The sequence below is a fragment of the Oncorhynchus masou genome, chromosome 14 (assembly GCF_036934945.1).
Source record: "Oncorhynchus masou masou isolate Uvic2021 chromosome 14, UVic_Omas_1.1, whole genome shotgun sequence".
NCBI classification, from domain to species: Eukaryota; Metazoa; Chordata; class Actinopteri; order Salmoniformes; family Salmonidae; genus Oncorhynchus; species Oncorhynchus masou.
The window spans coordinates 22,512,788-22,572,395 of NC_088225.1; the positions used below are offsets into that span (position 1 = coordinate 22,512,788).

A 59,608-nucleotide genomic window follows, 5' to 3' on the forward strand; every position below is an offset into this window, starting at 1 on the left:
AGGCGGCTCATTTTATTCCCTTGCCTAAATTACCATCTGCCAAGGAGACAGCGGTAACTATCGTGGATCACGTCTTTCGCTTACATGGCCTGCCGATGGACGTAGTTTCTGACAGGGGGCCCCAATTTGTGTCCAAGTTTTGGCAAGAGTTTTGTAGGTTACTGGGAGCGAGTGTCAGCCTGTCTTCAGGGTTTCATCCCCAGAGCAACGGTCAAACGGAGAGGGCCAACCAAGATTTGGAGAGAGTGTTGCGATGTTTGGTTTCTAAGAATCCCTCTTCCTGGAGTCAACAACTCTCTATGGTTGAGTACGCTCACAATTCGTTGCCAGTGGCAGCCACGGGTCTCTCTCCGTTTGAGTGTAGTTTAGGTTACCAGCCACCTATCTTTCCCAGTACGGAGTCCGAGGTCACTGTTCCCTCCGCTCACACTTTCATCCAGAGGTGCCGTCACGCATGGAGCAGAGCCCGTGAGACACTTCTCCGGGTGGGGGCGCGCACCAAGGCTAAGGCCAATCGCCACCGGTCGAAGCCTCCGGTATACGTCGTTGGCCAAAGAGTGAGGCTTTCTACTAAGAACATTCCACTCCGATCCGTTTCGAACAAGCTTGCCCCCAAATTTATTGGCCCGTTCAAAGTCACCAGGATCATTAGTCCGGTGGCAGTCCGGCTCAAGCTTCCTCCGGCGTATAGGAGAATTCATCCTACCTTTCATGTGTCTAAAATAAAACCTGTGTTTCAGGCACGCATTAACCCGCCAGTCCCGGTTTCCCCCCGCCACGACGTATGTTGATGGGGAACCCACCTTTTCTAGAGTCAATCGTATTTTGACTCTAGAAGGAGGGTTCCCGGATTCCAGTACCTGGTGGACTGGGAGGGTTACGGCCCGGAGGAGAGAAGTTGGGTGCCTGCTAGGGACACTCTGGATCACTCCCTTATCGATGATTTCAATCGACAGGTAAATTCGCCTGGGAACGCCAAGAGGCGTTCCTAGGGGGTATTGTCACGGTTCATGAATCCACTGCCTCTCTCTCTCTTCTCTCTCTCTCTCTCTCTCTCTCCCGTGTTTGTGTGGGCGTGGTTCCCAATCTCAGCCTGATTGTCTGCGCCAGCTGGAACCACTTATCTTCCCTTTATATGTTCTGGAACCAGTGTTTCTTGTTGTATCGTTGTTTCTTCCCTTTGTATGTTCTGTAACCAGTGTTTCTTGACACACTCCCCTGTCAGCACGCTATCATCGGGAAGATGCGCCCGAGTTTCTTCCCTGAGTACAGTCTGTCTGTCCTCTTGCTGTGTAAACTATATTCATTCCGTGCTGCATCTTGCATCTGTATTGTCACCGTTTCTTGCCTATGTTTGCATGATTATCTATGTTTGCATGTATGTGTATGCTCTATGTATCTTCTATGTTTCTACCCATCCTATGTACTCCCCTGGTTTTGACCCATCTAGCACGCCTATGTTTCATCGGAAGTATGACCCATAGCCCGAGTTTCGGATTCCGTCATGTACAGTCTGTCTGTCCTGTTGCTGCTATGTATATTCATTAAACCATAGCCGTTGCTTGCATCTTGCATGACCCATAGCCTCTGTATTGTCACACTATGTTTCTATGTATGTATATGTATGTGTATGCCCATAGCCTATGTTTCTATGTATGTGTATGACCCATAGCCTATGTTTATGTATGTGTTAGCCTATGTTTCTATGTATGTGTATGACCCATAGCCTATGTTTGCATGTATGTGTATGACCCATAGCCTATGTTTGTGTGTGTGTATATATACAGGTACATATTGTGGATTAGAGGAAGCATGGCAAGATGCGTGTGTCTGCCGCTCCACCCCACCCCCACATGAAATAGCCTATTTGAGGCTGTTGAGGGGAGGGCAGGCCCACAACAATGGCCGAAGTGAAATGGATACAGTAGATACAGCTGGTCTGTTGTAATATAATAAAGACAGTTGATCTTGCTGGTCTGTCATAATATAATAGAGACAGTAGATCTAGCTGAAATGTCATAATATAAAATAGACTCAACCGTATGTTCACTGTACTATATATACATCTGTTTATTATACTTGTTGATACAGGGCTCATATGTGAAACTATTACAGAACATTTTCTTTCACAGTTACACTGACTCCGAATGGGAGCCCCCAGTGCCAAGGTGTCCATCCCCCACTGAAGCTGGTTCATCCAGCCGGACACCTGTTGTCTCAGCACTACTGGGGCATGGACCGCAAAAAATGTCCCCATTCCAACTGCAATAAAGGTCTACAACAAGAGCATGGGAGGTGTGGACTGAGCTGTGGTGAATGCATTCATCCTACACAAGGAAATGGCTAAGAGCTGTGGAAAGCCCCCCATCTCACAGCTAGCCTTCAGAATTATATGCATATTCTAGCATCTTGTCCTGACAAAATAGCCCGTTTACTTTGGGGACCTTATTTTTCCAAAAATGAAAATAGTGCCCCCTAGATTCAAGAGGTTAAAAACATCCTAAAGATTGATTCTATACTTCGTTTGACATGTTTCTACGGACTGTAACGGAACGTTTGGACTTTGTCTGGACCTAGTGCTCGCGCCTCATGAAGATGGATTACTGGGCTGAACGCCCTAACAACAAGGAGGAATTTGGACATAAATGATGAACTTTATTGAACAAATCAAACATTTATTGTGGAACTGGGATTCCTGGGAGTGCATTCTGATGAAGATCAGCAAAGGTAAGTGAATATTTATAATGCTATTTCTGACTAATGTTGACTCCAACAAGGCGGATATTTGTTTGGTTGTTTAGGTCTCTGAGTGCCGTACTCAGATTATTGCATGGTGTTCTTTTCCCGTCAAGTTTTTTTTTTTTATCTGACACAGCGGTTGCATTACTGAGAAGTCTATCTTTAATTCTGTGAATAACACTTATCTTTTATCAATGTTTATTTTGAGTATTTCTGGAAATTGATGTGGCTCTCTGCAAAATCACCAGGTGTTTTGGAAGCAAAACATTACTGAACGTAATGCGTCAATGTAAACTGAGATTTTTGGGATAAAAATATGCACTTTATCGAACAAAACATACATGTATTGTGTAACATACATCATCATCCTATGAGTGGCATCTGGTGAAGCTCATCAAAGGATAGTGATTCATGTTATCTATATTTCTGCTTTTTGTGACTCCTATCTTTGGCTGGAAAAATGGCTGTGTGTGTTTTTGTGACTTGGCCTTGACCTAACATAATCGAATGTTGTGCTTTTGCTGTAAAGCATTTTTGAAATCGGACACGATGGGTAGATTAACAAGAAGTTTATCTTTCATTTGTTGTACCGTGTGCACTTGTTAATGTGTGAAAGTTACATGCTTCTAAAAAATATATTTGGTTACTACATGATTTCATGTCTGTTATTTAATAGTTTTGATGTCTTTACTATTATTCTATAATGTAGTAAAAATAAAGAAAAACCCTTGAATGAGTTGGTGTGTACAAACTGGTACTGTATTTTCATATTATGAGTACATTATGCAGACATAATGCATCCAGTGATGCATCAGATACACGTCTATGTAGGACAGACAGTACATCTCCCTCTGCTATATCAATAACTTGTTCTGACACAACTTTCATCACTGCAATGACCCTGTCTGTCAATATCCAGACAGACACGGTCTGCCATTCAACAGATAAACATGTTTCTTACATCTCTCCTACTCTTGGCCTTCCTGCCATGTAAGTGGGGGGGATTTAAGTATCTTTGAATACAGGACAACAAACAGTGGAGAGAGTGGAAAGAGAAATCATATACTTCTGAATCTAGTCAATGCAGCAGTTTTACCTTTGTGTTATTCAGTTGTTTTGTCACTGTGCTATTCAGTTGTTATACTATTGTGTTATTCAGTTGTTTTCCCATTGTGTTAGTCAGTTGTTTTACTATTGTGTTAGTCAGTTGTTTTACTATTGTGTTATTCAGTTGTTTTTCCATTGTGTTAGTCAGTTGTTTTACTATTGTGTTATTCAGTTGTTTTACTATTGTGTTATTCAGTTGTTTTACTATTGTGTTAGTCATTTGTTTTCCCATTGTGTTTGTCAGTTGTTTTACTATTGTGTTTGCCATTTGTTGTACTATTATGTTAGTCAGTTGTTTAACTTTTTTGTTATTCAGTTGTTTTACTATTGTGTTAGTCAGTTGTTTTACTATTGTGTTCGTCAGTTGTTTTACTATTGTGTTGGTCAGTTGTTTTACTATTGTTTTAGTCAGTTGTGTCCCCATTTTGTTAGTCAGTCGTTTAACTTTTGTGTTATTCAGTTGTTTTACTATTTTGTTAGTCAGTTGTTTTACTATTGTGTTCATCAGTTGTTTTCCCATTGTGTTAGTCAGTTGTTTTACTATTGTGTTAGCCAGTTGTTTTCCCATTGTGTTCATCGGTTGTTTTACTATTGTGTTGGTCATTTGTTTTACTATTTTGTTTGCCAGTTGTTGTACTATTATGTTAGTCAGTTGTTTTACTATTGTGTTATTCAGTTGTTTTACTATTGTGTTAGTCAGTTGTTTTACTCTATTATGTTAGTCAGTTGTTTTCCCATTGTGTCAGTCAGTTGTTTTACTATTGTGTTCATCAGTTGTTTTCCCATTGTGTTAGCCAGTTGTTTTATTATTGTGTTAGCCATTTGTTTTACAATTGTGTTAGTCAGTTGTTTTCCCATTGTGTTAGTCGGTTGTATTACTATTGTGTTAGTTAGTTGTTCTACTCTATTATGTTAGTCCGTTTTTTTTCTATTGTGTTAGTCAGTTGTTTTAATATTGTGTTAGTCAGTTGTTTTAATATTGTGTTAGTCAGTTATTTTACTATTGTGTCAGTCAGTTGTTTTACTATTGTGTTAGTCAGTTATTTTACTATTGTGTCAGTCAGTTGTTTTACGATTGTGTCAGTCAGTTGTTTTACTATTGTGTCAGTCAGTTGTTTTACTATTGTGTCAGTCAGTTGTTTTACTATTGTGTTATTCAGTTGTTTTACTATTGTGTTAGTCAGTTGTTTTACTATTGTGTTAGTCAGTTGTTTTACTATTGTGTCAGTCAGTTGTTTTACTATTGTGTCAGTCAGTTGTTTTACTATTGTGTCAGTCAGTTGTTTTACTATTGTGTTATTCAGTTGTTTTACTATTGTGTTAGTCAGTTGTTTTACTATTGTGTTCGTCAGTTGTTTTCCCATTGTGTTAGTCAGTTGTTTTCCCATTGTGTTAGTCGGTTGTATTACTATTTGGTTAGTTAGTTGTTCTACTCTATTATGTTAGTCCGTTTTTTTTCTATTGTGTTAGTCAGTTGTTTTACTATTGTGTTATTCAGTTGTTTTACTATTGTGTTATTCAGTTGTTTTACTATTGTGTTAGTCAGTTGTTTTACTTTATTATGTTAGTCAGTTGTTTTACTATTGTTAGTCAGTTGTTTTACTATTGTGTTAGTCAGTTGTTTTACTTTATTATGTTAGTCAGTTTTTTTACTATTGTTAGTCAGTTGTTTTACTTTATTATGTTAGTCAGTTGTTTTACTATTGTTTGTCAGTTGTTTTACTTTATTATATTAGTCATTTGTTTTACTATTGTGTTAGTCAGTTGTTTTCCCATTGTGTTAGTCAGTTGTTTTCCAATTGTGTTAGCCAGTTGCGTTCCAATTATGTTAGTCAGTTGTTTTACTATTGTGTTATTCAGTTGTTTTACCATTGTGTTAGTCAGGGTTTTTACCATTGTTGTTAGTCAGTTGTTTTACTATTGTGTTAGTCAGTTGTTTTACTATTGTGTTAGTCAGTTGCTTTCCAATTATGTTAGTCAGTTGTTTTACTATTGTGTTAGTCAGTGGTTTTCCAATTGTGTTAGCCAGTTGCGTTCCAATTATGTTAGTCAGTTGTTTTACTTTGTGTTAGTCAGGGTTTTTACCATTGTGTTAGTCAGTTGTTTTACTATTGTGTTAGTCAGTTGTTTTACTATTGGGTTTGTCAGTTGTTTTACTTTATTATGTTAGTCAGTTGTTTTACTATTGTGTTGGTCAGTTGTTTTACTATTGTGTTAGTCAGTTGTTTTACCATTGTGTTAGTCAGTTGTTTTACCATTGTGTTAATCAGTTGTTTTACTATTGTGTTAGTCAGTTGTTTTGCTATTGTGTTAGTCAGTTCTTTTACTCTATTATGTTAGTCAGTTGTTTTACTATTGTGTTAGTCAGTTGTTTTACTATTGTGTTAGTCAGTTGTTTTACTTTATTATGTTAGTCAGTTGTTTTACTTTATTATGTTAGTCAGTTGTTTTACTTTATTATGTTAGTCAGTTGTTTTACTATTGTTTTAGTCAGTTGTGTCCCCATTGTTTTAGTCAGTTGTTTTATTGTTTTAGTCAGTTGTGTCCCCATTGTGCTAGTCAGTTGTTTTACTCTTGTGTTAGTCAGTTGTTTTACTATTGTGTTAGTCAGGGTTTTTACCATTGTGTTAGTCAGTTGTTTTATTATTGTGTTAATCAGTTGTTTTACTATGTTGTTTTTAGTCAGTTGTTTTACTATTGTGTGTTATTCCGATTATGTTAGTTGTTTTACTATTGTGTTAGTCAGGGTTTTTACCATTGTGTTAGTCAGTTGTTTTATTACTGTGTTAATCAGTTGTTTTACTATGTGTTAGTCAGTTGTTTTATTATTGTGTTAATCAGTTGTTTTACTATGTGTTAGTCAGTTGTTTTACCATTGTGTTAGTCAGGGTTTTTACCATTGTGTTAGTCAGTTGTTTTATTATTGTGTTACTCAGTTGTTTTACTATTGTGTTTGTCAGTTGTTTTACTCATTTGTTTATTATGTTAGTCAGTTGTTTTACTATTGTGTTCTATTGTGTTAGTCAGTTTTACTCTATTATGTTAGTTGTTACTATTGTGTTAGTCAGTTGTTTTACTATTGTGTTATTCAGTTGTATTACTATTGTGTTATTCAGTTGTATTACTATTGTGTTAGTCAGTTCTTTTACTCTATTATGTTAGTCAGTTGTTTTACTATTGTGTTAGTCAGTTGTTTTACTATTGTGTTAGTCAGTTGTTTTACTTTATTATGTTAGTCAGTTGTTTTACTTTATTATGTTAGTCAGTTGTTTTACTTTATTATGTTAGTCAGTTGTTTTACTATTGTTTTAGTCAGTTGTGTCCCCATTGTTTTAGTCAGTTGTTTTACTATTGTGTTTGTTTTCAGTTGTTGTCCAGTTGTTTTACTATTGTGTTAGTCATTGTTTTACTTTATTATGTTAGTCAGTTGTTTTACTATTGTGTTTGTCAGTTGTTTTCCCATTGTGCTAGTCAGTTGTTTTACTCTTGTGTTAGTCAGTTGTTTTACTATTGTGTTCGGCAGTTGTTTTACTATTGTGTTAGTCAGTTGTTTTCCCATTGTGTTAGTCAGTTGTATTACTATTGTGTTAGTCAGTTGTTTTACTCTATTATTGTAACGGCGTTCTTCTTTTGTTGAAGTTGTTTTAATTGTGAAGTTTTAGAGTCGGACTATTGTGTTAGTCAGTTGTTTTACTCTAAATGCAGCGTGTAAGTTACTCATGTTTATTAGGAAGACAAACGAACGAACTATACACGAATAACTAATAAATACAAAAAACAACAAACAGAAGGTGAAACCTATTTCAGCCTGACTGGTGAAACTAACACAGAGACAGGAACAATCACCCACGAAATACAAAGCGAAAACCAGGCTACCTAAATACGGTTCCCAATCAGAGACAACGAGAATCACCTGACTCTGATTGAGAACCGCCTCAGGCATCCAAACCTATTAAACACACACACCCCTAATCAGCTACAATCCCAACTACTACAAACCCCAATATGAAACTACAATACATAATAAACCCATGTCACACCCTGGTCTGACTAACTAATAAACTAAAACACAAAATACTAAGACCAAGGCGTGACAGAACCCCCCCCTAAGGTGCGGACTCCCGAACGCACCTCAAAACCATAGGGAGGGTCCGGGTGGGCGTCTGTCCATGGTGGCGGTTCCGGCTCCGGACGTGGACCCCACTTCATAAATGTCATTGTTCCTCCCCTTCGCGTCCATGGATAATCCACCCTAACCGCCGACCATGGCCGAATAGTCCTCACCCAGAACCCTACATAACAGAGGAGCAGCTCGTGACTGAGGGGCAGCTCGGGACTGAGGCAGCTCGGGACTGAGGGGCAGCTCGGGACTGAGGGGCAGCTCGGGACTGAGGGGCAGCTCGGGACTGAGAAGAAGCCCAGTACTGAGAAGAAGCCCAGCACTGAGAAAAAGCCCAGTACTGAGAAGAAGCCCAGCCAGGCAGTTGAATCCGGCAGATCCTGGCTGACTGGCGGATCCTGGCTGACTGGCGCATCCTGGCTGACTGGCGGATCCTGGCTGACTAGCAGATCTGGCAGATCCTGGCTGACTGGCGGATCCTGGCTGACTAGCAGATCTGGAAGAGTCTGGTTGACTGGCAGATCTGGAAGAGTCTGGTTGACTGGCAGATCTGGAAGAGTCTGGTTGACTGGCAGATCTGGAAGAGTCTGGTTGACTGGCAGATCTGGAAGAGTCTGGTTGACTGGCAGATCTGGAAGAGTCTGGTTGACTGGCAGAACTGGAAGAGTCTGGCTGACTGGCAGATCTGGAAGAGTCTGGCTGACTGGCAGATCTGGAAGAGTCTGGCTGTCTGGCGGATCTGGAAGAGTCTGGCTGACTGGCAGATCTGGAAGAGTCTGGCTGACTGGCAGATCTGGAAGAGTCTGGCTGACTGGCAGATCTGGCTGCTTCATGCTGACTGACGGCTCTGGCTGCTCCATGCTGACTGGCGGCTCTGGCTGCCCCATACTGACTTACAGCTCTGGCGGCTTCATGGAGACTGGCAGCTCCTTGCAGACTGGCAGCTCTATGCAGACTGGCAACTCCATGCAGACTGGCAGCTCTTTGCAGACTGGCAGCTCTGGCTGCTCCATGCAGACTGGAGGCTCCGGCAGCGCTGTAGAGGAGGAAGGCTCTAGAACCGCTGAACAGACGGGAGACTCCGACAGCGCAGGAGAGGGAGAAAGCGCTGGCTGCGCTGAACAGGCGAGGCGCACTGTAGGCCTGATGCGTGGTGCTGGCACTGGTGGTATTTGGCCGAGGACACGCACAGGAAGCCTAGTGCGGGGAGCTGCTACTGGAGGGCTGGGGTGTGGAGGTGGTACTGGATAGACCGGACCGTGCAGGCGCACTGGAGCTCTTGAGCACCGAGCCTGCCCAACCTTACCTGGTTGAATAACCTCGGTTGCCCTGCCAGTGCTGTGAGGAGAAATAGCCCGCACTGGGCTATGTAGGCGAACCGGAGACACCGAGCGCAAGGCTGGTGCCATGTAAACCGGCCCAAGGTGACGCACTGGAGACCAGATGCGTAGAGCCGGCTTCATGGCATTAGGCTCGACGCTCAATCTAGCCCGGCCGATACGCGGAGCTGAAATATACCGCACCGGGCTATGCACCCGCACTGGGGACACCGTGCGCACCACTGCATAACACGGTGCCTGCCCGGGCTCTCTAGCCCCCCGGTAAGCACAGGGAGATTGCGCAGGTCTCCTACCTGATGCAGCCATACTCCCTGATAGCCCCCCCCAAAAAAAAATTTGGGGCTGCTTTTCGGGCTTCCATCCACGTCGCCGTGCTGCCTCCTCATACTTGCGCCTCTCCGCTTTAGCCGCTTCTAATTCCTCCTTGGGGCGGCGATATTCACCAGGCTGAGCCCAGGGTCCTTTTCCGTCCAGTTCCTCCTCCCATGTCCAATTCTCCAAATGGTGTAGCCTCTCCCACTGAAGCTGCTTCTGTTGCCTTTCGTTTAGCTCCTGTTTCCTCTTCGCCTGCAGCACTTTAGGGTGGCTACACTCCTCTGGTTTAGCCCAGGGTCCTCTTCCGTCAAGGATTTCCTCCCATGTCCAGAAATCCTTAAAACGCGGCTCCTCTTTGCGCTGCTCCTGCCTGTTGACACGCTGCTCGGTCCGTGTTTGGTGGGTGATTCTGTAACTGCGTTCTTATTTTGTTGAAGGAGAGTCGGACCGAAATGCAGCGTGTAAGTTACTCATGTTTATTAGGAAGACAAACGAACGAACTATACACGAATAACTAATAAATACAAAAAACAACAAACAGAACGTGAAACCTATTACAGCCTGACTTTTTTTTTTATATAAAAAATAATTTATTATCTTCAGTACCATTCATTCTTTACAAATCATAATTTACATACATACACAAATAATGATATTTTTAATTAAACTAATTAAATTAAACTAAACATAAACCCCAAACAAAAACCTCAGGGGAGCATCTTCCCTCCCCGTCACCCTACAAAACACCTTTCCCTATCTCCCCGTCCCTAATCTATCCTTTTACAAATCTAAATGACACCCAGCCCTAAACCCCCTTCCACCTCTCCCGAGCAGCATGCTGCCCCCACTTCCTCTCCTCCCTCTTCATCCTCCCCCTCAAATCTCCTTCCACTCTCCTCACTATCCCTTCCACCCCCAATCTCTCCCTGTCTTCTCCATGTTCAGCCTTGCTTCCCACAGCCCCCGTTTAAAGAGACTCATGAGAAGCCAGAGCAGAAACCTGTCCCTATCCGTCCCTCTCACTCTCCCTACACCCCTCTCTAACCTGGCCCACGTCAATACAAAATCCCCCTTTACCAAACCTAACAACCCCGTGCCCTAGCCCATACTACTCCGGCAAAGGCACAGTCCCAAAAGACATGACGCACAGTCTCCTCCCTGCCACAAGAGGATCTTGGACAGGTGGGGGATTGCACTAAACTAAACCGGTACAAGATGGAACGTACCGGCAAACACTTATGAAGGCTCAACCAATTCAGGTCCTTGAGCCTGTTGTCCAGACCCCGCACCTGCACTCCCTCCCAGACCGCTTCCGAGATGCCTACTACAGGCGCCCGACTCTCTGCCTTTCTGACCTCCTCGTACAGGTGCCTATGATCTAAACCTACTCGGGCAACTTCAACCTCAGGGTGCGCACGCAGCCACTTGGCCGCATGACCAACGTGCCACGGCAGCTGTTCCGCCCGAGGACCCGTGTTAGACCACACCATTATGCTTCTCGCCTGATACGAGAAAAACACCCGCAGGAGGTAACCGGACGGGTGTATCACTGGCTGAGCAAGCTCCGTTAACAAGAAAGAAACAAAAATTGTGTCCAGCTTGAGGGGGAAATGTGGTACCCCCCTACCTCCCTCCCCGATGGGACAGATCATGCGTGCCCTGGCGACCCACTCATACCTGCCACTCCACATAAACTGAAACACAAGCTTCACTAGAGGCCTTCTCAGACAAGCCGGCAATGGGTAGATGTATGCCAAATACAAAAGCGACGGCAACACATCCACCTTTAGGACCAGGACTTTGCCCATAAAAGACAAATACCTAGCTTTCCACATTGCTAGCTTCCTCTGTACCACTGCAATACGCATCTTCCAGTTTAGCGTCGCAGAGCCGGAGGTCTCAAAATGGACCCCGAGAATCCTCAGGGCCCCCTCACAGAGAGATAACCCCCCAGGCACACCGCGCCATCTTCCGAAAAACTTGACGGAAGACTTTGCATGGTTCAGAACTGCTCCCGACGCTCGAGTGAAATCCCCAAAGATGGCAAGGGACCTTGTCAGGCACGAGTCCTTGCACAACAACAAGGAAGTGTCGTCGGCGTACTGCGCCATCTTAACACGCAGTCCACCACTTCCAGGGATCAGCAGACCTTCCACCCCTGTGTCTGCCCTAATGGCAGCCCCCAGAGGCTCCATGTACAGAACGAAGAGGAGAGCCGAGAGTGGGCACCCCTGCCTGACCCCAGACGAGAGGTCAAAAACGTCACCCAAGTGACTATTTACACTAACTCGGCACCCCGCTCCGACATATAATGTACGAATCCATCCTATAAACTTCTCCCCAAATCCTAATCGACCTAACACTCTGAATAAAAAGGATCTATTCACGCGATCAAAGGCTTTCGCCTGATCTAGCGCTGCTACCATAAAAGGCAGTCCTCTATCTTCAACCCATGCGATGGAGTCCCTGATTAACTGTAGGTTCCATCTAATAGAGCGGCCCTCTACCCCGCACGTCTGATCCTCATGAACGACGTAGGGAAGGGCTGTGCGCAACCGGTCTGCTAAAACCTTTGCAAGTAGCTTGTAATCTACACACAGCATGGTCAACGGCCGCCAGTTGCCAAGGTCAGTTACTTCCCCCTTCTTATATAAAAGTGACAGCACACCAACAGCCATTGATCCCCCCGGGACCCCCGTCTCAAGGATGGCCTTCAAGACTTCGAGGACCACTGGTCCAAGTATACCCCAAAACTTGAGATAAAACTCAGCCGGCAGCCCATCCATCCCAGGCACCTTCCCTTTTCCCATCCTCCTAAGAGCTCTCAACCTCTTCTAGTGAAATCTGGGCCTCCATCACTTCTCTAATGTCCTCCGGCAACCGCCTGGACAAGTGTTCTAAAAACACATTTCCCTGCTCTACATCTATTTCCCTTTCCTTAAATAAACCTTGGAAATGATCAGTTGTCACCCTGACCATACCCTCTGGTTCTCTAACTATACTACCATTTTCTTCCCTAACACCATGCATTACCTTCCTACTCTGTCTTGCCCTAACCAACTTAAAGAACATAGCAGAACAAGTCTCATTATGTTCTAGAAAGCCGCTATGCGCACGCTCCAGGAAAGCTCGAGCCTTCCGCTCCTGCAACTCCCTGAGCTGCGCCTTTAGGGTTGAGGATCTCTCCCAGTCAAACGACCCGCCGAGGTTGCCTGCCTCGGACACAGCTGTGTATTATTGTGCAAAAACTGGAGGCACGGTGGAACAGCTCAATGGAAAACCTGTACAAAACACCATGCCAACATAAAGCCTCTTGTAAGAATAACCGAGCATGGTTGGCGCTGCCCCCCCCCCTCTTCCTCGCCACCGTGCTTCTACACCTGCATTGCTTGCTGTTTTGGGTTTTAGGCTGGGTTTCTGTACAGCACTTTGAGATATCAGCAGATGTATGAAGGGCTATATAAATGCATTTGATTTGATAGGATGTCAGCTTTAAGATCTAAATTGTCTTGTGAACTTTTCAGTGTGAAAGTTGCAGTGTTGATTGCTAAATTATTTGACTCTAAATTGAACACTCTATGGTCATAAATGGATCACTCCCAGAGTTAAGTTAACACTGATGAATGAAATACGGCATTATTATTTTTGTTGTTGTAAATGGTAAAATATTATGAGTCCTATGGCTGTTTTTGTAAACATTCTATAGAGTCCCCTCCCTTTAGTTGAAGTGTCAAAATTCAATCTGGTTCAGAGTTTTCTGAATTGTTTTATTATTACGATTGCAAAACAAAAAGTCCTACGGCTGTTTTTCTAAACACTGTAGTATAGAGTTCCATCCCATAATGAAGCATCAAGAGTCAATATGGTTCACAGAGTTTTCTGAAATTCTTATCCCTGTCATGATGTACCTGCCTTCTTATGCAAATTACAAATAGCTCCTCTCTTTCATCTCTCTTCCTCTGCCTTATATAAACAGTCTCTCTGTGTGAATCATATATCTCTCTCTGAATCCTGTAGAGTAACGAAGATAAACTCCCAGCAGTTCAGCTTCAACACAAACAATGTTCCCTGCATCTCTGCTGCTGCTGCTGACAGCTGCCTCCTGTGAGTCTCTCTGGATTTTTTACAAATATTTATGATAAATAAATTGTCCCATTAGGTTTAAGATTTCATTGTGACAACATGTGTGCTTTCTTTTTAACAGCTGTTCAGGGTCAGACATTGACTGAGTCTGGACCAGTAATTAAAATGCCTGGAGAATCCCACACACTGATCTGTACAGGTTCTGGGTTCACATTCAAGGACTATTGGATGGGTTGGATAAGACAGGCTCCTGGGAAAGGACTGGAATGGATTGGTTATATACATGGTACTACTACTTACTACTCCCAGTCAATGCAGCGTAGATTCACCCTCTCCAGAGATGACTCCAGCAGTAAGCTGTACCTACAGATGAACAGCCTGAAGAGTGAGGACACAGCAGTGTATTACTGTACCCGGTACACACAGTGAGAGAGAGTGGTAGGGGAGTCCCGCAAAAACCACTTCCCCATTTATCACGAGCTATCTCAGGATATACACTTTACATAATCCCTTGTTGGATATTAGGAATAGAAAAATGCAAGCACATATCCTTAGCATGTTTTTCTAATAGGGTGTTTTTCCTAACCACTTTAAAGAGTTCCTTCTCCTTGTTACGGTTTTCTTCTAACTCCTCCTCTGACGAAGAGGTGTAGCAAGGATCGGACCAAAATGTGGCGTGGTAATTTTCATGCATGTTTAATGAACGAATAAACACGAACAATACAAAACAACAAATGTACCGTGAAAACCTAAACAGCCTATCTGGTGATAACAAACACAGAGACAGGAACAATCACCCACGAAACACTCAAAGAAAATGGCTGCCTAAATATGGTTCCCAATCAGAGACAACGATAAACACCTGACTCTGATTGAGAACCACTCCAGACAGCCATAGACTATGCTAGATACCCCCACTAAGGACAAACCCAATACATAACAAAACCCAAAGACAAAACACACCACAATAAACCCATGTCACACCCTGGCCTGACCAAATAAATGAAGACAAAACCAATATACTTCGACCAGGGCGTGACACTCCTATAAGAGTAGGTTCACTACATACGGATCCTGTTAAATTACTAGAGGGGTTATGTCATGAATCCTAAAAGTTCCATAATGGGGAGAAAAAGGCAGCCATTTTAGTAATTGTCAATGGTGTGTGTACTGGGAACGGAGTCAGGTGCAGGAGAGCAGAGAGTTGTGAACAGATGCATACTTTATTTAGGCAGGAGAAACCAACAGCCAATGCAAAGTGCAAACACGCAAACAGTCAGAATAATATACCTCGTGAAATAAAACACGAAATAAACGCATACCATTAAAGTGCATCAACATAGACACGTAACACAAAACAATCTCACACAAAGACATGAGGGGAACAGAGGAATAAACACATGTAGTGTGATTGGGGAATTGTATTTTTTATTTTTTTATTTTACCTTTATTTAACTAGGCAAGTCAGTTAAGAACAAATTCTTATTTTCAATGACGGCCTCGGAACAGTAGGTTAACTGCCTGTTCAGGGGCAGAATGACAGTTTTGTACCTTGTCAGCTCGGGGGTTAGACCTTCCGGTTACTAGTCCAACGCTCTAACCACTAGGCTACCCTGAAAACCAGCTCAAAACCAGGTGTGCAGGGAACAAGACAAAACAAATGAAAAATGGAGCGGCGATGGCTAGAAAGCCGGTGACGTCGACAGCCGAACGCCGCCCGGACAAGGAAAGGGGCCGACTTCGGTGGAAGTCTTGACAGTAATGGAAAAACCAGTCTAATTGGAATGAATGGCAGTCAAGGTGATGCATTTTCTGCTTATACTTACGCAGGAAAATAAAAGTAAGGCATGTGAAGTATCATACATTCTGTAATGGAATTATAGTCAACCGAAAATATTGTAATATTATCAGAAATACAGTTCATATGGTTTTTATACCAATGTTATTCATAAATAGCCTCTAAAATATTTATAAACAGACCATAAATGCATCAGTTTTTGTTTTCTTGGAAATCTGTGAGTGCTATTATATGATACAATATCAGTACTTGTTGCATTTCCAACTTGTATAAATCCTATCATTAACTGATTTGAGCCAGTGTATGGCTGTGCATTGACAGCAATGTCTGAATGGAATGTTGGCTTATTGGCAGTTGATTTTTTTAAAATTCTTCCTCAAAACTGTATGGCTCCAAGATAACACACATACAGTGCAGATACATTATTCATATGCATTGTTTTACAAAATACCTTATGGCAAACCAAAGTTGACAAAGTCATTGACCAACATGGCTGACTTGTAGCCCATCATAACAAGGTTAATGTCCATTCAAGTATTCTAATTCCTAATGCTATAGCTCACAACCCCTCTGCATAGTTCTCTGTATAACAACATATACATAATCATCAAAATGTACAGTGAACCTAAAAAACTGGGGCCTTCTGACAATTCTTTGGTTTGATACATATATCTGTGCCCAGTGGGTTAACTATTACTCACTAGTATCAGTCTAGCTTTGTACAATAGATATTGAATATTAAAATCAGGAATAGTTATCCCAAATATGTTTTGATACAGTTATGAAAGAAAGGTTTAAGTATACACCCCTTTTTTTCAAATTTCAACTAAAATGACCTCCCCAAATTTAGATTTTGCCCACTAGATGGCAGCAGTTTATGTGCAATGTCTTAGACTGATCCAATGAACCATTGCATTGCTGTTCACAATGTGCCTAATATGTTTATTAATAACTTTTCATGCACTCTCCTCAAACAATAGCATGATATTCGTTCACTGTAATAGCTACTGTAAAGTGGATAGTGCAGTTAGATTAACAAGAATTTTAGCTTTCTGCCAATATCAGATATGTCTATGTCCTGGGAAGTTTTCTTGTTACTTACAACCTCATGCTAATCGAATTAGCCTACGTTAGCTCAACCGTCCCGTGGAAGGGACAGCGATCCCGAAGTAGTTCTCTTGTTAGGGCTAGGGTCCTTTTTTCTGAATTTCTGCCTGACTGATGCAAGGAAATGCATATAATTGGTACCATTGGAAAGAAGACACTCTGAAGTTTGTAGAAATGTTAAATGTTAAAATAATGTATATGACTATAACACAATAGATATGGTAGGAGAAAAAAACTAAGAAAAACCACCAGACATTGTCTTTGAGAGTCCATGCTCTTCCATTAGAACGTATAGGAAGAGGGTTAAATCCAGCTCCCAGATTGCAATTCCTATGGCTTCCACTAGATGTCAACAGTCGTTGATCAAGGTTTCAGGCTTGTTTCTTCCCAAACAAGGAAGAATTCTGAGTTTTGATACAGGAACACAGAGTTGGAAATCAGTCTGTGTGCGCGCAATGAAGAGGATGCGCAGCTACTAATATTGCTTTCCTAGTGAACATACTTCTTTCCGTATTAAATATTATAGTTTAATTACATTTTAGGGTACCTGAGGATTAAATGAAAACATATTTTGACTTGTTTTAACAAAGTTTAGCGGTAGCTTTTTGGATTCTTCTCTCTGCATGTTGAACGAGTGGATTACTCAAATCGATGGCGCCAAATAAACTGACTTTTTGGGATATAAAGAAGGATTTGATCAAACAAAACGACACTGCATGTTGTAGCTGGGACCCTTTGGATTGCAAATCAGAGGAAGATTTTCAAGAAGTAAGTGAATATTTAGTCGCTATTTGGGAATTTATGAAACCTATGCTGGTTGAAAAATATGTTGATGTGGGGCGCCGTCCTCAAACAATCGCATGGCATGCTTTCACTATAAAGCCTATTGTAAATCGGACAATGCAGTTAGATTAACAGGAATTTAAGCTTTTAGCAAATATAAGATACTTGTATGTCCCTAAATGTTTAATATCCATAATTGTTATGATTATTTATTTGAATTGCACACCCTCCAATACACCAAGTTGGTGTAGCCGTATTAAGAATGGTTTAATAATCAAACAGGGGCAGGCAATAGACAGGTCAAACCAGGCCTGGTTCGGCAAATCAGAGGTGGGAAAACACTACCAGATGGCAGGTAGGCTCAGGGTCAGAGTAGGCAGGGGTCAATAATCCAGAGGTGGGGCAAAGGTACAGGTCAGCAGGCAGGCTCAGAGTGGTCAGGCAGGCAGGCTCAAAGTCAGGACAGGCAAGGGTCAAAACCAGGAGGGTGAGATACAGCGAAACTGTGAAAAGCAGGAGCTGAGACACAAAAATGCTGGTTGACTTGACAAACAAGACGAATTGGCAACAGACCAACAGAGAACATCGGTATAAATACACAGGGGATAAATGGGAAGATGGGCGACACTTGGAGGGGGGTGGAGACAATCACAAAGACAAGTAAAACAGAACAGGGTGTGACAGTTAGTGTAGCACACCTAGGTAAGACAGTATATTGTTTGTTAATCTCCTGACATATTTCTTTCACTGCTTGTGATTGATGTTTAATTGGTTGATTATTTAGGCTTTTAAATGATTGATGTTTAATTGGTTGGTTATTTAGGCTTTTAAGTAAAAAATGACCCTATGAAAATGAAAATGTACGCTATTTGTAAGGAATGACACCGGACAGGAGAAGCAGGTACGGGGAGTCAAACATTTAATCAGGAACGGACATAGAACACGACAGGAACAGCGTCAGCACTCGGGTAAACAAGGACATAAAACAAACATCAATCCCAAAGCAGGGAACAGAGATAGGGAACAGACAGATAGAGGGAAGGCAATAACACAAGTAATAGAGTTCAGCTGAGTCCAAAGAGCGCAGAGGCACGTGACGGGGAAAGGCAGGGGAGGAAGAGCGGGAACAGGTGTGACAGTACCCCCCCTCTAGGGGCGCCACCCGGCGTCACACCTGGGTTAGCGCCGTTTGGCTGAGAATGTCTGTCTGGGAAAACTCAAAGTATTTCAGTTGTTCCATGGAACATCCTGGTGGTGGAAAGACAGCCTTCATCAATAAACCAGGTAAGGTGTTGTCATTATATTCTATTTTTCTATGAAGTCGGCTCTATTTTTCTAAAGATTGCATTTTAATGTTTGCGATGTAAACTATTTATTTTCAGAAAACCTGATTATAAAATGATGCTCTGTGTTGACCCTGGATGTCTTTGAAAATGTCAGTATTATTTCAATAAGGGGTTAAACTAACATGCAGACATTAATTTGACCTCCAGTTACTCAGTCTCAAAGCTTCCAACAGTGTCTTTGCTGTCGGCACCCATTGGCACCACCCAGTACCTGATGTGTATGATTGAAGATTTCACCCCCAACAAAGTCACTGTCACCTGGAAGAAGAATGACAAGGAGATGAAGAGCCCAACCCCTATTGTAGGCCTACAGACGTCTACAACAATGACTGGAACAACAAGGTCAAGTACAGCTGTGTGGTGCAGCACCAGGAACAAACCATCACCAAAACGATCTCCAAAACAGGTTTGTACACAGGAGAAGACTGTACAACAATTGATTTCATGAACACATATAGGATCTCTATTATTTAGTGTAGTTCCTCATCAATAACATGTCCTGCTTTCACGCTGCTGTTCTCCCCTTTCAGAACCACTTACGGTGACTCTGAACCCATCGAGTGTGAAAATGGTGTTCTTGGACAACCAAGCGGCGCTAGAATGTGTCATCACTGGTACAGACCAGGACACAGTGGCTGGTACCATTATCACCTGGCAGGTCAATGGACAGGACAAGATGGATGGTATCGATCTGAAACCTATTGAATCACAGGGCAACCTGAACAGCAGGGTCAGTACTCTGACCATAGACCAGACAGAGTGGACCAACGTGAACAAAGTCCAGTGTTCTGACATGAAGAGAGGTGAAGACACATCGGTCATTCAGGACATCAGCTTCACCAAAGGAAGTGGGTCACTGAGACATCTCAGTGTGGTTGTGATAAGTGGTCACCTACTCCAGGTTCTGGAGAGGGAGGCACAGGATGTGCAGACTTTTGCTCCAGCCCAGTGCTAACCTCCCATGACTCAGCAAATCAACTAGTCATTAACTCATCAGCACTATTGTTTAGTTGAATCACCTTACCTGGACACCTTACCTGGACTAGAACAGAAACCTGCACACCCCTGTGGCTCTCCAGAACCAGGGTTAAGGACCACGAGGTTAGATTTTACACGTACATGAGTGTAACGTTTCTCCTTCAAATCAATCCTGTTGCAGGTCGAGCCCCTTCAATGTCCGTCCACGTTCTCCCAACGGAAGACACCAAGAAGGAGGGGGAAGTGACTCTGGTGTGCCTGGTGGTCTGCCCGTCTCTCTGTGACGTCTACATCATGTGGCAGGTGAACAGCAGCCAGTACCAGGAAGGGTCACCAGCCCTCCTCAGAAAACCAAGAAAGGCAACTACTCCTTCGCCAGCGTCTTCACCACCACCAAGAATGAGTGGGAGAGAAACATGCTTTTCACATGCGGCATCAAGCACCTCGGCTCGGACAACAGCACCGCACATAAGGTGAGGAGTGTGTCGAAGTCCATGGGTAACTCATGTGAAGACAAGTGATTTTAATCTGTGTGTGTTGTGTCCTTGTGTCTTCTTATTGACTCCTCTGTGGGTCAGAATAGCCAATTACTAGCGGTGTCCCTTGTTGTCATCTTTGATGTCATTTATTGTTGTCCTTGTTGGGTCTGTTGCGTTAAAGACTAATACAGGTGTACACATGCACAGGCACAGATACACACACAGATATCATACCCTCTAAAAAAACCTCCCTTGTTATTGTAATGGTGAAAGGTTAGCATGTCGTAGCATGTCTTGGGGGTATGATATTTGGGCTACGATACACACAATGTATTTTTCCACCATTTCCAATAGGTTAGAATTATCTTCTATGTCATACAAGTCATTCATTTAATTCAAAAGTAGGTCACATTTCTAAGTTGTTGATTTGGTAACTTAGATCAGTGGTTCCCAACCAATGTGCCGTTGCACACTGGTGCGCCTTGAGAAACTCTGAGGTATGCCTCAACTTTTCCTAATCTTAATAATTTTTTTGAATACAAAAAAATTAATGCGCATGGAGTTTTCACCTGGGAGCACTAGTGGCGGTCAAATAATACATTAAATGGAACATGGTTACATCTGTAACGTTGTTTCAAGTCCAGTGCCTTCAGGCCGTTGTTATATTTGTATAATTTGAGGGGCACGCAACAAGGAAAACGTCATTTGGATCATTTGACTTTGTCTCTGAAAACTATTTAACACAGGAAGTATGATTAGGTTTCGTAAGCGTCTTTTATTTCTATGCATTGAATAACACATTCATAAATAACACATTCAATAAATAACACATTCATAAACCTAAATTAAAGGTTTTTAAGTTCTGTCTTATATCTAGGAGATACACTACATAACCAAATGTATGTTGACACCTGCTCGTAGAACATTTAATTCCAAAATCATGGGCATTAATATGGAGTTGGTCCACCCTTTGCTGCTATAACAGACTCTACACTTCTGGGAAGGCTATTGACTAGATTTTGAAACACTGCTGTGGGGACTTGCTTCAATTCAGCCACGAGCATTAGTGACGTCGGGTGCTGATGTTGGACAATTAGGCCTAGCTCCAAGTCGGCATTCCAATTCATCCCATAGGTGTTCGATGGGGTTGAGGTCAGGGCTCTGTGCAGGCCACTCAAGTTATTATACACCGATCTCAACAAACACTTTCTGTACGGACCTTGCTTTGTGCAAGTGGGCATTGTCATGCTAAAACAGGAAAGGGCCTTCCCCAAACTGTTGCCACAAAGTTGGAAGCACAGAATGGTCTAGAATGGCATTGTATGCTGTAACGTTAAGATTTCCCTTCACTGGAACTAAGAGGCCTAGCCCAAACCATGAAAAATAGCCCTAGACAATTTTTCCTCCTAGACCAAACTTTACAGTTGACACAATGCATTCGGGCAGGTATCAATCAATCAATCAAATTTTATTTGTCACATACACATGGTTAGCAGATGTTAATGCGAGTGTAGCGAAATGCTTGTGCTTCTAGTTCCGACAATGCAGTAATAACCAACAAGTAATCTAACTAACAATTCCTAAACTACTGTCTTATACACAGTGTAAGGGGAAAAAGAATATGTACATAAGGATATATGAATGAGTGATGGTACAGAGCAGCATAGGCAAGATACAGTAGATGGTATCGAGTACAGTATATACATATGAGATGAGTATGTAAACAAAGTGGCATAGTAAAAGTGGCTAGTGATACATGTATTACATAAGGATGCAGTCGATGATATAGAGTACAGTATATACGTATGCATATGAGATGAATAATGTAGGGTAAGTAACATTATATAAGGTAGCATTGTTTAAAGTGGCTAGTGATATATTTACATAATTTCCCATCAATTCCCATTATTAAAGTGGCTGGAGTTGAGTCAGTGTCAGTGTGTTGGCAGCAGCCACTCAATGTTAGTGGTGGCTGTTTAACAGTCTGATGGCCTTGAGATAGAAGCTGTTTTTCAGTCTCTCGGTCCCAGCTTTGATGCACCTGTACTGACCTCGCCTTCTGGATGATAGCGGGGTGAACAGGCAGTGGCTCGGGTGGTTGATGCCCTTGATGATCTTTATGGCCTTCCTGTAACATCGGGTGGTGTAGGTGTCCTGGAGGGCAGGTAGTCTGCCCCCGGTGATGCGTTGTGCAGACCTCACTACCCTCTGGAGAGCCTTACGGTTGAGGGCGGAGCAGTTGCCGTACCAGGCGGTGATACAGCCCGCCAGGATGCTCTCGATTGTGCATCTGTAGAAGTTTGTGAGTGCTTTTGGTGACAAGCCGAATTTCTTCAGCCTCCTGAGGTTGAAGAGGCGCTGCTGCGCCTTCTTCACGATGCTGTCTGTGTGAGTGGACCAATTCAGTTTGTCTGTGATGTGTATGCCGAGGAACTTAAAACTTGCTACTCTCTCCAATACTGTTCCATCGATGTGGATAGGGGGGTGTTCCCTCTGCTGTTTCCTGAAGTCCACAATCATCTCCTTAGTCCGAGGGCCCTCACCTCCTCCCTGAAGGCCGTCTCGTCGTTGTTGGTAATCAAGCCTACCACTGTTGTGTCATCCGCAAACTTGATGATTGAGTTGGAGGCGTGCGTGGCCACGCAGTCGTGGGTGAACAGGGAGTACAGGAGAGGGCTCAGAACGCACCCTTGTGGGCCCCAGTGTTGAGGATCAGCGGGGAGGAGATGTTGTTACCTACCCTCACCACCTGGGGGCGGCCCGTCAGGAAGTCCAGTACCCAGTTGCACAGGGCGGGGTCGAGACCCAGGGTCTCGAGCTTGATGACGAGCTTGGAGGGTACTATGGTGTTGAATGCCGAGCTGTAGTCGATGACCAGCATTCTCACACAGGTATTCCTCTTTTCCAGATGGGTTAGGGCAGTGTGCAGTGTGGTTGAGATTGCATCGTCTGTGGACCTATTTGAGCGGTAAGCAAATTGGAGTGGGTCTAGGGTGTCAGGTAGGGTGGAGGTGATATGGTCCTTGACTAGTCTCTCAAAGCACTTCATGATGACGGAAGTGAGTGCTACGGGGCGGTAGTCATTTAGCTCAGTTACCTTAGCTTTCTTGGGAACAGGAACAATGGTGGCCCTCTTGAAGCATGTGGGAACAGCAGACTGGTATAGGGATTGATTGAATATGTCGGTAAACACACCAGCCAGCTGGTCTGCGCATGCTCTGAGTGCGCGGCTGGGGATGCCGTCTGGGCCTGCAGCCTTGCGAGGGTTAACACATTTAAATGTTTTACTCACCTCGGCTGCAGTGAAGGAGAGACCACATTTTTCTGTTGTAGGCAGTATCAGTGGCACTGTATTGTCCTCAAAGCGGGCAAAAAAGTTATTTAGTCTGCCTGGGAGCAAGACATCCTGGTCCGTGACTGGGCTGGATTTCTTCCTGTAGTCCGTGATTGACTGTAGACCCTGCCACATGCCTCTTGTGTCTGAGCCGTTGAATTGGGATTCTACTTTGTCTCTGTACTGACGCTTAGCTTGTTTGATAGCCTTACGGAGGGAATAGCTGCATTGTTTGTATTCAGTCATGTTACCAGACACCTTGCCCTGATTGAAAGCAGTGGTTCGCGCTTTCAGTTTCACGCGAATGCTGCCATCAATCCAAGGTTTCTGGTTAGGGAATGCTTTAATCGTTGCTATGGGAACGACATCTTCAACGGAAGTTCTAATGAACTCGCACACCGAATCAGCGTATTCGTCAATGTTGTTATTTGACGCAATACGAAACTTGTCCCAGTCCACGTGGTGGAAGCAGTCTTGGAGTGTGGAGTCAGCTTGGTCGGACCAGCGTTGGACAGACCTCAGCGTGGGAGCTCCTTTTTTTTACTTTTGTCTGTAGGCAGGTATCAGCAAAATGGAGTCGTGGTCAGCTTTTCCGAAAGGGGGGCGGGGCAGGGCCTTATATGCGTCGCGGAAGTTAGAGTAACAGTGATCCAAGGTTTTTCCGCCCCTGGTTGCGCAATCGATATGCTGATAAAATTTAGGGAGTCTTGTTTTCAGATTAGCCTTGTTAAAATCCCCAACAACAATGAGTGCAGCCTCCGGATGAATGGTTTCCAGTTTGCAAAGAGTTAAATAAAGTTCGTTCAGAGCCATCGATGTGTCTGCTTGGGGGGGATATATACGGCTGTGATTATAATCGAAGAGAATTCTCTTGGTAGATAATGCGGTCTATATTTGATTGTGAGGAATTCTAAATCAGGTGAACAGAAGGATTTGAGTTCCTGTATGTTTCTTTCATCGCACCATGCCTCGTTAGCCATAAGGCATACACCCCCACCCCTCTTCTTACCAGAAAGGTGTTTGTTTCTGTCGGCGCGATGCGTGGAGAAACCCGTTGGCTGCACCGCTTCAGATAGCGTCTCTCCAGTGAGCCATGTTTCCGTGAAGCACAGAACGTTACAGTCTCTGATGTCCCTCTGGAATGCTACCTTTGCTCAGATTTCATCAACCTTGTTGTCAAGAGACTGGACATTGGCAAGAAGAATGCTAGGAAGTGGGGCACGATGTGCCCGTCTCCGTAGTCTGACCAGAATACCGCCACGTTTCCCTCTTTTTCAGAGTCGTTTTTTTGGGTCGCTGCATGCGATCCATTCCGTTGTCCTGTTTGTAAGGCAGAACACAGGATCCGCGTCGCGAAAAACATATTCTTGGTCGTACTGATGGTGAGTTGACGCTGATCTTATATACGGTAGTTCTTCTCGACTGTATGTAATGAAACCTAAGATGACCTGGGGTACTAATGTAAGAAATAACACGTACAAAAACAAAAAACTGCATAGTTTCCTAGGAACGCGAAGCGAGGCGGCCATCTCTGTCGGCGCCGGAAGTAAAAGTGGTACCCAAACCCAGATTCATCCATCGGACTGCCAGATGGTGAAGCATGATTCATCACTCCAGAGAACACGTTTCCACTGCTCCAGAGTCCAATGGCGGCAAGCTTTACACCACTCCAGCCGACCCTTAGCAATGAGCATGATGATCTTAGAATTGTGTGCAGCTGCTCGGCCATGGAAACCCATTTCGTGAAGCTCCCAACAAACAGTTATTGTTCTGACATGCTTCCAGAGGCAGTTTGGAACTGGGTCGTGAGTGTTGCAACCGAGGACAGATTATTATTTCTTGCGCCATGCGCTTCAGCACTCTGCGGTCTCGTTCTGTGAGCTTGTGGCCTACCACTTCACGGCTGAGTCTTTGTTGCTCCTACACGTTTCCACTTCACAATAACAGCACTTACAGCTTGCCGGGGGAGCTCTAGCAGGGCAGAAATTTGACAAACTGACTTGTTGGAAAGGTGGCATCCTATGATGCCATGGTGAAAGTCACTGAGATCTTCACTAAGGCCATTCAGCTGCCATTTTTCTTATGGAGATTGCATGGCTGTGTGCTCAATTTTATATAGCTGTTTTGTGTCTGGACTATCCTTAAATGTGAAGACTTATTTATATAAAATCAGTTCTCTAGGTTGAAATATTACATTATTAAACTAATCATGTGAACATTGTCGTGTCTTTACTATCATTAAATTGAAGACTTTTTATCAAAGATTCCTGTAATTAGTATTATGCGATTAAACTGTATAATCATGTAACTGTAATTAACTAGGAAGTCGGGACACCAAGGAAAGTATTCAGATTACAAAGTTAGAATTTTCCAATATAACCTTTCAGATATTTTCATATCTGATCAATAGTCTTCTGATTAATGATGTATTTATTTTTCCTCACGTTAGTCTCATTCCAAACGTCGTAAATTGTTGGTTATCTGCACGAACCCAGTCTTCACTATGAGTCATCCATACATCAATTGTATTAAATCATTTATTTATTACTAACTAAATAATTCACAGAAATGTATAAACAAACAAACATGGTAAATCTGGTTACATGAAATGATTAGGAGAATGTGCCCTAGTGGGCTAAACCGGCATGGCGGCTTGTTAGACAAAGGGGGAATGGGGGTCGACTAAGAAGTCACTACAGTGATAATTATAACAATTAAAATGCTAATCCTTTACACATGAATGCTCACTCATTCGGGTACAATTGCAATCAATATATATATTTACGCTCAGTGTGTTGTCTTGATCGCTGGTGAAAAGTTTGTGTCTTTCGTAGAATTTTCCGTCTCTCCCTCTCTCTCTCTGTCTTGGTTAGAGGGGATAGTTCAAAGTGACATACGTTATAGAATGGATGTTTCGGCGGTTGTCGTTCTTCGCGTTCAATAATACCGAATTCTTAGCTGCAGACTAGTAATTCATATCAAAGACTTGTTCTCATTCTGTAGGTATCGATAGTCTAAGAGTTTAACCACGTGGTATGGTTAAGAGATTCAGCATTGGTCTGCAACCTTTAGCCATCTCGTAATTTAGGTAAGCTCGGTCTACAACCTTTGTCCCCCTCCTAATGGAGAAAAACATGGTCTGGTGATAATTTCTCTAAATTGGGTTTTATTGGGAATGGCAGAAAAGGGCTGTCCCAGGATGTCTGACCCTAACTGGGCTCAGGGCCGGTCCAGGATGTCTGACCCTAACTGGGCTCAGGGCCGGTCCAGGATGTCTGACCCTAACTGGGCTCAGGGGCGGTCCTCTGATTTAGTTCAAATCCAATTCCCTTTGAGTTTTCCTTCATTAAACAGTCCAAAATCACATTGTAAAATTGTGTAAACAGTATCATACTCACTCATTCATCTTATACAACAATTAGATGTAAACCTTATATCTGGGGCTATTTTATAAACAGCGTTATGGTAATGTGGCCACACCGTCTCCCATGAGCTTCCCAAGTTGTGACAAACAGACCAGTTTGTAGCTGGATTCTTCACCGATCTTTTACACTTTCTCAGGAACATGACATTTGTTCGTACCTCAAGTTCTGTGAGGTGGAAGGATTTCCTTTGTCTCCATGAAAAACGACCCTCTATAACTGTGTCCATGAGGTCTTCTGAGGAATTTATGACCTCTGACTACAGCAGCCTAATTGAAGGAGGAAAGGGGGGAGGCAGGGAGAGGAGGATGGGGTTGCTATACTCAAAGAGGCCAACGTCATGACAACGTTAATTAACTAGGAAGTCAGGGCAACACAGGAAAATGTATAGAGTTAGAGTTATAATGTCCCGAAGCTAACTCTTCAGATATTTTAATATTTTATCAATTACAGTCTTCCATTATTAATAAATATGAATTGTTACCTTCTTTAGTCTCATTCCAAATGCCGTAAAATTCTTATTTATCTGCACAAACCCAGGTTTCCATAATGAATCAGCAACATACAAATTGGCTTAATTATTTATTTACTAACTAACTAAATAATCACAGAAATACATTACAAACAAACAGTAGATATTGGTTACTAAATAAAAAGTCCCTTGCGGATGAAGCCAATATGACAGCTTGGTCGTCAAAGGAAAGGGGTGGGGACTGAGAAAGAGCGGGAAATACATAATGGATAACTACACTCATAGGAATTGCTAATACTTTACATGAACAATTGCTCATTCAAAAATAACTTGCAATTGACATATTTACGAGTGTATATCTTGCTGTCTCTCTCTGTGGTCACCGGTCCATCTGCTGGAGAGAGTTGACAGAATAGTCTCTGGTAAAACTTTCCCAAAAGTCACAATGTCTTTCGTGGTTGTATGCGGTTAGAATGGATACTTCAGAGTACCATTCGGAAATGTTATCATGGGTTAGATACTTTGGCGGTTGTCGGTATTCTTGTTCTAGGTGCAGACTAGTAATTTGTGCCGTCTAGAATTTGCTCCTTCTGTAGTGAATCGATAGTCTCAGAGTTTAACCATTTCCAGCCGTGTAGCCAAAACTACAGCTGAATGGTCTAATGGTCTATAGAATTGTAGCCAAACCAACGTGGGGACTCTGTCCCGGCGTTCTCTGATTCAATATATATTTTGTAGGAAATGGGTTTTATACTCTGTTGAAAAAGGAGTGGTTCTATAACGCCTAATGTGATGTCTGGGCTCACGGAGGTGTGGCCAATGACTAGTTCATCTTTATATGAAAATCTATACTCTCCTTTAGGTTAACTTTACATTACATCTTTTCACAAATAATTTAATGTATAATCACATAAGTTTCACAGTATTTATATGTAAACCTGACAACTGGGAAATGTACACTTTAAGAGACATAGTGATGTGTGTTTGCTGTCCTTCCTGATGTCACCAAATGAAACACACTCGACATGACCATCCCTTAAGTGTCCACGTACCATTCCCATATTCTCAAAAATATAAATATTGTTTAGTTCTCCCATTTTGGGAATTAGGAGTTTTGAACAAAGAGAAGCTCTTTGTGCTGGTAGACTCTCTCCCTCAAAACTTCATGGCAGTTTCTGCCAGGTATTTATGACCTGTCGTAAAGTCTTTACACTTATGGTGAGGAGAGTGAGAGGGGGGGTACGATTTACACCTCAAAGGGCCACGTCATGACACCTGTCAGCAACGGGTGTGGCTGAAATAGCCAAATCCACTCATTTGAAGGGTGTCCATATACTTTTATATATATAGTGTATAAGAAAGCTCATAATTTTTATATATATATATATATATATATATATAAATTATGAGCTTTCTTATTGTGCCAACCAAAACAAAAGGAGTTAATTGTAAAAAAAAAAAAATATATATATATATATATATATATATATATATATATTTTTTTTTTTACAATTAACTCCTTTTGTTTTGGTTGGCACAACAATAGTTCCATACTTCCATAAAAAACATGTAACCGGTACCAGGTTACCTGTGTGAGACTTGTGGGCGTCGTAGAACAAATGGAAAACACCATTGTGTTAATGCTGTTTATGAGAGTCTCATCTTGGAGCCAATCCATTGGGATGCTATGTGATTTTTGGGATGTCTGCTTGTCTGACAAACATCGCTGTATACAGTACCAGTGGGGCTAGGTGGGGCTAGGTCTACATAAGGATGTTTTTTTTTACTCACAAAAGCTCTGACGAAGGCTATGAGGCTGACACGTAAAGCTTATCAAAGAGCAGTGATACTATGAAGAGCAGTGTGCCGGTTTCTTATTTTCTCTCATTTTATTCAACTGTTACACTGCACCTGCAAAAAAGATAGCTCAGATCAGCGAACGTAAAATAACACATTTTCATTTAATGCACACTGTTCAACCCCCCTACACATATTTACAGTATATTACACATGAGGTGTTTGGGTCCACTGCACCCAAGGTTTCTAAAAGAGTGGAAAAGTGTGTGTGTGTAGGTGAAAACAAGTCAAAATTTCACAACAATATTTGCTGTGTGCCTTCACTCCGTCTTCCTCTTCCCTGGGCCTGCTTTTTCAACACAGCACCAAGAACCTGTCTGTCTCCCTGCCTGTCTCCTGCTTTTCTTGTACTCTTTACCCTTTGTAGTGTGTGAAACTACACAATATCTTGTGGGAACCTGCACAATGTTATTTTAATACATTATTTCGATACATTGTAAACAATTCAGTATTTTCCCACACTCTACCCCAGCCAGGTGCAAATTGGGGGAGGGAAACAACAAATAAATAGCTTTGCATGTGTGGCTCCTTACCACAATCAATCAGTATGGCAAAAGGGAGAGCGAATCCAGTGTGGAGAGAAGTCTGTGTGGAAGGAGCATCTTCCACTTTCTGAATGTGAGGATCATGTATCTGTCAATTTGGAGTCTGACAGTGAGTTGGAAGAAGAGGATGAGATTGACCCTCCGCCAGCTCCAGGACCAGCCTGTCAGCAACCAGCTCATCAACAACCTGCAGGAGGAGAAATATGGATGTCAAAACATTTATAAAATGAGTGGTCTTCTTGTCCAAGGAATGAGCCCCCCCTCATGGCTGCCAATATGATAAGGACTCAACCAGGGTCAACGTGGATGGTGGTGACTCATGTTCAGGACATAAAGTCTTCTTTTGAACTGTTCATCCCAGACACCATCCAGGAAATCACTCTGGACTGCACTAATCTGGAGGGAAGGTGTGTTTTTGGCGAGAGATGGAAGGAGATGGACCAAACTCATTTACATGCATACTTTGGGATTTTGATCCTTGCTGGTGTTTTCAGATCCAATGGGGAATCCACAGAATAACCTGGCTGTAGAGGAGTGTGTAACTGGCTGCATGAAGTCAGGCGCAGGAGAGCAGAAATGTGTAGCAAACGGAGCCCTTTATTGAGGCGAACAAAACATGGCACTCAAACTAAACACACATGGGTTACAATAACCCGGCGCAAACCAGCCTGGAGTACACATACATTTACACGTAACAATTCCACACACAGACATGGGGGGAAACAGAGGGTTATATGCAAGACGAGTAATGTGGGAATGCAAACCAGGTGTGTGGGAAAACAAGAGTTTGCTGTGGTTAGATGGATCAGTCAACTTCTCAGGTGAAACTGTTAAATTGTCCAGTAAAATCTCTGGGTTTGATATGAACGACTACTATATGAACTGGATAAGGCAGAAACCAGGCAAAGCTCTGGAGTGGATTGGAAGAATTAACTCTGGTTCTACAGATGCTCCAGTCTACTCAGAATCCCTGAAAGGCCAGTTCATCCTGACTGAGGACGTCTCCACAAGCACCTAGTTCTTGCACCAAACCAGTCAAAACTACGCCACATATGCACATGCAATACCTCTTTGGCCCACCTAGGGGTCAGTGCCCCTTCTTAGAATACCACTGTTCTACATTATGATGTCCCAATACTCTACTATTTTATGTAACACTCCACATTCTTACAAATTCTCATTCATATTCCTGTAGAGCAAAGACCATTTACTTTACAATCTAAAGAGATGATGCACAACTCACTCTTTAAGTTTTATAATTATATATGCTCATCTGTGCACGCTATCCTTCATCCACAACGGACGGTGAGAACGGATTGGCATTTCTTCATTAATTTCTTATAAAATCTGACAAGATCAAATCTACTGGCTAAAGACACATTTCCAAGGTAAAAATAAGATAATTTATTGAATCAGAGAGATTTGTGATGACTCCAGGGAAATATGACAGGTACCTGATAGATGTATTGGTCTCTGGTGTGTGGAGAGGTTTTTGTATGGGTGTGTGTCATCGTGATAACAACGGGGGCACAGTGTTACACGCCATAACAAAAACCACTGTAGTGGAAATGGCTACCTACTTCATCTCATACGCAATTACAAGAGAAAACACTTAAACAGCTACTCAAACTATTGGATTCCGACAACAGAATGTTTTTGTTTTAAATAAAAAATAAGAACTAAAAATTAACTTAATCACTGTCTATAAAAGTGTCCCAGCAAGGTTCTTTAATCCTTGTTATGGGCAAAATGCCTGACAGAGCAAAATCTGAAAGCCCAAACTAATAAAATAGTTATTAATAAGTAGTAAAACATAATTTGACATTCTGGTCATCAGATTAAAACCAATAGATCATGTTGTGGTTGCTGTGAAAAGTTGAACATGTTTATTCCAGCTTTGGCCCTGCACAGAGTGGTGGGGAGGTTTTTGTACAGGGTTAAACCACTGTGCCATATAGCGGGTCACAATGATACAGTCCATGACAAAAACCTCTATCACCTCTACCAACCACAGAGTGTGAGAGTGCTGACACCTAAGGGACACAGGCATATACATTCTGATTGTCTATAGGCAGCTAACCTAAACATGCTGGTACATTGATACACATTATCAACTCAAACAAATGTCCATACTCTTTAGGCCTGCTTCAGGCAAATAAATCTCAACATTAAAAACTTTCAAACAGACATACACTGAGGAACAACTATTTTCTGTATGCTGTAAATCATGTGTTCAAAACGTTTGCTTGAATTAAGCTTAAATAGTTGTTGTAAATGACAGGATTGGAAAAAACATTGTCCACATGGAGACATTGGAGGTTTCAGTGAGTTTAACGGAGGATTCTGTGGCTGTATGTGACATGGGTTTTTGTAATGGTGTGATTTACTGTGTATGGGAGTGGCCACAGTGATTAACATCAATACTAAAACCTCTCCATGGACATGAGGGTTGACAGGGTTGTACTGTCAGCACACTGACTTCACTCTGGGGCCATACGGGTGATCATTTCACTGCTATGAAATTGAATGGTCATATTCTCATCTTCATTTTCTCCGTTCCAGTATTGGTTGCTATTATGCTATTGTGTCCAATGTTTCTGATTTCATACTGATTTCTACTGTGCTGTTTTTAGCCAAAATGTTGTATGACAATCATGTTTGTTTTTCTGACATGCCTGTCCATGCCGATATAGGGTAGCACTCTTTAAAGATGGTCTATCCTGACATTTCAGATGTAACAATCATGGTTATCACGTTGTCCAGACATATAGCTTTATTTACAGGAGGTATCAAATGCCAAGTCTCCTATTATAGTCATATCAAATACTGCCTTAGTACAAAGAGTATTCCTTCTACTGTAACATCATTTAGAAACATTCTATAAACGCCAACTACTGATATACAGGTATAGAAATGCACTCCATCTGAGTTTAGTTGGTAGGCTACATCAAGGATTGATGAGATGCTTTTATGTTTCCTCCATAAAGACGTTGAAACCACATTGTTCATAATCAATTGTTGGAGAACAGTGTTGTACAGAACTCAACAGATGCTTCCTTTTGATATTGAGGGAAAAGGCATCGATGTCTGATGTTTTACACAGCAGCCCTCACGACAGTGTAAATTCCCAGTCTAGACAGGAGAGGGGTTTTTGTACAGGGATGTATCACAGTGCAGAATAACGGCCACAGTGATATAGCCCATGACAAAAACTCTTCCCCATTGATGCAGATGCTGGGGTTAGAGTGTGTGTTAGGGCAGAAACTAGCTGAAGAGCGTAGTGTGTGTTTCTCATACGTTTGGTTCACCATGGTTGATATATTCATAGGTAGTTACTGTATCTTTAATTATACTGTTTTATCAACATATTTATCATCTGTTCATTATGGAGAAACATTTATCGATGAGAATTGGACATAAAGTTGGTATGAAATGGAAAACCAGTTTATGCTTAAACATGATTTCCAATTCTATTATGATATATTTTTTAAAGTTGATTGTTAATGAAAGTTTATTGTGGAAAAACTGTGGTGTCAATGTTGGAGATAAAATAACAAATAGTTTTATTGAGGGAGTCGCTATGTGGCATGAGATTTTGTACTGGCATGTATCACTGTGTACACTGGGGGCCACAATGATATACACCCGTACAAAAACCTCAGCACAAGTGGTTACCTCTCATGACAGATCATACTGGAATGTTCTAAATACACCTTATATTTTACCTTTATTTAACTAGGCAAGTCAGATAAAAACAAATTCTTATTGATAACAAATTCTTTCAATGACAGCCTAGGAACAGTGGGCTAACTGCCTGTTCAGGGGCAGCTGGGGGATTTGAACTTGCAGCCTTCTAGTTACTAGTCCAACTCTCTAAGCACTAGGCTACCCTGCTACCCCAACATATGGGCTATGTTGAATACAACTGTTTAATCTTAAAATGAAACAATCCATAATTTTAAACGAGCTGGTCTCATGCTTGTCCTTTTTATGTCATATTTGGAACAACCATTGAATTCTGTCTGCACTTTTAAACATTCTCACATCGCATCTCGCATATTTTTTTAAATATTATGTTCATGACTTTAATCACCATATATGGAAAAACAATGAATTGTCTGGACTTAAAAAAGTAATATATTGACATTTTAAAGTAAAATTATTTGTCACATATACATGTTTCGACAAATGTCAAATTTTCACTGCAAATGATTTTTTACTGCATAAATACATTACCCTTACTGTGAACGCATTTGGCGTGGGTTTTTGTAATGGTGTGTGTCACTGTGTATGGGGGCAGCCACAGTGATACACACCACTACAAAAACCTCAGCCCAAGTACTGGTCATGGCAGCACATACTTACTGAAACCTTAACAGACTGTGCCAAGTGACTGCTTAGCAGACTGCTTATAAGACAAAACCTGTCCCAATACAAAAATATTTAGTGCAGATTTAGTGCACTGATTACAAATATCAAATACTGATATTCAACTGTGCATTACACAGACCTTATACCATAGTTATACATAATTTAAAAAATACTTATTGTTTTCTTTAGTTACAGTTGAAGTTGGAAGTTTACATACACTTAGGTTGGAGTCATAAAAACTCATTTTTCAACCACATTTCTTGATAACAAAGTATAGTGTGGTCAAGTTGGTTAGGACATCTAATTTTTAGGACAAGAAATTTTTCCAACAATTGTTTACAGACAGATTATTTCACTTATAACTCACCGTATCACAATTCCAGTGGGTCAGAAGTTTACATACACTAAATTGACTGTGCCTTTAAACTGCTTGGAGAAATGTCTTCTGGTCTGGTGAAACAAAAATAAAACTGTTTGGCCATAATGACCAGGAAAAAAGGGGAGGCTTGCAAGCCGAAGAACACCATCCCAACCGTGAAGCACGGGGGTGGCAGCATCATGTTGTGGGGGTGCTTTGCTGCAGGAGGGACTGGTGCACTTCACAAAATAGATGGAATCATGAGGAAAGAAAATTATGTGGATATATTGAAGCAACATCTCAAGACATCAGTCGGAACGTTAAAGCTTGGTTGCAAATGGGTCTTCCAATTGGACAATGACCCCAAACATACTTCCAAAGTTGTGGCAAAATGGCTTAATAAGGACAACCAAGTCAAGGTATTGGAGTGGCCATCATAAATCCCTGTTCTCAATCCTATAGAAAATTTGTGGACAGAACTGAAAAAGCATGTGCGAGCAAGGAGACCTAGAAACCTGACTCAGTTACACCAGCTCTGTCAGGAGGAATGGGCCACAATTCACCAAACTTACTGTGGTCAAGGTTGTGAAAGGCTACCCAAAACGTTTGACCCAAGTTAAACAATTTAAAGGCAATGCTACCAAATACTAATTGAGTGTATGTAAAATTCTGACCCACTGGGAATGTGATGAAAGCAATTAAAGCTGAATGAAATCATTCTCTCTATTTTTCTGACATTTCACATTCTTAAAATAAAGTGGTGATCCTAATTTACCTAAAACCGGGAATTTGTACTCGGATTAAACGTCAGGAATTGTGAAAAACTGAATTTAAATGCATTTGGCTAAGGTGTATGTAAACTTCCGAATTCAACTGTATGACACAAGGTAACCACAACTGTAATATCAAAATAGCAATGGGTCGACACTTTTCTTAGCTGAGCTACGCCGATCTGAAAATATTTGCCTATAATTTGCTAAGTCATATTCACAATAAGAGGTAGCAGTGGTAGGACTTTAATAATTTGTTGAACAAGTAAATACATTTGCAATAATTGTTTACATTGTCATATCATTTGTCATAAACTGATGTTGATGTATGGATGAACATAAACATAGATTAACATACAAATGAATGATGATTAAACTAAAATAACAGACAAAGTGGGAACATTTTGGCCTTGTGGTAGAACGTATACACACTGGATATTATTTATGTAATGAGACGTAACAGACAGGAAACCAGCCATGTCATTCACCACACTGAGGGAACAGGTGCTTCCTCATAACATAGGCACACTGACTGAAATCTTTTCTGGACTGAGAGTAGATGGAGCCCTCTGAAACAAAAATCAAATCAAATCAAATTTTATTTGTCACATACACATGGTTAGCAGATGTTAATGCGAGTGTAGCGAAATGCTTGTGCTTCTAGTTCCGACAATGCAGTAATAACCAACAAGTAATCTAACTAACAATTCCTAAACTACTGTCTTATACACAGTGTAAGGGGATAAAGAATATGTACATAAGGATATATGAATGAGTGATGGTACAGAGCAGCATAGGCAAGATACAGTAGATGGTATCGAGTACAGTATATACATATGAGATGAGTATGTAAACAAAGTGGCATAGTTAAAGTGGCTAGTGATACATGTATTACATAAGGATGCAGTCGATGATATAGAGTACAGTATATACGTATGCATATGAGATGAATAATGTAGGGTAAGTAACATTATATAAGGTAGCATTGTTTAAAGTGGCTAGTGATATATTTACATCATTTCCCATCAATTCCCATTATTAAAGTGGCTGGAGTTGAGTCAGTGTCAGTGTGTTGGCAGCAGCCACTCAATGTTAGTGGTGGCTGTTTAACAGTCTGATGGCCTTGAGATAGAAGCTGTTTTTCAGCCTCTCGGTCCCAGCTTTGATGCACCTGTACTGACCTCGCCTTCTGGATGATAGCGGGGTGAACAGGCAGTGGCTCGGGTGGTTGATGTCCTTGATGATCTTTATGGCCTTCCTGTAACGTCGGGTGGTGTAGGTGTCCTGGAGGGCAGGTAGTTTGCCCCCGGTGATGCGTTGTGCAGACCTCACTACCCTCTGGAGAGCCTTACGGTTGAGGGCGGAGCAGTTGCCGTACCTGGCGGTGATACAGCCCGCCAGGATGCTCTCGATTGTGCATCTGTAGAAGTTTGTGAGTGCTTTTGGTGACAAGCCAAATTTCTTCAGCCTCCTGAGGTTGAAGAGGCGCTGCTGCGCCTTCTTCACGATGCTGTCTGTGTGAGTGGACCAATTCAGTTTGTCTGTGATGTGTATGCCGAGGTACTTAAAACTTGCTACTCTCTCCACTACTGTTCCATCGATGTGGATAGGGGGGTGTTCCCTCTGCTGTTTCCTGAAGTCCACAATCATCTCCTTAGTTTTGTTGACGTTGAGTGTGAGGTTATTTTCCTGACACCACACTCCGAGGGCCCTCACCTCCTCCCTGTAGGCTGTCTCGTCGTTGTTGGTATTCAAGCCTACCACTGTTGTGTCGCCCGCAAACTTGATGATTGAGTTGGAGGCGTGCGTGGCCACGCAGTCGTGGGTGAACAGGGAGTTCAGGAGAGGGCTCAGAACGCACCCTTGTGGGGCCCCAGTGTTGAGGATCAGCGGGGAGGAGATGTTGTTACCTACCCTCACCACCTGGGGCGGCCCGTCAGGAAGTCCAGTACCCAGTTGCACAGGGCGGGATCGAGACCCAGGGTCTCGAGCTTGATGACGAGCTTGGAGGGTACTATGGTGTTGAATGCCGAGCTGTAGTCGATGAACAGCATTCTCACATAGGTATTCCTCTTGTCCAGATGGGTTAGGGCAGTGTGCAGTGTGGTTGAGATTGCATCGGCTGTGGACCTATTTGAGCGGTAAGCAAATTGGAGTGGGTCTAGGGTGTCAGGTAGGGTGGAGGTGATATGGTCCTTGACTATTCTCTCAAAGCACTTCATGATGATAGAAGTGAGTGCTACGGGGCGGTAGTCGTTTAGCTCAGTTACCTTAGCTTTCTTGGGAACAGGAACAATGGTGGCCCTCTTGAAGCATGTGGGAACAGCAGACTGGTATAGGGATTGATTGAATATGTCCGTAAACACACCAGCCAGCTGGTCTGCGCATGCTCTGAGGGCGCGGCTGGGGATGCCGTCTGGGCCTGCAGCCTTGCGAGGGTTAACACGTTTAAATGTTTTACTCACCTCGGCTGCAGTGAAGGAGAGACCGCATTTTTCCGTTGCAGGCAGTGTCAGTGGCACTGTATTGTCCTCAAAGCGGGCAAAAAAGTTATTTAGTCTGCCTGGGAGCAAGACATCCTGGTCCGTGACTGGGCTGGATTTCTTCCTGTAGTCCGTGATTGACTGTAGACCCTGCCACATGCCTCTTGTGTCTGAGCCGTTGAATTGGGATTCTACTTTGTCTCTGTACTGACGCTTAGCTTGTTTGATAGCCTTACGGAGGGAATAGCTGCATTGTTTGTATTCAGTCATGTTACCAGACACCTTGCCCTGATTGAAAGCAGTGGTTCGCGCTTTCAGTTTCACGCGAATGCTGCCATCAATCCAAGGTTTCTGGTTAGGGAATGTTTTAATCGTTGCTATGGGAACGACATCTTCAACGCACGTTCTAATGAACTCGCACACCGAATCAGCGTATTCGTCAATGTTGTTATTTGACGCAATACGAAACATGTCCCAGTCCACGTGATGGAAGCAGTCTTGGAGTGTGGAGTCAGCTTGGTCGGACCAGCGTTGGACAGACCTCAGCGTGGGAGCTTCTTTTTTTAGCTTTTGTCTGTAGGCAGGTATCAGCAAAATGGAGTCGTGGTCCGCTTTTCCGAAAGGGGGGCGGGGCAGGGCCTTATATGCGTCGCAGAAGTTAGAGTAATAGTGATCCAAGGTTTTTCCGCCCCTGGTTGCGCAATCGATATGCTGATAAAATTTAGGGAGTCTTGTTTTCAGATTAGCCTTGTTAAAATCCCCAACAACGATGAATGCAGCCTCCGGATAAATGGTTTCCAGTTTGCAAAGAGTTAAATAAAGTTTGTTCAGAGCCATCGATGTGTCTGCTTGGGGGGGGATATATACGGCTGTGATTATAATCGAAGAGAATTCTCTTGGTAGATAATGCGGTCTACATTTGATTGTGAGGAATTCTAAATCAGGTGAACAGAAGGATTTGAGTTCCTGTATGTTTCTTTCATCGCACCATGCCTCGTTAGCCATAAGGCATACACCCCCACCCCTCTTCTTACCAGAAAGGTGTTTGTTTCTGTCGGCGCGATGCGTGGAGAAACCCGTTAACTCCTTTTGTTTTGGTTGGCACAACAATAGTTCCATACTTCCATAAAAAACATGTAACCGGTACCAGGTTACCTGTGTGAGACTTGTGGGCGTCGTAGAACAAATGGAAAACACCATTGTGTTAATGCTGTTTATGAGAGTCTCATCTTGGAGCCAATCCATTGGGATGCTATGTGATTTTTGGGATGTCTGCTTGTCTGACAAACATCGCTGTATACAGTACCAGTGGGGCTAGGTGGGGCTAGGTCTACATAAGGATGTTTTTTTTTACTCACAAAAGCTCTGACGAAGGCTATGAGGCTGACACGTAAAGCTTATCAAAGAGCAGTGATACTATGAAGAGCAGTGTGCCGGTTTCTTATTTTCTCTCATTTTATTCAACTGTTACACTGCACCTGCAAAAAAGATAGCTCAGATCAGCGAACGTAAAATAACACATTTTCATTTAATGCACACTGTTCAACCCCCCTACACATATTTACAGTATATTACACATGAGGTGTTTGGGTCCACTGCACCCAAGGTTTCTAAAAGAGTGGAAAAGTGTGTGTGTGTAGGTGAAAACAAGTCAAAATTTCACAACAATATTTGCTGTGTGCCTTCACTCCGTCTTCCTCTTCCCTGGGCCTGCTTTTTCAACACAGCACCAAGAACCTGTCTGTCTCCCTGCCTGTCTCCTGCTTTTCTTGTACTCTTTACCCTTTGTAGTGTGTGAAACTACACAATATCTTGTGGGAACCTGCACAATGTTATTTTAATACATTATTTCGATACATTGTAAACAATTCAGTATTTTCCCACACTCTACCCCAGCCAGGTGCAAATTGGGGGAGGGAAACAACAAATAAATAGCTTTGCATGTGTGGCTCCTTACCACAATCAATCAGTTAGTTACAGTTGAAGTTGGAAGTTTACATACACTTAGGTTGGAGTCATAAAAACTCATTTTTCAACCACATTTCTTGATAACAAAGTATAGTGTGGTCAAGTTGGTTAGGACATCTAATTTTTAGGACAAGAAATTTTTCCAACAATTGTTTACAGACAGATTATTTCACTTATAACTCACCGTATCACAATTCCAGTGGGTCAGAAGTTTACATACACTAAATTGACTGTGCCTTTAAACTGCTTGGAGAAATGTCTTCTGGTCTGGTGAAACAAAAATAAAACTGTTTGGCCATAATGACCAGGAAAAAAGGGGAGGCTTGCAAGCCGAAGAACACCATCCCAACCGTGAAGCACGGGGGTGGCAGCATCATGTTGTGGGGGTGCTTTGCTGCAGGAGGGACTGGTGCACTTCACAAAATAGATGGAATCATGAGGAAAGAAAATTATGTGGATATATTGAAGCAACATCTCAAGACATCAGTCGGAACGTTAAAGCTTGGTTGCAAATGGGTCTTCCAATTGGACAATGACCCCAAACATACTTCCAAAGTTGTGGCAAAATGGCTTAATAAGGACAACCAAGTCAAGGTATTGGAGTGGCCATCATAAATCCCTGTTCTCAATCCTATAGAAAATTTGTGGACAGAACTGAAAAAGCATGTGCGAGCAAGGAGACCTAGAAACCTGACTCAGTTACACCAGCTCTGTCAGGAGGAATGGGCCACAATTCACCAAACTTACTGTGGTCAAGGTTGTGAAAGGCTACCCAAAACGTTTGACCCAAGTTAAACAATTTAAAGGCAATGCTACCAAATACTAATTGAGTGTATGTAAAATTCTGACCCACTGGGAATGTGATGAAAGCAATTAAAGCTGAATGAAATCATTCTCTCTATTTTTCTGACATTTCACATTCTTAAAATAAAGTGGTGATCCTAATTTACCTAAAACCGGGAATTTGTACTCGGATTAAACGTCAGGAATTGTGAAAAACTGAATTTAAATGCATTTGGCTAAGGTGTATGTAAACTTCCGAATTCAACTGTATGACACAAGGTAACCACAACTGTAATATCAAAATAGCAATGGGTCGACACTTTTCTTAGCTGAGCTACGCCGATCTGAAAATATTTGCCTATAATTTGCTAAGTCATATTCACAATAAGAGGTAGCAGTGGTAGGACTTTAATAATTTGTTGAACAAGTAAATACATTTGCAATAATTGTTTACATTGTCATATCATTTGTCATAAACTGATGTTGATGTATGGATGAACATAAACATAGATTAACATACAAATGAATGATGATTAAACTAAAATAACAGACAAAGTGGGAACATTTTGGCCTTGTGGTAGAACGTATACACACTGGATATTATTTATGTAATGAGACGTAACAGACAGGAAACCAGCCATGTCATTCACCACACTGAGGGAACAGGTGCTTCCTCATAACATAGGCACACTGACTGAAATCTTTTCTGGACTGAGAGTAGATGGAGCCCTCTGAAACAAAAATCAAATCAAATCAAATTTTATTTGTCACATACACATGGTTAGCAGATGTTAATGCGAGTGTAGCGAAATGCTTGTGCTTCTAGTTCCGACAATGCAGTAATAACCAACAAGTAATCTAACTAACAATTCCTAAACTACTGTCTTATACACAGTGTAAGGGGATAAAGAATATGTACATAAGGATATATGAATGAGTGATGGTACAGAGCAGCATAGGCAAGATACAGTAGATGGTATCGAGTACAGTATATACATATGAGATGAGTATGTAAACAAAGTGGCATAGTTAAAGTGGCTAGTGATACATGTATTACATAAGGATGCAGTCGATGATATAGAGTACAGTATATACGTATGCATATGAGATGAATAATGTAGGGTAAGTAACATTATATAAGGTAGCATTGTTTAAAGTGGCTAGTGATATATTTACATCATTTCCCATCAATTCCCATTATTAAAGTGGCTGGAGTTGAGTCAGTGTCAGTGTGTTGGCAGCAGCCACTCAATGTTAGTGGTGGCTGTTTAACAGTCTGATGGCCTTGAGATAGAAGCTGTTTTTCAGCCTCTCGGTCCCAGCTTTGATGCACCTGTACTGACCTCGCCTTCTGGATGATAGCGGGGTGAACAGGCAGTGGCTCGGGTGGTTGATGTCCTTGATGATCTTTATGGCCTTCCTGTAACGTCGGGTGGTGTAGGTGTCCTGGAGGGCAGGTAGTTTGCCCCCGGTGATGCGTTGTGCAGACCTCACTACCCTCTGGAGAGCCTTACGGTTGAGGGCGGAGCAGTTGCCGTACCTGGCGGTGATACAGCCCGCCAGGATGCTCTCGATTGTGCATCTGTAGAAGTTTGTGAGTGCTTTTGGTGACAAGCCAAATTTCTTCAGCCTCCTGAGGTTGAAGAGGCGCTGCTGCGCCTTCTTCACGATGCTGTCTGTGTGAGTGGACCAATTCAGTTTGTCTGTGATGTGTATGCCGAGGTACTTAAAACTTGCTACTCTCTCCACTACTGTTCCATCGATGTGGATAGGGGGGTGTTCCCTCTGCTGTTTCCTGAAGTCCACAATCATCTCCTTAGTTTTGTTGACGTTGAGTGTGAGGTTATTTTCCTGACACCACACTCCGAGGGCCCTCACCTCCTCCCTGTAGGCTGTCTCGTCGTTGTTGGTATTCAAGCCTACCACTGTTGTGTCGCCCGCAAACTTGATGATTGAGTTGGAGGCGTGCGTGGCCACGCAGTCGTGGGTGAACAGGGAGTTCAGGAGAGGGCTCAGAACGCACCCTTGTGGGGCCCCAGTGTTGAGGATCAGCGGGGAGGAGATGTTGTTACCTACCCTCACCACCTGGGGGCGGCCCGTCAGGAAGTCCAGTACCCAGTTGCACAGGGCGGGATCGAGACCCAGGGTCTCGAGCTTGATGACGAGCTTGGAGGGTACTATGGTGTTGAATGCCGAGCTGTAGTCGATGAACAGCATTCTCACATAGGTATTCCTCTTGTCCAGATGGGTTAGGGCAGTGTGCAGTGTGGTTGAGATTGCATCGGCTGTGGACCTATTTGAGCGGTAAGCAAATTGGAGTGGGTCTAGGGTGTCAGGTAGGGTGGAGGTGATATGGTCCTTGACTATTCTCTCAAAGCACTTCATGATGATAGAAGTGAGTGCTACGGGGCGGTAGTCGTTTAGCTCAGTTACCTTAGCTTTCTTGGGAACAGGAACAATGGTGGCCCTCTTGAAGCATGTGGGAACAGCAGACTGGTATAGGGATTGATTGAATATGTCCGTAAACACACCAGCCAGCTGGTCTGCGCATGCTCTGAGGGCGCGGCTGGGGATGCCGTCTGGGCCTGCAGCCTTGCGAGGGTTAACACGTTTAAATGTTTTACTCACCTCGGCTGCAGTGAAGGAGAGACCGCATTTTTCCGTTGCAGGCAGTGTCAGTGGCACTGTATTGTCCTCAAAGCGGGCAAAAAAGTTATTTAGTCTGCCTGGGAGCAAGACATCCTGGTCCGTGACTGGGCTGGATTTCTTCCTGTAGTCCGTGATTGACTGTAGACCCTGCCACATGCCTCTTGTGTCTGAGCCGTTGAATTGGGATTCTACTTTGTCTCTGTACTGACGCTTAGCTTGTTTGATAGCCTTACGGAGGGAATAGCTGCATTGTTTGTATTCAGTCATGTTACCAGACACCTTGCCCTGATTGAAAGCAGTGGTTCGCGCTTTCAGTTTCACGCGAATGCTGCCATCAATCCAAGGTTTCTGGTTAGGGAATGTTTTAATCGTTGCTATGGGAACGACATCTTCAACGCACGTTCTAATGAACTCGCACACCGAATCAGCGTATTCGTCAATGTTGTTATTTGACGCAATACGAAACATGTCCCAGTCCACGTGATGGAAGCAGTCTTGGAGTGTGGAGTCAGCTTGGTCGGACCAGCGTTGGACAGACCTCAGCGTGGGAGCTTCTTTTTTAGCTTTTGTCTGTAGGCAGGTATCAGCAAAATGGAGTCGTGGTCCGCTTTTCCGAAAGGGGGCGGGGCAGGGCCTTATATGCGTCGCAGAAGTTAGAGTAATAGTGATCCAAGGTTTTCCGCCCCTGGTTGCGCAATCGATATGCTGATAAAATTTAGGGAGTCTTGTTTTCAGATTAGCCTTGTTAAAATCCCCAACAACGATGAATGCAGCCTCCGGATAAATGGTTTCCAGTTTGCAAAGAGTTAAATAAAGTTTGTTCAGAGCCATCGATGTGTCTGCTTGGGGGGGATATATACGGCTGTGATTATAATCGAAGAGAATTCTCTTGGTAGATAATGCGGTCTACATTTGATTGTGAGGAATTCTAAATCAGGTGAACAGAAGGATTTGAGTTCCTGTATGTTTCTTTCATCGCACCATGCCTCGTTAGCCATAAGGCATACACCCCCACCCCTCTTCTTACCAGAAAGGTGTTTGTTTCTGTCGGCGCGATGCGTGGAGAAACCCGTTGGCTGCACCGCTTCGGATAGCGTCTCTCCAGTGAGCCATGTTTCCGTGAAGCACAGAACGTTACAGTCTCTGATGTCCCTCTGGAATGCTACCCTTGCTCGGATTTCATCAACCTTGTTGTCAAGAGACTGGACATTGGCAAGAAGAATGCTAGGAAGTGGGGCACGATGTGCCCGTCTCCGTAGTCTGACCAGAAGAACGCCACGTTTCCCTCTTTTTCGGAGTCATTTTTTTGTGTCGCTGCATGCGATCCATTCCGTTGTCCTGTTTGTAAGGCAGAACACAGGATCCGCGTCGCAAAAAACATATTCTTGGTCGTACCACTATTTTATGAAACTAACTAATCTAAGTCAGCAAACATTCAGACTTTAGCCTCACAGGGTTGATCTTCAATTGTACTGTCAAAGTTCATCTTAAATATATTTCTATCAAATGTTTTTAGTAGGCACAGTTATCCAGAGCAATTAAGGTAAAGTGCCTTGCTCATGGGCACATTGACATACTTTTCACTTAGTCTTCTTGGGGATTTGAACCAGTGACCTTTTGGTTACTGATCCAATTATCTTAACTGCTAGGCTACCTGTCATTCAAATAACAACCAAATTCTTGTTTTTGAGAAAATTTATGCCATTATGTAGCTAGAGAGTCCACACGCCTGGCACACCACTGAACTCAGTCCCTGAAGGCAAGAATGACAACTGGCAGATACTGCAGCCTGAGGACTTGGATACCCTTTTACTACATGCCGTACAGCTCTGGAACTAGAAAAGGTATGTGGCACTGCAGTGTGATCAAAACAACTGTCACAAAGTGCTAACATGTCCTCCCCTCCCTCAACCCACATCATTAGTCAACACACAACACAATATTTGCCATTTCATGTTTGACTGACATTAAGAAGGGCTAGGTATAAGCTAAAGATCTCTTCCCTGCAGTGATGTAGTCAAGTCACTAAACCTTGAGTCCAAGTCGAGTCTCTCGAGTTCGAGTCAGAGTCCTTAGGTTCAAAGTCGGGTAATACGGAATTACAATACGGAAATCGGTATTGCAAATCAGTCAGGATGTCAAGCTAATTCAGGACCTACTGTACTGTAACTATGTTGAATTAAGCAAAGGAGAGAGAATTTCTGACAACAAACAGACCATTGGTTCACCTCCTACCTCAATAACCGCAATCAGTACGTCACACTTTGTGAGGCAAGTTCAGAGGAGTCCCCATAACCAGCGGTGTCCCACTTGGGTTGGTGTTAGGACCTATCCTCTTCCTGCTCTACATGCTCCCACTTGGGTTGGTGTTAGGACCTATCCTCTTCCTGCTCTACATGCTCCCACTTGGGTTGGTGTTAGGACCTGTCCTCTTCCTGCTCTACATGCTCCCACTTGGGTTGGTGTTAGGACCTATCCTCTTCCTGCTCTACATGCTCCCACTTGGGTTGGTGTTAGGACCTATTCTCTTCCTGCTCTACATGCTCCCACTTGACCAGATCTACAGACAACACAGTGTCCAATTCCACTCCCACGCAGACGTCACACAGGTGAACATGAAAACAAATCCTGACACATCATCTGCTTTGTCAACATTGTCCAACTGTCTGGAAGAGGTCAAATCTCGGATGCAGAACAACCTCCTCCAACTCAACAGCAGCAAGACAGAAGCAATGCTGATAAGCACACCCCTGCAGATCACCAACTCCTGCAGTCACTTATGTCATACGTCATTCTTTCACCTGAAGAACATCTCCCGACTAAGACCCTCACTCACCACATCTGACGCAGAAAAGCTAACACATGCATTTACTGGGGGGCCTGCCTGCAAATTTAATTCATAAACTACAGCTCCGCAAGGATACTGGCACAAACTAAAAATCTGCCCACATCACTCCCATCCTTGTTGATCTCCATTGGCTACCTGTTCCTCCTGCTCCTCTACAAACCCCAAAATGGCATCGGGGACCCGCCAACCTGTCAGACCTGCTCTCCCCCTATGAACCTCCACGCACCTTACATTCAAGCCATGCTTATACTCCTTCATGCCCCCAGGACCAGGCTCCTCACAATGGGGGACTGTTTATTTTCCTTTCTCATACTATACCTATGGAACTCCCTTCCAGATAACTTCAGGGTTGTTCAGACTGTTGGACCTTTTAAAGCAGGCAAAGATGTATATTTTATACATGATTGACACAGTTGAATTACATCTGCTATCAGTTGCTAGTCTGTATGTCAGATGTTATATGCAATGAATGTACTGGGGTTTTTATTTGTCCTTATCATTTGCAATGGAGAAAGGATTAAGCACCTGTAATGGTAGAAATTATTTGTTGTTAAACAAAGCCCATTTAAAACATAACAAATGACCAGGTAGTACTGCAAATAATATACCTGTTACTGCTACATTGTATTCAAGAATGTATATTTCAAATCAAATCAAATCAAACATTTTGGAAACAATGTGTGCAGTATGCTATAATCCATATTGTACATTTGCCAAAGATTTTATTAAATGTGTTCCTGTAGTTTTGATCCACATAGGATTAATAACAGGTCAGTCTTTTAAGTTTAAAATCTGTGGTCCATTTGAAAAGTGGGAGCTAGTTTCTGTGACTAAGGTCATGTCCGTTTGTGTGAACCAGAAACACTCCAGATATACAGAATGTAAAGTATGCACTAACAGAGATGATAGTGACTGATGATTTTAATCCATCTAAAATTCAAATTCTGTGTTTTTATGTTTGTATTCAATTTAATGTACCTTTTCTCTGAAGAATAGTGGTGAGATGTTACTTGGATGGAATGTTAGAAGTAAATCCCTTCAACTGCACTAAATTGATGTGTTCTTGAAAGCCCGTGTCTCAGTATTGTAAGACATTTTCTAATACATTTACATAAGTCATGATTGTAATGACTGACACTTCACCACAGATGTGTAGTTCAAGCCTTGAGCTCTTCTTGTTAAATGTTTTGTATTATGTCATGTTTAATGTGGACCCCAGGAAGAGTAGCTGCTGCATTCACAACAGTTAATGGGGATTCTAATAATATACCAATAGATTAAAAGTAATTTTAGATACTTACGGTCTTTTGGCTTTTTCTAGCTATCTGGACATAGGTGGTGTTTTTTCACAGTAACAAGGTAAAATTGTATTTAAAAAAAATAAGTTTATTGGAGGTGAGGTGGTATCACAGCTTATCAGGCCCTAGAGGTGAAATAATTACAATTTAGCATTAATACTGGAGTGATAGATGTGCAGATGATGATGTGCAAGTAGAGATACTGGGGATGGGCTGTGTACAGGTACAGTGATCGGTAAGCTGCTCTGACAGCTGATGCTTAAAGTTTGAGTGGGAGATATAATACTCCAGCGTCAGTGATTTTTGCAATTTGTTCCAATCATTGGCAGCAGAGAACTGGAAGGAAAGGCAGCCACAGGAAGTATTGGCTTTGGGGGTGACCAGTGAAATATACCTGCTGGAGCGCTTGCTACTGGTGGGTGTTGCTATGGTGACCAATGAGCTGAGATAAGGCGGGGCTTTACCTAGCAAAGACTTTTAGATGACCTGGAGCCAGTGGGTTTGGCGACGAGTATGTAGTGAGGGCCAGCCAATGAGAGCACACAGGTCGCAGTGGTGGGTAGTATATAGGGCTTTGGTGACAAAACGGATGGCACTGTGATAGACTACATCCAGTTTGCTGAGTAGAGTGTTGGGGGCTATTTTGTAAATGACATCGCCAAAGTCAGTTTTACGAGGGTATGTTTGGCAGCATGAGTGAAGGATCCTTTGCTACAAAATAGGAATCTGATTCTAGATTTAATTTGGGATTGGAGATGCTTAATGTGAGTCAGGAAGGAGAGTTTACAGTCTAACCAGACACCTAGGTATTTGTAGTTGTCCACATATTCTAGGTCAGAACCGTCCAGAGTAGTCTTTTCCTGTCCAGCACAGAAGTGCTGCGTCGCCGGCCTTCTAGCTGCTATCGAACCTACTGCAGGCAAGCGCAGTTCACTCATCAACCCCGGACTTGACTCATCATCATTATGTAACAGTATAACTTTAGTCCATCCGCTCTCCGGGCTCGAACCAGGGACCCCCTGCACACATCAACATCTGACACCCACGAAGCATCATTACTCATCGCTCCACAAAAGCCATGGCCCTTGCAGAGCAAGGGGAACCACTACTTCAAGGTCTCAGAGCAAGTGACGTCACCGATTGAAAACGCTATTAGCGCGCACCACCGCTAACATTACATTACATTTAAGTCATTTGGCAGACGCTCTTATCCAGAGCGACTTACAAATTGGTGAATTCACCTTATGACATCCAGTGGAACAGCCACTTTACAATAGTGCATCTAAATCATTTAAGGGGGGGTGAGAAGGATTACTTTATCCTATCCTAGGTATTCCTTAAAGAGGTGGGGTTTCAGGTGTCTCCGGAAGGTGGTGATTGACTCCGCTGTCCTGGCGTCGTGAGGGAGTTTGTTCCACCATTGGGGGGCCAGAGCAGCGAACAGTTTTGACTGGGCTGAGCGGGAACTGTACTTCCTCAGTGGTAGGGAGGCAAGCAGGCCAGAGGTGGATGAACGCAGTGCCCTTGTTTGGGTGTAGGGCCTGATCAGAGCCTGGAGGTACTGCGGTGCCGTTCCCCTCACAGCTCCGTAGGCAAGCACCATGGTCTTGTAGCGGATGCGAGCTTCAACTGGAAGCCAGTGGAGAGAGCGGAGGAGCGGGGTGACGTGAGAGAACTTGGGAAGGTTGAACACCAGACGAGCTGCGGCGTTCTGGATGAGTTGTAGGGGTTTAATGGCACAGGCAGGGAGCCCAGCCAACAGCGAGTTGCAGTAATCCAGACGGGAGATGACAAGTGCCTGGATTAGGACCTGCGCCGCTTCCTGTGTGAGGCAGGGTCGTACTCTGCGGATGTTGTAGAGCATGAACCTACAGGAACGGGCCACCGCCTTGATGTTAGTTGAGAACGACAGGGTGTTGTCCAGGATCACGCCAAGGTTCTTAGCGCTCTGGGAGGAGGACACAATGGAGTTGTCAACCGTGATGGCGAGATCATGGAATGGGCAGTCCTTCCCCGGGAGGAAGAGCAGCTCCGTCTTGCCGAGGTTCAGCTTGAGGTGGTGATCCGTCATCCACACTGATATGTCTGCCAGACATGCAGAGATGCGATTCGCCACCTGGTCATCAGAAGGGGGAAAGGAGAAGATTAATTGTGTGTCGTCTGCATAGCAATGATAGGAGAGACCATGTGAGGTTATGACAGAGCCAAGTGACTTGGTGTATAGCGAGAATAGGAGAGGGCCTAGAACAGAGCCCTGGGGGACACCAGTGGTGAGAGCGCGTGGTGAGGAGACAGATTCTCGCCACGCCACCTGGTAGGAGCGACCTGTCAGGTAGGACGCAATCCAAGCGTGGGCCGCGCCGGAGATGCCCAACTCGGAGAGGGTGGAGAGGAGGATCTGATGGTTCACAGTATCGAAGGCAGCCGATAGGTCTAGAAGGATGAGAGCAGAGGAGAGAGAGTTAGCTTTAGCAGTGCGGAGCGCCTCCGTGATACAGAGAAGAGCAGTCTCAGTTGAATGACTAGTCTTGAAACCTGACTGATTTGGATCAAGAAGGTCATTCTGAGAGAGATAGCGGGAGAGCTGGCCAAGGACGGCACGTTCAAGAGTTTTGGAGAGAAAAGAAAGAAGGGATACTGGTCTGTAGTTGTTGACATCGGAGGGATCGAGTGTAGGTTTTTTCAGAAGGGGTGCAACTCTCGCTCTCTTGAAGACGGAAGGGACGTAGCCAGCGGTCAGGGATGAGTTGATGAGCGAGGTGAGGTAAGGGAGAAGGTCTCCAGAAATGGTCTGGAGAAGAGAGGAGGGGATAGGGTCAAGCGGGCAGGTTGTTGGGCGGCCGGCCGTCACAAGAAGCGAGATTTCATCTGGAGAGAGAGGGGAGAAAGAGGTCAGAGCACAGGGTAGGGCAGTGTGAGCAGAACCAGCGGTGTCGTTTGACTTAGCAAACGAGGATCGGATGTCGTCGACCTTCTTTTCAAAATGGTTGACGAAGTCATCTGCAGAGAGGGAGGAGGGGGGAGGAGGGGGGAGGAGGAGGATTCAGGAGGGAGGAGAAGGTGGCAAAGAGCTTCCTAGGGATAGAGGCAGATGCTTCGAATTTAGAGTGGTAGAAAGTGGCTTTAGCAGCAGAGACAGAGGAGGAAAATGTAGAGAGGAGGGAGTGAAAGGATGCCAGGTCCGCAGGGAGGCGAGTTTTCCTCCATTTCCGCTCGGCTGCCCAGAGCCCTGTTCTGTGAGCTCGCAATGAGTCGTCGAGCCACGGAGCGGGAGGGAGGACCGAGCCGGCCTGGAGGATAGGGGACATAGAGAGTCAAAGGATGCAGAAAGGGAAGAGAGGAGGGTTGAGGAGGCAGAATCAGGAGATAGGTTGGAGAAGGTTTGAGCAGAGGGAAGAGATGATAGGATGGAAGAGGAGAGAGTAGCGGGGGAGAGAGAGCGAAGGTTGGGACGGCGCGATACCATCCGAGTAGGGGCAGTGTGGGAAGTGTTGGATGAGAGCGAGAGGGAAAAGGATACAAGGTAGTGGTCGGAGACTTGGAGGGGAGTTGCAATGAGGTTAGTGGAAGAACAGCATCTAGTAAAGATGAGGTCGAGCATATTGCCTGCCTTGTGAGTAGGGGGAAGGTGAGAGGGTGAGGTCAAAAGAGGAGAGGAGTGGAAAGAAGGAGGCAGAGAGGAATGAGTCAAAGGTAGACGTGGGGAGGTTAAAGTCGCCCAGGACTGTGAGAGGTGAGCCGTCCTCAGGAAAGGAGCTTATCAAGGCATCAAGCTCATTGATGAACTCTCCGAGGGAACCTGGAGGGCGATAAATGATAAGGATGTTAAGCTTGAAAGGGCTGGTAACTGTGACAGCATGGAATTCAAAGGAGGCGATAGACAGATGGGTAAGGGGAGAAAGAATGACCACTTGGGAGAGATGAGGATCCCGGTGCCACCACCCCGCTGACCAGAAGCTCTCGGGGTGTGCGAGAACACGTGGGCGGACGAAGAGAGAGCAGTAGGAGTAGCAGTGTTATCTGTGGTGATCCATGTTTCCGTCAGTGCCAAGAAGTCGAGGGACTGGAGGGAGGCATAGGCTGAGATGAACTCTGCCTTGTTGGCCGCAGATCGGCAGTTCCAGAGGCTACCGGAGACCTGGAACTCCACGTGGGTCGTGCGCGCTGGGACCACCAGATTAGGGTGGCCGCGGCCACGCGGTGTGGAGCGTTTGTATGGTCTGTGCAGAGAGGAGAGAACAGGGATAGATAGACACATAGTTGACAGGCTACAGAAGAGGCTACGCTAATGCAAAGGAGATTGGAATGACAAGTGGACTACACGTCTCGAATGTTCAGAAAGTTAAGCTTACGTAGCAAGAATCTTATTGACTAAAATGATTGAAATGATACAGTACTGCTGGAGTAGGCTAGCTGGCAGTGGCTGCGTTGTTGACTTTGTAGGCTACCGTTGTTGACACTACACTAATCAAGTCGTTCCGTTGAGTGTAATAGTTTCTACAGTGCTGCTATTCGGGGGTTAGCTGGCTAGCTAGCAGTGTTGATTACGTTACGTTACGTTAAAAGAACGACAATAGCTGGCTAGCTAACCTAGAAAATCGCTCTAGACTACACAATTGTCTTTGATACAAAGACGGCTATGTAGCTAGCTAGCTACGATCAAACAAATCAAACCGTTGTACTGTAATGAAGTGAAATGAAAATGTGATACTACATGTGGAGCGAAGCGGAATGTTGACCGGGTTGTTGAAGTTCTATTCGGTAGACGTTGGCTAGCTGTTGGCTAGCTAGCTAGCAGTATCTCCTACGTTAAGGACGACAAATAGCTGGCTAGCTAACCTCGGTAAATTAAGATAATCACTCTAAGTCTACACACTCTAAACTACACAATTATCTTGGATACGAAGACAGCAAAGACAACTATGTAGCTAGCTAACACTACACTAATCAAGTCGTTCAGTTGAGTGTAATAGTTTCTACAGTGCTGGTAGACGGTAGACGGTGGACGTTAGCTAGCTGCTGGGCAGATAGCAGTGTAGACTACGTTAGGACGACGAAATACGATAATTACGCAATTATCTTTGATACAAAGACGGCTATGTAGCTAGCTTAGAAGAAATTGCTAAGATTAGACAAATCAAACCGTTGTACTATAATGAAATGTAATGAAAAGTTATACTACCTGCGGACCGAAGTGTAGATGCGACCGCTCGCTCCAACCCGGAAGCAGACTAACTAGCTAGACTAACTAGCTAGCCATTTCACATCGGTTCCAATTACACACCTGGTTCCAATCCCCACTCTATCACTGTATATCTACTCCCTCTGTCATTTGTCTCTGTCTGTCATTGTAAACACTACTTGTGTTCCTGAGAGGAATTTCTCCTACCATTTCCTGAGTACTTTATATTTTGCACTTTGGGATCGCCCTGTGACTTTTTGTTAATGAATATATATTTTGAGCACAACAGCATTTGGGTTTCGTCCGACTTTGATCTATGGTGATTAAACAAATTCAGTAGTTCTAAACCTGTGACTGCCTACTCCTCTCTACATCAGTGACTCTTAGTCCTGACTATATTGAAAACAAACCAAATAGCCCTATCGGGAAGCACATTTACTGATGCGGACCCCTAAACTACTTCCAATCATCTAATGTTGAACAAACTGAGAAAGGACCTAATGCAATAAACTCTTCGTTTGGTTGGTGATGTGAAAGGTGATATGTATCATGTTAAGATACTTTTCAGAGATGCTTTTAGAAAATACTTATTTTCCACCATAATTTGCAAATACATTCATTAAAAATCCTACAATGTGATTTTCTGGATTTTTTTTCTCATTTTGTCTGTCATAGTTGAAGTGTACCTATGATGAAAATTACAGGCCTCTCTCATCTTTTTACGTGGGAGAACTTGCACAATTGGTGGCTGACTAAATACTTTTTTGCCCCACTGTACTTACCTGACCCAATCCAAATAGATTTAGTGCATATTTAGTGCAGTGATACCCAACTTTGCATTACACAGACCTAATGCCATAGTCATACATTAAACAATTGTTTTGTTTTCTTTAGTTAAATCATGTGACAAGACACCTACAAAGATAATATCAAAATATCAAAGGTTGGCACTTTTCTTAGCTGAGAGCTATACATATGTAGTCTGAAAATATTTGCCAAAAATTTGCTAAGTTATCTTGATGATAAGAGGTAGCAATGAAAGGTCTAGGTCTTTAATCATGTGTTGAACACTGGTACCTACATTTGCCATTATCGTTTACAGTGTCATATCGCTCGTCATAAAACTGATGTTGATATGAGTTGATGTATGGATGGACAGAAACATACTGTAGATAATCGTACAAATGAATGATGATTAAACTAAAATAACAGACATAGTGGGAACATTTTGGCCTTGTGGTAGAACGTATCCACACTGGATATTATTTATGTAATGAGAGGTAACAGACAGGAAACCAGCCATGTCATTCACCACACTGAGGGAACAAGTGCTTCCTCATAACACAGGCACACTAACTGAAACCTCCTCTGGACTGAGGGTGCATAGAGCGCCCTCAGAAACCACCACTATGTTATGAAACAGTGTTTGCAAATGTCACTTTCTAAATCAACACGCATTCAGTCTTTAGCCTGTTTTTCAGGAAAAGTACAGGAAAGTGAATATAAAATATATTTTTCAACATTAGTCCCACAACAAATACCAACCAAATTCTTGCTTCTGAGTTAATTGATCAATTGACTCATTATTTAGATAGAGAATGTAAATTCCTGGCCCACCAATGAACTCAGTCCCTGAAGGCAAGGATGACAACTGGCAGATACTGCAGCCTACGGACTTGGATACCCTTTTACTACATGCCGTACAGCTCTGGAACTAGAAAAGTTACATGGCACCACAATGTTGTGTAAACATCTGTCACAAAGTGGCAACATGTCTTCCCCTCCCTCAGTGCACATAATTAGTCAACACAATACACAATATTTTCCATGAATTTCATGTTTGACTGACATTAAGAAGGGCTAGGTATAAGCAAACCAGCCCTCTTCCCTGCAGCAGCGATGTAGTCTCGTCACTAATCCTTGAGTCCGAGTAACGTCCCTAGCGAGTCAGAGTCCTCGAGTCCAAGCTTGAATCATGAGTCCTTTGGTAGTGCTAAAAGCTGCATTTCAACAATCTTTGAACCTACATTACATGAAGCAGAACGCTAACCATCTTAAAGTATTGCACATTATTCGGGAGAGCTTGCTACAGTAATTCAGTAGCTATTGTAACTATGTTGAATTAAGCAAAGTGGAGAGACTTTCGGACAACAAGGTACCATTGGTTCACCTCCTACCTCACTAACCGCAAGCAGTACGTCACACTTTGTGGGGCAAGATCAGGGGACTCCACCATTTTCTGCAGTGTCCCAGATGGGTAGGTGTTAGGACCTATCCTCTTCCTGCTCTACATGCTCCCACTTGGCCAGATCTTCAGACAACACAGTGTCCATTTCCACTGCTATGCAGACATCACAAAGGTGAACATTAAAACAAATCCTGACACATCATCTGCTTTGTCAACATTGTCCAACTGTCTGGAAGAGGTCAAATCTCAGATGCAGAACAGCTTCCTCCAACTCAACAGCAGCAAGACATAAGCAATGCTGATAAGCACACCCCTGCAGATCACCAACTCCTGCAGCATCCGCCCTGCCATAGATGGCCACATCATCCCACTCACATCAGTCATCCCTAATTTTGGTGTGAAATTCGACCCGTCTCTCTCCTTCCATGCCCACATTAGTCACTTCTGTAAAATGTCATTCGTTCAACTGAACAACATTTCCCAATTAAGACTCTCACCACATCTGATGCAGAAAAGCTAATACATGCATTTACTGGGGGGCCTGCCTGCAAATTTAATTCATGAACTACAGCTCATCCAAAACAGTGCCGTAAGGATTCTGACACAAACAAAATAGTCTGCCCCCATCACTTCCATCCTTGCTGATCTCAAAAGAAAAGAAAATTGTATTCGTCACATAGTGGTCACAAAACAACAGGTACAGTAAAATGATTACTTACAAGCCCATAACCAACAATGCAGTCTTAATTCGGGACAGGGGGCAGTATTTTCACGTCCGGATGAAATGCGTGTCCAAAGTAAACGGCCTGCTACTCAGACCCAGAAGCTAAGATATGCATATTATTAGTTGATTTGGATAGAAAACACTGAAGTTTCTGAAACTGTTTTAATCATGTCTGTGAGTATAACAGAAATTATTTGGCAGGCAAAACCCTGAGGACAAACCGTCCAGATCTCTTTTTTTAGGTCACTCTCTTTTCAATGAGTTTTCATTGGGAATCCAGATTTCTAATCAACTTTCCTGCAGTTCCTATCGCTTTCACTGGATGTCAACAGTCTTTAGAAATTGGTTGAGGTTTGTCCTTTGAGAAATGAAGAAGTAACACTGTTCAGAATGAGGGTAGAGAGAAGTGTACTCTTTGAAAAAGGCAAGTGACCTGAAAAGCTCGCTCCACTTTGTTTTCCTTCGGTATTGAACACAGATCATCCCGTCTTCAATTTTATTGATTATTTACGTTAAAAATACCTAAAGTTGTATTAGGAAAGTAGTTTGAGATGTTTGGACAAAGCTTACAGTTAACGTATGAGACATTTTGTAGTCATGTTGCGCAAATTGGAACCGGTGTTTTTCTGGATCAAACGCGCCAAATAAATGGACATTTTGAATATATATCGACGGAATTAATCGAACAAAAGGACCATTTGTGATGTTTATGGGACATTTTGGAGAGCCAACAGAAGAAGCTTGTCAAAGGTAAGGCATGAAATATATCTTTATTTCTGCGTTTTGTGTCGTGCCTGCAGGGTTGAAATATGCTTTTCTGTCTTTGTTTACTGGGGTGCTATCCTCAGATAATAGCATTGTTTGCTTTCGCCGAAAAGCCTTTTTGAAATCTGACACGTTGGCTGGATTCACAGCAAGTATAGCTTTAATTTAGGATCTTGCAAGTGTTATTTCATGAAAGTTAAATTTGTATAGTAATTTATTTGAATTTGACGCTCTGCATTTTCACTGGATTTTGGAAAGGTGGGACACTAGCATCACATATCCCAGAGAGGTTTTAACTTCTTAAGGCTAGGTATCCCGCGGACACCTATCAACAACATCTGGTGAAATTGGAGGGCGCGCGCAATTCAAGTAAATAAAAGTAATGTTAAACATTTATGAACATACAAGTGTCTTATATCGATTAAAAGCTTAAATTGTTAATCTAACTGCATTGTCCGATGTACAGTAGGCTTTACAGCGAAAGTATACCATGTGATTGTTTGAGGATGGCGCCCCACAACATATTTTTCAATCAGCACAGGCTTCATAAAATCAAAAATAGCCATTAAATAATCACTTACCTTTTAAAAATATGCCTCTGTTTGCAATCCCAAGTGTCCCAGCTAACACATAAATAGTAATTTCGTTAGATTACATCCTTCTATCCCAAAAAGTCGGTTTAGTTGGCGCCATCAATTTCAGTAATCCACTTGTTCAACATGCAGACAAAGGAATGGCAAAAAGCCTCCGCTAAACTTTGTTCAAACAAGTCAAACTATGTTTCTATTTAATCCTCAGGTACCCTAAAATGTAAATAAACTATAATATTTCATACGGAAAGAAGTATGTTCAATAGAAAAGTCAAATTAGGAAGTGCGTGTCCACAGACTGATTTTCCACTGTGACTCTTTGTACCAAAACTCCAAATTCTTACTAGTTTTGGAAGAAACAAGCCTGATACCTTGAACAAAGACTGTTGTCATCTAGTGGAAGTCATAGGAATTGCAATCTGGCAGCTGGAAATGCATAGGACCCATAGCTTTACATTATAAGAGCCTAGTACCTAAAAAGAAAAGATTCTGGTTGGTTTTTCTTTGGATTTTCTCCTACCATATCAATTGTGTTATAGTCTCATACATTAGTTAAACCTTTATACAGACTTCGAAGTGTTGTCTATCCAATGCTACCAATTATATGCATATCCTGGCTTCTAGGCCTGAGTAACAGGTAGTTAACTTTGGCCACTTCAGTCAGGTGGAAATTCAGAAAAATAGACCCTAGTTGATTTGTCATATGCACAGGATACAAATGGTACACAGTATAATGAAATGCTTACTTGCAGGTTCACCTATCAACAATAAGAATAGGAATAGTAATAAGAATAGGAGTAAGCATGCAAAAAATAAAAGCTCAATGAAATATAAATATAATACAATTAGCAGAAATATAAATTCAAGAAAGGCACAAACAATAGTAGGATATTTACATGTGCTGGGGAGGGTGAGTACAGAGAGAAAAGTGTTGAATTATGCAGTAAGTGTGTGCAATAATTTTACAAGTCCAAAAGCAGTCATGGTTTGTGGGTTTGTGCATATCAAATCAAATCAAATTTGTCACATGTGCTGAATACGACAAGTGTAGACTTTACCATGAAATGCTTACTTACAAGCGCGTTCACAACAAAGCAGTTAAAAAGTATGAAAATTAACAAATAGATCAAAAGAAAATAGCAACCCAATATAAAAAAACAGACTCTGTGGGCATGTGAGTGGATGTGTGAGCGAGTGCATGTCTTCAAAGGTTGTGAAAAGTCCATGCAAATAAACTGTTGGTGTAGAGGTGGTCGTCCTGGTTCAGGTGTTCAGCAGTCTGATAGCGTGTGGGTAAAAGTTGTCTCTGAGCCCCGAGACTCGATGCTCCGATGTCGTCTGCCAAACAGTAAAGGCCTGAACAGTCTGTGGCTGGGTATGTGGGGTCCTTGATGATGTTATGTGCCTTCCTCAGGTACCGCTTGAAGTTCATGTACTTTACAGGTGGGAGCACGGCACCAGTGATGGACAGGGACGTCTTCACCACCTGTTGAAGGTCCTTGTGGTCGAGAGTGGAGCAGTTTCCATAACAGGTTGTGATGCAGCCGGTCAAGATGCTCTCAATGGTGCAGCAGTAGAGGTTGGAGAGTGTCTGGGGGGACATGCCAAGTTTCTGCGTCTGCCTTTGGAAGTAGAGGAGCTGTTGCTCCTCCTTGACCAGAGTGATGGTGTTGTGGGTCCATGTCAGGTTCTCTGTGATTTGGACGCAGAGGAACTTGAAGTCACTGACTCTCTCCACAGCAGTCCCATCGATGTGGATTGGGCATACCTTTCTCCCTGCTTCCTGAAGTTGACAATTACCTCTTTCTTTATGCTGATATTGAAGGATAGGTTGTTGTCCTGGAAACGCACTGCTAGGTCTCTTACCTCTTCCCTTGTCTCATCACTGTTGTTGATCAGGCCTACATCCGTGGTGTCATCTGAAAACTTGGTGATGGAGTTGGTGTCGTGTCTGGCCCCGTGTTAAGAGTCAGTGTAGTGGAGGTATTTTTGAGAGTCAGTGTAGTGGAGGAGTTGTTGCCAATCCTCAGCTGTTGTAGCCTGTGGTCTGCCTGTTAGGAAGTCCAGTATCCAGTTGCAAAGGACGGAGTCGAGACCCAGGGGCCCGAGCTTGGAGGGAACAATGGTATTGAATGCTGAACTATAGTTAATGAACAGCATTCTCACATAGGTGTTCCTCTTGTCCAGGTGTGATAGAGCTGTATGGATTGCAATGGAGATGGCATCTTGAGTGGATCTGTTGGAGTGTTTAAGCAAATTGGAGTGGGTCTAGTGTGTCTGGCATGCTGGCCTTGATGTGTGCCAGCCTTTCAAAGGACTTTATGATGACAGGGGTGAGTGCAACGGGGTGAGTCATTTAGGCATGTCAGCTTGGTTTTCTTGGGCACTGGAATGATTGTAGTCTTCTAATTGTTTCTATAGAGACGACCAATTAAGTGATGGTCGGCCATGAATGTTTTTTGGCCTAATGTCTGTGTTAAGCGTTGACCTAGATTATACATATCAAATTTGTGAATGATGGCCACCACTCACGACCAACTACCAGCAAATGTGTGGAAACAAGGAACAGAGATTTTGACCAATGATTGTCAATCCTGTGTGTCACCAAGGTATCACACCCAAAGTATCTGGAATTAGATAGCCCTATGTTAAGGGATAGTCAATAATGACTAATTCTGTATACATTTCAATCAGGACTGACTAATCAGAATACTATTATGTTACTGTATATGTATGAATTTTCTTTTTATCCTAGTACTGAATATAATGTGTGTAATTATAATCAAGAAGTAGAACAATGACTGTC

At 43.0% G+C, this 59,608-nt stretch overlaps 1 pseudogene; it reads left to right on the plus strand.

Moving 5' to 3' along the window:
• Positions 1-13,634: 13,634 nt before the first annotated feature.
• Positions 13,635-20,237, plus strand: LOC135553835 (immunoglobulin gamma-1 heavy chain-like; annotated as a pseudogene).
• Positions 20,238-59,608: the final 39,371 nt, after the last annotated feature.